We start from the raw sequence: 71,496 nt of genomic DNA, 5'->3' as shown, positions 1-71,496 counted from the left end.
AGCAGTCAGAAGAGAGAATAGATCTGCTTGTTTTTTCTCTTTTTACATTTAATTGAAAAATTTCAAGGGATTACCAAGTTGCGTAGATCTCAGAGTTTAGGAAGCAGTAGTAGGTAAGCACGTAAAGAAAGTGCAGGTTTGGGTCTGCAGAGAAGGTCGTTTGGTGGGAACTGTGTCTGTGCAGTAACCCAGTTCCCCAGTTGTCTCTCTCCCACCATCACTCCTGAGCTCACCTAAGACTCTGGAATGTCTCTGCAATCCCTCACCTCACCCTCACAGCCACCACCCAAGTTCACGTTCCATCACCGTGCCCCTGTGCTCCTGTACATCTGGTCAACTTTCCTTCAAACTGCCCTTTGGATGAGCTTTCCAAAGAAACTCTGACCTTGCCACTTCTTTGCTTGAGGACTAGATCTAACTCTTGTAGCAGAAATTAGGCCTTTGTACACCCACAGTGAATTAAATCTCAGAGTTTTGGGTGAAGTAGAAAAGAATGGCTTCATTGCTTTGCCAGGCAAAGGAGGCCACAGCGGGCTAATGCCCTCAGAACTGTGTGTCCCGCCCTGGAGTGGGTAGTGAGGAGTTTTATAGTGACGGTTCAAAGAGGGCATGGTCAGCTCGTGGTCATTCTTCTGACTGGTTGGTGGGGAGGTAAGCGGGACTCGGCATCATCAACCTTTTGGTTCCAACTGGCCTGGGGTCTCCGAGCTCGTGGGTGGCAGACAGTTAACTTCTCCCCCCTGGAGGGAGTTTCAGTATCTTCGAAACAGCTCAAGGACATTGTGATGTGCATCCCCTGAGGGGGCATCAGGACCCTGCCTCACGGCTGCACTGTGGTTTCTCCACTGCTCCTCCCTTGTCTCTGCAGCCCCTCCCTTCCTAATCAGTAACTGTTTGAACCTGCCCTTTGGAACTCAGGGAAGGTCTTGGAGGCTAAATGAAGCCTATTTCCTGTAATCAAGAAACTGGGGACACAGAAAGGCTTTTGTGCACCAGAGCCCCACAGGGTCCTGCTCAGTTTCACTCTCCATTGCTATGCGGCCTTGAACTTGTCACTTAAGTTCTTTGGGTTTCAGTTCTCTTACCTGTAAAGTGGGAAGAATAATCCAGATGCTTTAGCAGGGGAGGCGGAGTTCTGCACCCTCTGCCTGGACCATCCTCTCCACCCTCTGCTGAACTACGAGAGTCTGAAAACACCATGGCTTTTCACATCATCCTCTCTCTGGCAGACTCGTACCCCGCCTTCAGGACTCAGGTCCAATATCCCCTCTGCTGTAAAGCCATAACTCTTTGGGAGGATTACGCATCTCCCCATTCTGGGTTCCCCTCCAGGTTTTCGGCCATTGCCTGATCACAGCACTGACCACTGGTGGCATCGGCGTTCCTGTAATCAGGCTGCAGGCTTCACAGGGGCAGGGGCCTGCCTCGTTTCTGTCTCCACTATCATCTCCAAATGCCCAGCACACAGCCCAGGAGACGGTGTGGATGAGCAAGCATCAGTGTGGTTCATAGAGCAGCGCCTGCAGGCTTATCTTCTTCATGTCAAAGTCGGACTCTGTTCTAGGAAACTTAGAGGAATGTTTTCTATTCGAAGTTATCCTGTTGGTTGATGCTGGGTCAGAATTTAAGGCCCTGTTAGATCACTGCAGGCAAGTTATTAAGAGAGAAAACCATTTTGGAGAACAATCTTGCGTGGTTTTGAAATGCTTCCTTGGTCTCTTATGATGCAGATCATTGTACGTGTAGATCACTCCCTTCCCCTATATTTTCTCATACAGCCGATCCTTATATTTTCCCGGTAGGACTGTAATTTTATGGACTGTCACTCTCCTTCACAGTGGAGAGACTGAGCCTTAGGGGACGGACTTCTCAACCGTGTTCAAAATACATACCACTTGGGAGCCCATTAAAACCTCCCGCTACTCAGACCAGTTTCATCAGAACGCTGGGGATGGGCCCAGGTGTCAGTTTTTCCGAAGCTCTCCCTGTAACTCCAAATTGTAGTCAAGTTGAGAACACTGCCCTGGCCCTGGGGAACTTTGATTCCACATTCGTGGGGATTCCAGGTGCTGGAGTCAGGGCTAGAACCCAAGTCTCTGAGTCGTGCGAGCCCTGCTTCCCGAACTCCGCGCTGTCTCTTCACTCTGACCTCACGCTTGGTACCGGCGTCAAGTTCGCAGCCATAGTGCTGGCTTCCCCCATGTGACCGGCGTGTGTCTTCTGGTCTCTCTCCCCACCTGTAGATGAAGATGCTACTATTCTTCCCTTCCAAATCTTCTATATGAATCCATTTAGATGTGGCTCTGTAGGAGGGGGAACTTTTCAATCACAGAAGACAATGGAGATTATAAAGATTAAAAAGAATAATTCCTGTTCTGAAGACGGATCCCTTAGAGTAGGTGGGCTTTTTATAGAAGACCTGGTGGGAAGCTTGGGGGTTTGAGGTCGCTGAATGCAGCGTTCTCCTCCAGGGCAGCTGTGGGGCTGGGGGTGTTGAGCAGGGAATCTCACCTTGGGCGGGCGGGTGGTACCTGCTGGAGCAATCCACGCCTTCGTATGTGGCTCTAGGCCAGTTTCTGTCTCGAAGTGGATGGTAATTTGCCCGTTCCCCCGAAGAGACCTCGTGCAGACTGAGTATTCTGTAGGCGAAATCACACTTAGAGTGGCACAGGTTATCAGAGTAGGTGGTAGTCGTGTGATTATAAAGTGGGATGATATTACTCAGACGCGGATCTACCTGTAATTGGCGGTGATGAAAAAGGAGGTGCACAGGAAGTGGATGGCGATTCAGGGGTTTAGGGGGCTTTATTGCTGGGTGTCTTCAGTCTCACAGGCCCAGAGAAGGACCCACTGCCCTTTCCAAGTCCCATTAGCACTGCAGCTCTTCTGTGGCTTGGGCATGTGGACACATATACTCTAATTTTGGGAGGATTCAAATGGCGACATTCTTGCAAGGATCTAACAACACAAGCTTGGTTTCCAATCAAGAAAAATACAGGACAGAAACACGGTCCTGCAACCCAGTGGCTGCAGAGGATATTTCGGGGACTTATTCTGAGAAACCCGAGACCGAGAGGATTTTGAGATGAAGAATTTCACTTCCAAGGGAAGGAAGACAGGTGGTTTGTGGTTGTGGGACGCTCAGACCTGGAGGGTGGAGGCCGGATTCTGTCCTCACCTGGCAGCTGATTGACTTGTAATGTCACCTTTCTGTTAGCCGTTTATGGGTCTTAGCTGCTGAACAGACGTATATTGATAATCAAGTAAGCAAATGTTATCTGACTTTTTGGAATGTTGATGCTTAAAAATTAGCACGTAAATATGATTGATAGCTCATGAAAACCTCAGCTTTCCTACCCTCAGGCTGGCGATCTGACATCTCCACAAAGGAAGCCTCTGAGAGTCTGTGGGCTTGTGGCCACAGTCCGAACAATTGGTACACGGCTCGGGGCGTGCAGAAAACTGCCTTAAATGCTCTACTGATTGCGAGACCTCTTACTTTTCTTCTGTATGAACCTGACCTCAGACTTGAGGTTCTGCACAGACCCTCCCTCTAATTAGGATCACTTGCTTTTCTCTGGGAGCAAAGCAGAGGCAATCTTGTTTCATATGCAGATCACAGGCAAATTTCCACCTGTCCTTGTGATTTCCCAGGACTTAGGAAATCATTGACAGTCCTGCCGCTGGCTGTCTGGGGGGGGATGTTCTCGAGCCTTCCTTGTCCCTTTATTTACTTATTTATTTTTAACATCTTTATTGGACTATAATTGCTTTACAATGGTGTGTTTGTTGTTGCTGTATAACAAAGTGAATCAGCTATACGTATACATATATCCTCCCCATATCTCCTCCCTCTTGCGTCTCCCTCCCACCCTCCCTATCCCACCCCTCTAGGTGGTCTCAAAGCACCGAGCTGTTCTCCCTGTGCCTTAAATGGGTGTTTAATAAGCTTGGAAATGGCATTGCCTCCGAGCAAGCGAACACTGGAGAATTCGAGCCTGTTTCCTTGGATAAATATGAAACTTTGAAATAGTCCAAGAAGACCCCTGCAATCCCCACTAAATGAGATTTGATTTCTCTTTAAGCTGTTTTTAATAGCTGGAATTACAGAACACTGCTGTTTACGAGCTAATAGGTTTCTGAGCAGGCAGCCTGCTTTGTGCTCACGGTGACAGCATTCACACCTGAATTCAAGAAGCAGCCCCTCGAGTTCGCAGGCCTGCCAGCCAAGTGCAGCCGCGCTTCTGCATGGTGGAGCTGCTGGTCACGCCCTCCTCCTGGTCCCTGTCACAGCCCTGTCGCTGTCTCTGCTTCTTTCCCTTATTTCTCCATGTGTTTAATTTGTCTGCTTTTTTCCCCAAAGCAGTTCTACCCAAATTTTGCTTCTAGTTTGTTGTGTTTTGGAGGAAATGAAGGAGCCCTAGACGGTTTGGACTCTATAACTATTAATTAAGAGAAATGTAGGCCCAGGCCGCCGGAACTGCGGCTGCCCCCAGGAAACAGGTCTTCCCTTGTACATTCTGTTCTGGACCGTGACCCGGCCCACAAAACACACAAACGCCTGTGAGGTGCAGGCCGCTGGGGTCAAATAGGAAGAGACGATCAGCTCTTTGAACCCCAAGTGTTAACGACAACTAGTTACAATGATGCATAGGTGCAATAATTAGTATTAGTACTGTTTCTAATACTCCAACAACCTGAGCTCCAACAACCCGCGGCCTGAATTTTTGTGCATCTCATCCTGTGGTGCTCTCACCTGCTCTTGGGTGTGGATACGGTCATTCCTGCCCCGCAGATGGGAACCTGAGCGACTTTCTCACTCAGGCCTCCAGGCAGAGCTGGTCAATGGCTGAGCAGGATTTGAACGGCTCCCTCTGACGCCAAATAAGATGCTTGTCAGCCTGCTGGCCTCAGACAGTAGCGGACACTGGCTGTGTGCCAGGCACCCTCACCTGTTAAATGATCCAACTTTGGGAATTCCCTGGTGATGCAGTGGTTAGGGCTCCATGCTTTCACTGCCGAGGGCACGGGTTCGATCCCTGGTCAGGGAACTAAGATCCCACAAGCCGTGTGGTGTGGCCAAAAAAAAAAAAAAAAAGAAATCATCTAACTTCCAGCTGCCCTGTGAGGGAGGGGCTGCATTATTTCCCATTTCACAGCCGAGGAAACTGAGGCACAAGGAGTCCTGTACCTTGTCTAAGCCGTGCAGCCCATCAGGGAGGGGAGGTGCTGGGACTGTGAACCCAGGCTGTCGGCTCCCGGGGCCTGTGCCTCCACGTCTCCTAAGTTCTGGAGAGATACCTGCAGCCTCTGAGTCCACTCAACAGACACATACTTAAGCACTTGCAAGATCTCAGTCTCTGTCACCTTCATCTCTGGGCAGAGAAACAACTAGAAACGCCACGTTGGGTTGGGTGAGTGGGGGGGGTACAAGGGGGCCACTCACTCCCCTTTTCTACCTGTCTTCAGAATTTGATTTTAAAATTATTACCTTTAAATGAAAGCTGCCAAGAGTGAGGTGTCCTTTTAAGTGCAGTTATTTTGCCCAAACCCCACACTCTCCAGGATGGGTTGTCCTGGACCTTGTGCCCTTCTGAGGACGGCCCTGGTCCCTGAGCTGGAGAGCAGGCATTCACAGGTGAATAGAGTGGCTGAGCCAGGAAAAGAGCCCTGAAAACCAGCAAACGAATCCATCCAACCATCTCTCCATCCAGCTACCCACCCCCATCCCTCCCTCCATCCCTCCCTTTCTCCCTCCATCCATCCATCTGTCCATCCACCCATCCATTCATTTAATCATCTGCCCATCTATCCATCCACCCATCTATCCATCCACCCATCCATTCATTTAATCATCCATCCCTCCACCCATTCCTCCATCCAATTACCCATCCCTCTATTTCTCCATCCCTCCCTCCATCCCTCCCATCATCCATCCCTCCATCTCTCCCTTCCTCCATCCATCCATCCCTCCATCCCTCTGTTTCTCCCTCCATCCGTCTGTCCCTCCATCCCTCCATCCAACAACATGAGCTGAATACTCCATGCCTGTGTTAGAGGGGGTACTTGATACAGTGGTGATCAATAGAATCAGTGGTTTTCTTAGAAGGACAGGAGTTAGAAATGCCTTCATAGAATACATGATCTCTTGGCATCTTCTAGAAAGGGGAGCTGGCAATAGAGGCTCACGAATATTTAGAAAATTTCTGGAACCATGTCTGTGACTTGGAACCCGTGCCCTCGGTGTCTTCTTGTATTCAGCTTATTCTGAGCCCACTCATCACGTCCCTCAAGCCAGCCTCCTTCCTTCCTTTACTCACCTTGTCAGTTTCTCCCTCCTCATTCACAGTGTGTCATGGGAACGTGAGAAATAACAGACACTGCAAGCAGTGTGAAAGATTAATAAATCATTTTAAAGTATTAAAATTGATACTGGGGTTTTCTGCAATATTTTATCATTTGTAGTTTATTAAGCATGTTATTTGTCACCTGGTTAAGCGAGAACAACCAATATCTCATTGGAGGATCTGATTGCTCGACAACCGGAGCCAGCGTGGGTTGGAAGAGACAGAATCTCTTCTGCGGGGACAAGAGGGATGCCAGCCTGGGGCTCAGCTGGCAGGTGACTGTGTGATGCCTTAGTTTGTTCGCGGATTATGGAGACAGTCCAAAGCCCTCTGCATACCCAGGGCAGGCAGTGTCTCCCTTCAGCAGGGAAGATGGGGGTGGGTGAATCACAGGCTCTCCCGTGCTTGCCATCACCCACCAAATACTTACCAAGCGCTTACTATGTGCAGGCACTGTTGGAAATGATCGGGGTATGTCAGTGAATAAAACAATGATCCCTGCCCCTGTGGAACTTACCAGCTGGCAGGAAGAGATGGATAATGAAAAATAAGCCCAATGAAGACATGCATGTGATAGTAGGTTCCAGGTCATAAGTCCTATAGAGTTAGAAAGGGGAAAAAGGAAAGGCAGAGCGCGTGTAGGGAGCTCACCAACAGCCCTTGTGTGCAAGCAGCAGTGCGGGTTGCTGTGGAGCGAGATCCTGTCATTTTCCTGGCTGGGATGGCATGTGGATCCCAAAAGATTGGAGCCGTTCCGCCAGCCCTGTGAGGTGCCTCCGGGCAGGAAGACCTCCACTCCCCACGCTGTGGAGGGGCTGTGCTACCTGCTAGGGCCCTTTCCCTGTCCTCGGGGGACGGGCTGAGCGCGGGTTGGAAAGGCCAGGCCGACCACCCTTGGCCATGGAGATGCAGAGCTGCCCCTTCCCTGCAGAGGATGTCGGGGAAGCCAGGGAGAGGTCATGCCGTCCATCGCTGTTGGACTGTCTCAGCAGCCCGGACAGCGAAGGGCTGCACCTGGAAAACTGCAGCGATTCGGCCGTTTCCTCCTCAAATCATGCTGACCATCCCCCTGTGTCTGGCTTTGAGTTATCTCTGGATGGAACTGTGAAACCAGGGCTTCGTTCCTGGACGTTGCGGGTAAGCTTCTGGTGAGAGCAAACCTGTGAGCAGCCGTCCCCCAGGGCCTCCTGAGCGCCGGGCTCTCGTCTGAAGCACCTCCTGGATCTCATCCCGGGGGCAGGCTGTGCTTCTTGTCGCTGGTCACAGGGCAGCCCAGACGCGGGGCTGAGGGAGGGTGGGCAGCCCCGGGGGAAACCATCATCACCGGCCACCAGGGCACTTCGGGCAGAGCTGTGGGGACGGGGTGCTAAGAACCAGGAGTGAAGGAAGGAGGAGCTTAGACTCATCCTGCAGAGCACTGCAGAGTCACGTAGCTCATCTGTCTACCACCGTCTCAGGCAAGCACGCCGGCTTCCCCGGAGGAAGGGTGTCAGTCACCGGAATGGCGCCCTCCAAGGGCACGTAGTGGGAGAGGTGAGAGTCATGACTTCGGAGGAGGGACAGGACAGCCAGGGCTCGCTTCTTTTAGAGGCAGCTCAGCATTTTTCAGATGTGCCGTATCCCAAGAATCTTTTGGGGAACCTGATAAAGGTAATGATTTTAGGGCTCCACACCCCTGAGTGAATCCATCAAGATCTCGCGGGGAGGAGCCTGCAAGTTCTGTCTTTTTAATTTTAATTTTTTAAAATTTTACTGAAGTATAGTTGATATACAATGTTGTGTTAATCTCAGTTGTATAGCAAATTGACTCAGTTATACGTATATATTATATATACATATTCTTTTTCATATTCTTTTTCATTCTGGTTTATCACAGGATATTGAATATAGTTCCCTGTGCTGTACAGAAGGACCTCGTTGTTTATCCATTCCCTATGTACTCGTTTGCGTCTGCTAATCCCAAACTCCCAATCCATCCCTCTTCCACGCACCTCCCCCTTGGCAACCACAGGTCTGTTCTCTATGTCTCTGAGTCTGTTTCATAGGTACATTCATTTGTGTCATATTTTAGATTCCACATATAAGTGATATCCTATGGTATTTGTCTTTCTCTTTCTGACTTACTTTGCTTAGTATGATAACCTCTAGGTCCAATCATGTTGCCACAAATGGCATTATTTCATTCTTTTTTATGGCTGAGTAATATTCCAGTGTGTGTGTGTGTGTGTGTGTGTGTGTGTTTATACCACATCTTCTTTATCAGTTCATTTGTCAGTGGAGATTTAGGTTGTATCCACGTCTTGGCTATTGTGAATAGTGCTTCTGTGAACATAGAGGTGCGTGTATCTTTTCGAATTACTGTTTTGTCTGGATATATGCCCAGGAGTGGGATTGCTGGATCATATGGTAGCTCTATTTTTAGTTTTTTCAGGAACCTCCATACTGTTTTTCTTAGTGGCTGCACCAATTTACATTCCTACTAACAGTGTAGGAGGGTTCCTTTTTCTCCATACCCTCTCCAGCATTTATTCTTTGTAGACTTTTTGATGATGGCCATTCTAACTGATGTGAGGTGATACCTCATTGTAGTTTTGATTTGCATTTCTGTAATAATTAGTGATGATGAGCATCTTTTCATGTGCCTATTGGCCATCTGTATGTCTTTTTTAGAGAAATGTCTATTTAGTTCTTCTGCCCATTTTTCAATTGGGTTGTTTGCTTTTTTGTTATTGAGTTGTATGAGCTGCTTATATATTTTGGAAATTAAGCTCTTGTTGGTCATGTCATTTGCAAATATACTTTCTTGCATTCCATAGGTTGTCTTTTCGTTTTTTGTTTTGTTTTGTTTTAATGGTATCCTTTGCTGTGCGAAAGCTTGTAAGTTTGATTAGGTCCCACTTGTTTATTTTCCCTTTTATTTCTGTTGCTTTGGGAGACTGACCTAAGAAAACATTGGTATGCTTTATGTCAGAGAACGTTTTGCCTGTGTTCTCTTCTAGGAGTTTTATGGTGTCAAATGTTATATTTAAGAGGGAGCTCTGTCTTTGTCTTCCAGTTCTGTCCAAGGGGTTAGGATGGAGCACATAGTTCTCAACAGGGCTGCATGTTAGAACCAACCAAGGAGCTTTTAGACTAATTGCCGGTGCGTAGGCCTCACCCCAGAGAACCTGCTGAAATTCATTGGGTGTGGCGGAGGGAAAGTGGCTGGTGTTCCAAACTCCGCAGGTGATGGTCACGGGCAAGTAGGGGTGCGGCTTCTGTGTGAAGAGCTCACTGTGTGCCCTGGGGTGGGTGCTGAACCTCGGGCTGTCAGGGGATGTGAGGGCTCTGTCCTGATCTGTCCCTATGGGCAGGATGAGACACTGGACGTGAGACTCTTTCCATCTCTGTGGGGAGTCTGACCTCTCCAGCCGTCCTCTCCCCCTGGCCTGGCCCTGTCTGGGTGAGAAACGCAAAGGGCACGGGGGCCCAGGTGACATGGTGGCCGAGCCGGCCCCTGCCCCATGCGGCCTGTCCGCAGGCCTCTGGTGATGAGGAGGGGCGGCTCAGGGCAGGGGACGCGCGTCAGTGCCACCCTGTCCACCCCGACATCATCCTGACTTACTATGTTGTAATACATGGAGCCATTCCACGTCATTATTTCATATTTGAGGACATTTATAGATTGTCCTGGTGGCTGAAGAGGCAGTGATTAAGAAGCAGTGGCGAATGAGGAAGGCTCTCACAAAGCCTTTTTAATTAATGCACGGCCCAGGGGCTGTAAACCGCGTGCTGATAGCAAACCTATCAAACTCATCCCCTGTGGAAGGGATGAGCGACAGCTTCCCGCAGAACGAGGGCTGCCGGCGACAGCAGTCATCCGAGCAGCGATTAGGCTGCCCTGGGCTTCCTGCGGCGGGGCCGCCAGCATGCACTCAGGCTTTTCTGCAGAAGAGAGTTTCTGCTGCCCCCCTGGGCCCCGGCCCCCACCCTCCTCACCCCCTCCATTCCAGTGGCTCTGGACTTGAGCATCACACTCGAACTTTCTGAAAGTTACGTCGGCTCAGGCGTTTGGGCTGGAAGATGCCCGTCATCCTTCTCAAAGCTCCTGTGGTACAAGAATTCTTTTCACCTTAAAATGCTTCCAGAGCCCTGGAGACTTAGTCAAGTCTGGTGTTTTTGTGAAAGGCTTAAATCTGTATGCCTTTTTGTTCTTTCCTCTTCGTTTCACAACACCTGTCGGCAGCTTGGCTGTGGAGGACTCCATGTCACCAGCTCCTCAACCGCTGAGCGGCCTGGCTTCCTTGTTTGGAGATGCAGGGGGTTCTCCAGAGAAAGCCCCCAATATACTCCATGCTGGCCACACTCCTCTGTAACCAGGGCTGCTCAGCAAATGCTGTTTCCTGACAAAGTCAGTCCAAAAGGTGATGAGAAATGCAATAACCTTTCTCTGCTCTTTTAATGGTTCCTGCCAGGATTTGGTGTTTAGGCACCCAGGAGCAGAGTGAGCCAGTTGGTGACGGACGCTTTCTGCCAGGAGACAGAGCTTCCTTTGTCCCGTGACCAACACGGGGAGCAGGGGTCCCAGTGACAAAAGAGACACAGCCAGAGCAAGAGAGAGACATCCCGGACAACATAAGGATTGGAGAAAAGAATATCGATAATGAAGTGGGGTTTATTGAATCAGCTGGTCCTTTTAGCAGACGCATCAGCAGGACCAGGCATGGAAGAGGGTAATCAAGAGTGTGACTCGCGACACAGTCGAACCGGACACGGAGATCGGGGACCAGCCGAGGAAACCCTGCCATGATCCGCGGGCTGGGCCGCTGCTGGTCTCGAGGAAGCCCCACGGCCGGAAGGGGTTCCGGAGGCCATGCTGCCCAGACAGGGTGATTTTGGCAGTGAGTGATTCCTGCTTGTGGCCTCTGACCTGCGAGGGCTCCCCAGTGGGAGGGTCATCCTGCACAGCCAGGGGCTCAGGCCTCCCGGCCACGAGGGGCCACGCTGCGTGCCAGCCGGCAGGGCCCATGTGCAGAAGCCAGGATCTGCTGTCACTCCTCTCCCTTCTCCCTGCCCTGGCTGCGTGCGGGCCCCCGCCCACCCCCGCCTGTCCCCTCTGTTCTCAGCTGGGTCGGGTTACTCTGTTGTTCCCGGGCGACGTGAGTCCTGTGCACCTAGCCCGTCTTCCTCTCGAACCCTCTCTCCTCCCGTGCTGAATCATCTTGGCTGGGCTGCACCCTCCCAGTGAGGTTGGCTCTTGGCTCCTTTAGGGACACACCCCCTGCTCCCCTACAGAAGGCAGCTGCGATGTTTATGTAAAAACGAAAGTTTTAAGAAATCTGAAGAAAAGGTTAAGGTGGGTCACACAGTATTTAATGTCATATATTAAAGAATATATTAATCTCAGAAATAATTATGTCAGTACCAATACTTTGCATTTTTTAACAATAGCACACTTTCTCCTAAGAGTTTAGAGGCTATTCGCATACAGTTTAATTGACCTGCTTCTCATATTACCTCCATTTGACATTTGGAGAAACTGAGGCACCTACGAAGTGTGTGACTGAAGCAACACAGTGTATCCAAGTTGAGAGAGCTGCTGGCTTGGCGAATTTTGTGGGTTTTTTTTTTTTTTTTTTGAGGAAAAAAACTTTATTTTTTTAATTATTTTTTTAAACATCTTTATTGGAGTATAATTGCTTTGCATTGTTGTGTTACTTTCTGCTGTATAACAAAGTGAATCAGCTATACATATACATGTATCCCCATATCCCCTCCCTCTTGCGTCTCCCTCCCACCTTCCCTATCCCACCCCTCTAGGTGGTCACAAAGCACCGAGCTGATCTCCCTGTTCTGTGCGGCTGCTTCCCACTAGCTATCTATTTTACATTTGGCAATATATATAAGTCGATGCCACTCTCTCACTTGTCCCAGCTTACCCTTCCTCCTCCCTGTGTCCTCAAGTCCATTCTCTACGTCTGCGTTTTTATTCCTGTCCTGCCCGTAGGTTCTTCAGAACCACTTTTTTTTTTTTTAGATTCCATATGTATGTGTTAGCATACAGTATTTGTGTTTCTCTTTCTGACTTACTTCACTCTGTATGACAGACTCTAGGTCCATCCACCTCACTACAAATAACTCAATTTTGTTTCTTTTTATGGCTGAGTAATATTCCATTATATATATGTGCCACATATTCTTTATCCCTTCCTCTGTCGATGGACACTTAGGTTGCTTCCATGTCCTGGCTGTTGTAAATAGAGCTGCAGTGAACATTGTGGTACATGACTCTTTTTGAATTATGGTTTTCTCAGGGTATATGCCCAGTAGTGGGATTGCTGGGTTGTACGGTAGTTCTATTTTTAGTTTTTTGAGGAACCTCCATACTGTTCTCCATAGTGGTTGTATCAATTTACATTCCCACCAATAGTGCAAGAGGGTTCCCTTTTCTCCACACCCTCTCCAGCATTTATTTTTTGTAGATTTTTTTGATGATGGCCATTCTGACTTGTGTGAGGTGATACCTCATTGTACTTTTGATTTGCATTTCTCTAATGATTAGTGATGTTGAGCATTCTTTCATGTGTTTGTTGGCAATCTCTGTATCTTCTTTGGAGAAATGTCTATTTAGGTCTTCTGCCCATTTTTGGATTGGGTTGTTTGTTTTTTTAATATTGAGCTGCATGAGCTGCTTGTATATTTTGGAGATTAATCCTTTGTCAGTTGCTTCGTTTGCAAATATTTTCTCCCATTCTGAGGGTTGTCTTTTCATCTTGTTTATGGTTTCCTTTGCTGTGCAAAAGCTTTGAAGTTTCATTAGGTCCCATTTGTTTATTTTTGTTTTTATTTCCCTTTCTCTAGTAGGTGGGTCAAAATGGATCTTGCTGTGATTTATGTCATAGAGTGTTCTGCCTATGTTTTCCTCTAAGAGTTTTGTAGTGTCTGGTCTTACATCTAGGTCTTTAATCCATTTTGAGTTTATTTTTGTGTATGATGTTAGGGAGTGTTCTAATTTCATTCTTGCACATGTAGCTGTCCAGTTTTCCCAGCCCCACTTATTGAAGAGGCTGTCTTTTCACCATTGTATATTTTGCCTCCTTTATCAAAGATAAGGTGACCATATGTCCATGGGTTTATCTCTGGGCTTTCTATCCTGTTCCATTGATCTCTATTTCTGTTTTTGTGCCAGTGCCATACTGTCTTGATTACTGTAGCTTTGTAGTATAGTCTGAAGTCAGGAGGCCTGATTCCTTCAGCTCCATTTCTCTTTCTCAAGATTGCTTTGCCTATTCAGGGTCTTTTGTGTTTCCATACAAATTGTGAAATTTTTTGTTCTAGTTCTGTGAAAAATGCCATTGGTAGTTTGATAGGGATTGCATTGAATCTGTAGATTGCTTTGGGTAGTAGAGTCATTTTCACAATGTTGATTCTTCCAATCCAAGAACATGGTATATCTCTCCATCTGTTTGTATCATCTTTAATTTCTTTCATCAGTGTCTTATAGTTTTCTGCATACAGGTCTTTTGTCTCCTTAGCTAGGTTTATTCCTAGGTATTTTTTTCTTTTTGTTGCAATGGTAACTGGGAGTGTTTCCTTAATTTCTCTTTCAGATTTTTCATCATTCGTGTATAGGAATGCCAGAGATTTCTGTGCATTAATTTTGTATCCTGCTACTTTACCAAATTCATTGATTAGCTCTAGTAGTTTTCTGGTAGCATCTTTAGGATTCTCTATGTACAGTATCATGTCATTTGCAAACAGTGACAGCTTTACTTCTTTTCTGATTTGGATTCCTTGTATTTCTTTTTCTTCTCTGATTGCTGTGGCTAAAACTTCCAAAACGATGTTGACTAAGAGTGGGCAAACTTGTCTTGTTCCTGATCTTAGTGGAAATGGTTTTGGTTGTTCACAATTGAGAACGATGTTGGCTGTGAGTTTGACATATATGGCCTTTATTATGTTGAGGTAAGTTCCCTCTATGCCTTCTTTCTGTAGGGTTTTTATCATAAATGTGTGTTGAATTTTGTCGAAAGCCTTTTCTGCATCTATTGAGGTGATCATATGGGGTTTTTATTCTTCAATTTGTTAATATGGTGTATCACATTGATTGATTTACGTATCTTGAAGAATCCTTGCATTCCTGGGACAAACCCCACTTGATCATGGTGTATGATCCTTTTAATGTGCTGTTGGATTCTGTTTGCTAGTATTTTGTTGAGGATTTTTGCATCTATGTTCATCAGTGATATTGGCCTGTAGTTTTCTTTCTTTGTGACATCTTTGTCTGGTTTTGGTATCAGGGTGATGGTGGCCTCGTAGAATGAGTTTGGAAGTGTTCCTCCCTCTGCTATATTTTGGAAGAGTTTGAGAAGGATAGGTGTTAGCTCTTCTCTAAATGTTTGATAGAATTCACCTGTGAAGCTGTCTGGTCCTTGGCTTTTATTTGTTGGAAGATTTTTAATCACAGTTTCAGTATCAGTGCTTGTGATTTGTCTGTTTATATATTCTGTTTCTTCCTGGTTCAGTCTCAGAAGGTTGTGCTTTTCTAAGAAATTGTCCATTTCTTCCAGGTTGTCCATTTTATTGGCATATAGTTGCTTGTAGTAATCTCTCATGATCCTTTGTATTTCTGCAGTGTCAGTTGTTACTTCTCCTTTTTCATTTCTCATTTTGTTGATTTGAGACTTCTCCCTTTTTTTCTTGATGAGTCTGGCTAATGGTTTATCAATTTTGTTTATCTTCTCAAAGAACCAGCTTTTTAGTTTTATTGATCTTTGCTATTGTTTCCTTCATTTCTTTTTCATTTATTTCTGATCTGATCTTTATGATTTCTTTTCTTCTGCTAACTTTGGGGTTTTTTTTTGTTCTTCTTTCTCTAATTGCTTTAGGTGTAAGGTTAGGTTGTTTATTTGAGATGTTTCTTGTTTCTTGAGGTAGGAATGTATTGCTATAAGCTTCCCTCTTAGAACTGCTTTTGCTGCATCCCATAGGTTTTGGGTCATCGTGTTTTCATTCTCATTTGTTTCTAGGTATTTTCTGATTTCCTCTTTGATTTCTTCAGCGATCTCTTGGTTATTTAGTAGTGTATTGTTTAGCCTCCATGTGTTTGTAGTTTTTACAGATTTTTTCTGTAGTTGATATCTAGTCTCACAGTGTGTGGTCAGAAAAGATACTTGATATGACTTCAGTTATCTTACATTTACCAAGGCTTGATTTGTGACCCAAGATATGATCTATCCTGGAGAATGTTCCATGAGTACTTGAGAAGAAAGTGTATTCTGTTGTTTTTGGCTGGAATGTCCTATACATATCAATTAAGTCCATCTTGTTTAATGTGTCATTTAAAGCTTGTGTTTCCTTATTTATTTTCATTTTGGATGATCTGTCCATTGGTGAAAGTGGGGTGTTAATGTCCCCTACTATGATTGTGTTACTATTGATTTCCCCTTTGATGGCTGTTAGCATTTGCCTTATGTATTGAGGTGCTCCTGTGCTGGGTGCATAAATATTTACAATTGTTATATCTTCTTCTTGGATTGATCCCTTGATCATTATGTAGTGTCCTTCCTTGTCTCTTGTAACATTCTTTATTTTAAAGTCTATTTTATCTGATATGAGTATTGCTACTCCAGCTTTATTTTGATTACCATTTGCATGGAATATCTTTTTCCATCCCCTCACTTTCAGTCTGTATGTGTCCCAAGGTCTGAAGTGGGTCTCCTTTAGACAGCATATATACATGTCTTGTTTTTGTATCCATTGAGCCAGTCTATGTCTTTTGGTTGGAGCATTTAATCCATTCACATTTAAGGTAATTATCGATATGTATGTTCCTATTACCATTTTCTTAATTGTTTTGGGTTTGTTACTGTAGGTCTTTTCCTCCTCTTTTGTTTCTTGCCTAGAGAAGTTCCTTTACCATTTGTTGTAAAGCTGGTTTGGTGGTGCTGAATTCTCTTAGCTTTTGCTTGTCTGTAAAGGTTTTAATTTCTCCGTCAAATCTGAATGAGATCCTTGCCAGGTAGAGTAATCTTGGTTGTAGGTTTTTCCCTTTCATCACTTTAAATATGTCCTGCCACTCCCTTCTGGCTTGCAGAGTTTCTGCTGAAAGATCAGCTGTTAACCTTATGGGGATTCCCTTGTATATTATTTGTTGTTTTTCCCTTGCTGCTTTAAATATTTTTTCTTTGTATTTAATTTTTGATAGTTTGATTAATATGTGTCTTGGCGTGTTTCTCCTTGGATTTATCCTATATGGGACTCTCTGCGCTTCCTGGGCTTGCTTAACTATTTCCTTTCCCATATTAGGGAAGTTTTCAACTGTAATCTCTTCAAATATATTCTCATTCCCTTTCTTTTTCTCTTCTTCTGGGACTCCTATAATTCGAATGTTGGTGTGTTTAATATTGTCACAGAGGTCTCTGAGACTGTCCTCAATTCTTTTCATTCTTTTTTCTTTATTCTGCTCTGCAGTAGTTATTTCCACTATTTTATCTTCCAGCTCACTTATCCGTTCTTCTGCCTCAGTTATTGATTCCTTCTAGAGAAATTTTAATTTCATTTATTGTGTTGTTCATCATTGTTTGCTCTTTAGTTCTTGTAGGTCCTTGTTAAACGTTTCTTGTATTTTCTCCATTCTATTTCCAAGATTTCGGATTACCTTTACTATCATTACTCTGAATTCTTTTTCAGGTTGACTGCCTATTTCCTATTTGTTTGGTCTGGTGGGTTTTTACCTTGCTCCTTCATGTGCTGTGTGTTTGTCTGTCTTCTCATTTTGCTTAACTTACTGTGTTTGGGGTCTCCTTTTCACAGGCTGCAGGTTCATAGTTCCCGTTGTTTTTGCTGTCTGCCCCCAGTGGCTTAGGTTGGTTCAGTGGGTTGTGTAGGCTTCCTGGTGGAGGGGAGTAGTGCCTGTGTTCTGGTGGAAGAGGCTGGATATTGTCTTTCTGGTGGGCAGGACCACGTCCGGTGGTGTGTTTTGGGGTGTCTGTGACCTTATGATGATTTTAGGCAGCCTCTCTGCTAATGGGTGGGGTTGTGTTTCTGTCTTGCTAGTTGTTTGATGTAGGGTGTCCAGCACTGTAGCTTGCTGGTCGTTGAGTGGAGCTGGGTCTTAGTGTTGAGGTGGAGCTCTCTGGGAGAGCTTTCGCCATTTGATATTACGTGGAGCTGGGAGGTCTCTGGTCGACCAATGTCTTGAACTCAGCTCTCCCACCTTAGAGGCACAGGCCTGACATCTGGCCAGAGCACCAAGACCCTGTCAGCTGCACGGCTCAGAAGAAAAGGGAGAAAAAAAAAGAAAGAAAGACTAAAATAAAATAAAATAAAATATAATAAAATTAAGTTATTAAAATGAGAAATAATAAATAATTATTAAAAATAAATTAAAAAGTAATAAAAAATTGAAAAAAATAAAAAAGAAAGAAGAGAGAGCAACTAAACCAAAAAAACAAATCTACCAATGATAACAAGCACTAAAAACTATACTAAAAAACACAAAACAAAACGGATAGACAGAACCCTAGGACAAACGGTAAAAGCAAAGCTATACAGACAAAATCACACAAAGAAGCATACACATACATACTCACAAAATGAGAAAAAGGAAAAAAATACATATTTTGTTGCTCCCAAAGCCCACCGCCTCAATTTTGGGATGATTTGTTGTCTATTCAGGTATTCCAGAGATGCAGGGTACATCAAGTTGATTGTGGAGATTTAATCTGCTGCTCCTGAGGCTGCTGGGAGGGATTTCCCTTTCTCTTCTTTGTTCGTACAGCTCCCGGGGTTCAGCTTTGGATCTGGCCCCGCCTCTTTGTGTAGGTTGCCTGAGGGCGTCTGTTCCCTCTCAGACAGGACGGGGTAAAGGAGCAGCTGCTTCGAGATCTCTGTCTCACTCAGTCCGGGGGGAGGGAGTGGTACGGATGCGGGGCGAGCCTGTGGCGGCACAGGCTGGTGTGACCTTGCACCAGCCTGAGGCGTGCCGTGTGTTCTCCCGAGGATGTTGTCCCTGGATCATGGGACCCTGGCAGTGGCGGGCTGCACAGGCTCCCGGGAGGGACGGTGTGGAGAGTGACCTGTGCTCACACACAGGCTTTTTGGTGGCGGCAGCAGCAGCCTTAGCGTCTCCTGCCCGTCTCTGGGGTCTGCGCTGATAGCCGCGACTCATGCCCGTCTCTGGAGCTCGTTTAGGCGGCGCTCTGAATCCCCTCTCCTCGCGTACCCCGAAACAGTGGTCTCTTGCCTCTTAGGCAGTTCCAGACTTTTTCCCGGACCCCCTCCCGGCTAGCTGTGGCGCACTAGCCCCCTTGAGGCTGTGTTCACACAGCCAACCCCAGTCATCTCCCTGGGGTCTGACCTCTGAAGCCCGAGCCTTAGCTCCCAGCCCCCACCCGCCCCGGCAGGTGAGCAGACAAGCGTCTCATGCTCGTGAGTGCTGGTTGGCACCGATCCTCCATGCGGGAATCTCTCCGCTTTGCCCTCTGCACCCCTGTTGCTGTACTCTCCTCCATGGCTCTGAAGCTTCCCCTTCGCCACCCCCTGTCTCCACCAGTGAAAGGGCTTCCTAGTGTGTGGAAACTTTTCCCCCTTCACAGCTCCCTCCCAGAGGTGCAGGTCCCTTCCCTATTTTGTCTCTGTTTTTCCTTTTGCCCTACCCAGGTACGTGGGGAGTTTCTTGCCTTTTGGGAAGTCTGAGGTTTTCTGCCAGCGTTCAGTAGGTGTTCTGTAGGAGTTGTTCCACATGTAGATGTATTTCTGATGTATTTGTGGGGAGGAAGGCAATCTCCACGTCTCACTCCTCCACCATCTCAAAGGTCTCCTCCTGTGTTTTTATCTCTGATGTTGGCGAACAGTTTGAACTCATTGCTGTGCACTTTCTGACAGGATGGGGAGGACCTAAGCCTGAGAGGTTGGGGAGGGGTGGTGGCAGAATGCTGTGATTTTCATTGTTCTTATCTTAGATCCCATTTCCTTCACCATCCACAGACTACCGGGTGTGTTTTTGGAATTAAATTGAGAAGGAGAGTGCATTTGAGAAATAGAACAGAATTCATTTGTAAATGACACATTAAGCTTAGATTTTTGATGCTGGAGAATAGCCTGTCTGCACGTCTATAGATAGGGAAGATGGGCAGCAGAGAAGACAGGGTTTTAACCAGCGAGACTGTAACATAAGCAGTCTGATTCCACGTAAAACCAAGGGAAAAGGATTTCTTAGCCCGAGTCCTGCCTCCAGGACCCTACTCTGGGTCAGGTACAATGAAGGAGCTGGCTGGGAGGGAAGACACCGAGGTAATGGAAATCCTGTATGAGGACTAAATAGGGACAGCTAGTTTTCTGTTTGTCCAAACAGCGCTGGCTCCTGAGAAATCTGGACACAGAAAGAAGGAAGGGAGAAATGATTTCTGCAGTTCACACCTGCTTGGGGAGAGCAAACACTTGGCCACTGAGATTTTCTAAGGAGATACAGAAATTATTTCTTTGCTCTTAAATTCACACATGCTAACCAGTATCCTGGTGATTTGGGCCATCTCCAACTGCTTCTGCTTCCTTGTTTTCTTTTTTAAAATTTTGATTTCATTGGAGTATAGTTGATTTACAATGTTGTGTTAGTTTCAGGTGTACAGCAAAGTGATTTAGTTATATGTATACATATATTCATTCTTTTTCAGATTCTTTTCTCATATAGGTTATCACAGAATACTGAGTAGAGTTCCCTGTGCTATACAGTAGGTCCTTGGTGGTCATCTGTCTTATATATAGTAGTGCATGTGTGTATGTTAATCCCAAGCTCCTGATTTATCCCCCCTCCATGTGCTTCCTTGTGTTCTTTTTAGAGTGTGAACTGATTTATCCTTCCCCCTCTGTTCTTACCCCTTTGACTGTTATCACCACCCTCCCTGGAGAAGATTTCTGTGTTAAACGTGCTTTCTAGCACTTTCTTCTATTTCTTGTACCTTGAGCTGATCAGAAGAATTGAATCAATATGGCATCTGCTTGAAAGATATGGAATCAATATGGCATCTACTAGAAAGAGCTGTCAGTGGTCAGCCAGAGAGGCGGGTCGAATTCAAAGCTCCGAGGAGGCAGGCGTTGCACACCCATGTGTGGGAGAGTCGCCGCTGATGAGGGCTAAGTAGCTCTTACTGGGACCAGGTATCACGCCCTTCAGTTTGGATTACTCGTTACAGTGCATTCATGGGCAAAACTAAATGGCTCCCAAACGCTCAGACATAAGCTGTTCCAAGGGGGCTCAGTTGTGATTCTTGGTGGCTGTGAGCTTCCAAAGCAAATGCACCTCCAAGTTGCAGGGGTGACCTGGCTTCCTGTCCAGGACGGGACGGGTGGCAGTGTTTTTTGGTGACCCTCACATCAGATGGAAGCCTTTTGATTCCGCACTAGAAACTGCAGTCAGAAGAGCCGGGTGTGAGGCCTCTGCACGTGACCCCCTGTGAGCAAGTGAAACCTGACTAAGAACAAAGGATAAAAAAAAGGATCTTTACTTGTCCCAGCCAAGGTTGTTAAGAACCCCAGTGGTGAAGGTCAAATAGCTTCAAGCTTAAGTGGACGGGGAGACCTTCAAGATGGCGAAAGAGTAAGACGTGGAGATCACCCTTCTCCCTACAGATACATCAGAAATACATCTACTGTGGAGCAACTCCTACAGAACACCTACTGAACGCTGGCAGAAGACCTCAGACCTCCCAAAAGGCAAGAAACTCCCCACGTACCTGGGAAGGGCAAAAGGAAAAACGGAAGCCTTTTATCCTTTCTCCTCAACAAACTTCATCTCCCGTCACCCACCTATCCCTCTTTTCTTCTGTTCTCCTCCCTGAAATTGCCTCTCCTTCCTCTCTTTTCTTCCTTTTCTATGTTTGTTCCTACAGGCATGTTTAGACATAGGTAGCTACCAGAGTCATTTGCAGGATCCGTTACAAATAAAGAGAAGGAGGGCCAGGGGTCTTCTTTTGAGACTGTCTCAGATGGCAAATCCTAAGGGATTTGATCTTACCAACTCTCTGCCAGTCACTGCTTGCAATGGTTCATAATCTTATTTGGGAAGTCATCGTTCTCTAAACCATTTTTGCTTTGCGTTAAACAGTTCTCTTTTTTTTTGTTGGATTTAGAAAACAACCAATTATTTCTTTTTTAATATATTTATTTATTTATTTATATTTTTGGCTGTGTTGTGTCTTTGTTGCTGCGAGTGGGCTTTCTCTAGTTGCGGTGAGTGGGGGCTACTCTTTGTTGTGGTGTGCGGGTTTCTTGTTGCGGAGTGCAGACTCTAGGCGCATGGGCTTCTGTAGTTGTGGCGCAGAGGTTCAGTAGTTGTGGTTCCCAGGTTCTAGAGTGCAGGCTCAGTAGTTGTGGCTCACGGGCTTAGTCGCTCCGTGGCATGTGGGATCTTCACGGACCAGGGCTCGAACCCGTGTCCCTGCATTGGCAGGCAGATTCTTAACCACTGCGCCACCAGGGAAGTCCCCCAACCAATTATTTCTATTACTGTAACTAGCCCTGATGCATATACTATTGGAGTGAACTTTCGACTCTGTAGATTTCACCTCCTAAGTGTCGGGAGTCGGGTTCCCGGGGAGGCGGGGCTTCGAGAGCAGGTGGTTTGTCAGGGGGCACTCTGGGTACAGTACCTGTACGGGAGCAAGGGAAGCAGGGCTGGGTGATGGGAGATGGCTCTGTAGTCACAGCAACGGCCTCAGCCGATCCCACGGCATGTTCTAGAAGCTGGGATGACTCTTCAGAGTTGCCCTGATAGAAGCAAAGGGGCCAGGCCCTTGCACTGCCACATCAGTCCTCAGCAAGGCAGCTCCCTTGGGCTGGGGGAAATTCCTTGGCTGGGGGACTCAGAGGGCAACTTTCTGTCTCAGTGGAGGTGGGGTGAAGGATCCGGTCTGTGCGCAGGAAGATGGATGGGTAGGACTCCCATCCGGTTTCTTTCTGGTCCAGATGTCATTTTGTTTGTGAAGTATCTCATGAGATAAGATTAACTTCTGGCTTTGAGTTGGAACACTGCAACACCAATATGACTATTATTTATGGATGAAACATCATGGTTCTTTTTTTACACTCTCCCTTTTCACTCTTTTTACAAGTTTTTTTTCAATTATGTGACAATATGCATGGTTCTCTCCCCACAAAGCCTCTGCTGGCTCCTTGACAGCATATTTTGTAGCTGTTTGTAAGAGACATATAAAGCCTGTTCCAGGGAAAACAAAAAGATATGCTGCTGTATTTTTGGGCATTCATGGCGCATTTTCTACAGGGCTACTCCAGAGGAAGAAGTTTAAAAATGCTTGTTTGTCTGAGCTCACAGATGCATGACCCCTTTGCCATCTGTGTCCGAGTTAGAAAGGTTCATCTGAGAGTGGATTCTGAATCCTTGCTGCCCTTCACAGTAGATTCCTGGTTGCACCTGCGTCTCTGGACAACTGCTCTCTCACAGGTATGTCTAGTAAGTTGGCACGGCAGGAGGGAGTGGAGATAAGCCACAGCGAGCTTTGAGGATCCTAGGAAAAAGAAAACAGTACAAAGGACGGTGCCTGTGGTGTACAGTATTGACGATGTTTACCGGGTGATGGATGAGCATGGTGGACGTGGCGGTGCAGGCTGATCAGGGTGAAATGGCCGAGCAGGAGAGCTGCGAGTGAATCAATCACAGGACCTGCTCCGCCAGCTGGTGGGGTTCATCAGTCTCACAGCCTCGCACGCCAGGCTTATAAATGACCCCGATGGAGGCATGGCGGTGGCGGCCAGGTTTCGGCGACTTCTCCAGCCGAGATCAATAGACCGAGGCGAACAGAAAGAGCACAACTCCAGTGAGATGGTTGGCCATGCACTCTGACTTTATTCCATCAGCCGTGCTTGCTTTCATAAACCCGTATATTCTGTGCCCAAACTTAAAGCCTCCATCCAAAAAAAAAAAAAAAGTCTGGACTTAATTTAACATCTGTATGTAGCATATGTGTGTGTGCTCAAGGGCATGGGTCCTGGACACGGCTGCTGCCCTAAGTCACTGGCTGTCTGACCCAGGTGATTTACTTAACTTCTTTGTGCCTGAGGTGCGTCACTTTTAAAAACGGCAATAAAAAGAATAAGTACTATTCCTTCCTCTTAAAATTCTTCACAGAATTAAATCAGTTAATTTTAATAATTTTAGCAGTTATTATTATGGGATTAGCTCTTGTTGCCTGGTCAACCTCAACCCCATTTAGTTTTAGAAGATGAGCTTGTGTCTTCCTTTGCTGATAAAGGAATGTCCTGTGCATCACCCTAAATTACATACACCCACATCCATCCTCATGGGTTTTTTCAGTCTGCGAGGAGTAAGTGTGTCTTCTGTTATTCAAGCTCAGCCTCTCTGCCTGTGACCCTCATCCTGTTCCCTTCCATGTTTTTCTGGGTCTGGCTTCACATCCTACATTCCCACTTACTGTTCTTTCTCTTCAGTTTCTTTTTTTTTCTTTCTAATGGTCCTAGGTCCTTACTCTCTCTATATCTAAGTCTCTCCAATTCAAACACAGTAAGTGTATCAAGCATGTCTCTTGATCCTGAATCTTACTCTTAATTTTATATTTTTCACTCTCTTTCTCATCTACTCATGTTCTAAACTTTATATCTCTACTACCTCACCCTTTAGTCATTTATCTACCAACAGCATCTTAATTATTCTATTGAAATATTAAAGGTATTCTGGTCTATTGAAATTATTCCAGCAGTCACCAGTGGCCTTCTTATTGTCAAATCCAATGGACATTTTTCAGTCCTTCCCTAATAGCGGACTTCTGTATAGTTATTGGTGCTCTTACTCAGTCCTTCTTTGAAATCCTCTATTCTTCTGGCTTCCATGACACCAGATTTTTCTGATTCTTTAAAAATTGCTTTGAGTGTAGTGTTTTCAGTATTGCTCTTTATAAGTAGTCTGTAACATTATTTTCCATTTCATTTTATATCCAAAAATTCTCTAGGAAAGTATTTTCAATTTCAAAAGAATAGATATTTGTTTACTTATCTTTCTGCCCTTTTTGTTGTTGATACCTAGTTTTATTACATTAAGGTCAGAAAATAGTCGGTATATTTTGGAATATATTGAGATTTTCTTTGTAGTCAAACCTTGATCATGTTTTTTTCAGTGTTTTATGGGCATTTGAAAAAAAATTCTCTTCTTTATATATGTATACATAGATGCAGATTATAGTAAATCAGATATATATGCAGATTATTGTTAATCATACTTTTCAAAGTTTCTGTCATTGCTCATTTTTGTTTCTTTGATTTGTCCATTTATGAGAGTTTCATTAAAGTCTCCTACTCCATTTACTTCAACTATTCTTTCTGCACATGGTTCAGTGCTCTGATAGTTGATGCATGAGTGTACGTTACTGTTATGTCTCCTCGGGGGATTGTATCTTTTCTTTCTGTAAACCGTCCCTGTTGTAAGTCTTCCCCCTCCACTCTGACGTTTCCTCTTCTGCCTCCTTCAAGAGATGTTCCACGAGGTCCTCCTCTCGCCCCTTGCTTTCCCGTGTTACCTGTATGTCCTTAGAAGCCATCTCTGTTCTTATGTGTCCATACGGCATGCAGTGATACTCAGATTTAATCCCAAGTGCAGACATTTATCCAAGGTTCCAACTACTACAGCCAGCTTTCTGATGGGCTGCTCCACCTGGACGTCCCAGGGGCCCCTTGAACTCAACAGATTCAAAGTTCTCTCATCCCCTTTGTCCAGAAACCATCTCCTCTATAGAGATATTCTCTGGCTCCTTTCATGGCCTCACCATTTACCTGGCCATCCAAATAAAAATCTTAAGAGTTGACACACTTGGGTCTGTTGTTTTTCTGGGGTCTAAGAAAAAATAACCATCCGGAGGCAGTTGTGATTCATGGTTTAGGGAGAAATTGCTGCTGATTTTTCACAGTTGCCTAAATAAAAGAGTTATAATCACCCTACCCCCAGGTCATGGTCTAGTGCTCTTCTTCCAGAAAAAAACAATCTAAGCATCTGGGAGCAGGGGATCTGGCTGAAGACCCCAGGGTGTGCCAGGATCCGAGTTAATAGCTGAGTGATTTTGGACAGTTGGCTTCTGAGGACCTCAATTCCTTTATCTTGGGATTATTGTGAGAATTAAATACATTGATAGAGATAATTTTTTCTTGAGCTTACAAGAAAAATTATTTTGATAATCTCATTATCTGGTCCTCGTGATTTCAAAAGTTAACAAACATCATAAAGAAACCAATATGCGTAATATTCAAATGTTATCTTAGACCGTCTTTTTTTTATGTATCCTTATATCAGGGAGCAACAGCCTCTGGTTTTCTTAAAATAATGTCTCCTTTACTTCGAGATACTTGGTCTACCCTAATTTTTCTTTTCCTTTGATAAATCATCCACATTCATTTAACCTTTTTCCTGAGTTTCCACTCTCCACCCCTTTAATCATTTTCACTGCTCTGTCTTGGATCCTCTCCAATTTCTCTGTACCTTTCGGAAAGTTAGAATTCCCAAACGGAGCATGACACTCTAATAAGGGCCAAGTCGACGCCAAATATAGCTCATGACACTCTTTCTTGTCACTTGAGTGACAGACAACACCATTAAGACTTCTCAGTAGCTTAACAGATTTAAAAGGCACACGCCTACCTTGCAGACCCCAAGATCAAACTCCAGGGATGTGATCGGCACGCACTTACGGCAGGAACTTAATGCTGTTATTGATCGCCTCTGGAGAATGAGGAGGTGTGCCTAGAGGATGCAGCCCCATGCATCTGTGTGTGGGTCCAGGGAGGCCAGCACACACTTGGGATTTGGAAGAAAAGCATGGCGGTTGAACTTAGAGGGTTTTTTTTTTTTTTTTAAGAGCTGATTCTTTTACCATTTAGACCTCAGCCATTTTGGGGTCATCTTAATACAGTTGCAGTGAGTCTGGTTATTTAGCTTGCATGACTACACGTTTTATTTTTCCACAGAAAGCATTTAACTTTCTTACTCTAAATGCGGAGGGTTCCGTAGGGACTAGTGAGGTATGGCATCTGGAGAAGGAGGCAAATTCGTTCTGTTAAGTGGTCTGATTGGTGTCCTGGAAAGTCTGAAATAGTAGAAGCTCATTACAAAGTACTGAGATTCAGCGAGCTTGGAACAAATGTAGAAAAGGAAATTAATTTGGGAGTGAGAAGGGTCGAAGATCTTGCTTCAGAAATTTTTACCCGTGTTAGAAGTTTAGGGACATCGTCATGGAGACAGAAAAGTGATGGTTTGAGGAGGAGAGTAGAGTGGGCAGTCCGGCAGAGCGGTGCATATTTCAGATGAGCCTCTCACCCAGGCTTTGCCATGAGAGGCAGCTCTGCAGGCGTAGATCTTACAGCCAGACGCCGGGCCGGGGGCAGTGCCGGCACGTGGGCATTCAGCTGGTATTTGGAGACTAAGGAAGTTGCTAGGAGGATCACCCGCCACTAGATCCCAGGGCACAAAGGGGCGAAAGTGGGTTCACCACGCTGCTGACTGCTGTCCTCCCCCACTGGCTCATGAAGGAACGAGAGCCTCGCCTCTTCCCTCCACTGGCCCGGCTGCGGCTGAGCTCGTGCCGAACCGGTTAAACGTTCTCCGCGGTGTGGCGTGATGGAGAGGGGGTTGTTTTGGCTGCAACCAGATGAGGACAGGTGGTACCACCTGCTACAGGCGACTCCCTTCCAGTTGGCTCGAGGGCCGCCATCCTTGGTCTTTCTGCAGTTTGTGGGGTGGGGAGATGGCCGATGAGGAGGGAATCTGGAGGCGCTCAGAGGTGTCAGTAAATCACAACGGCTTTCACCAGCTGGCAACCCTTTTCACACGGCGTGGCAGAGGCGCTGACATTGAGAGATGGTTGTGCAGACACACAGCTGAATTACTGATGTTCCAGGAGCCCTGTGGGGGCCTCTTCCTGCTGCAGGTGCCTGAGATCTTTCTGTGCTTCATCGGGGCGGCAGAAAGTGCTTCGCAGTTTCGAAAGCTGAAGTTCATTGGAGCCTGGGGTCCTGCTAAGGGACCCTCCAGTGGCCCAGACTTCCTGTACCTGTTTCCCTGGTAGACGGCCCCTCAGCCCATTGACTCATTCTCAGAACCTGGACGGCAACAACCTCTGGGTCTTCATGAAGATCACCCCCAGCAAGCCAGGCAGGCCGTCTTTCTCTGGAGCAGGAAGATTGAGATGCGTTGTCTAGAACTGTCTCTGTTAGTTTTTTTTTCTTTTTTAACATCTTTATTGGAGTATAATTGCTTTACAATGGTGTGTTAGTTTCTGCTTTATAACAAAGTGATTCAACTATACATATACTCTATTAGTTATTGAAGGTGACAGTATAATCTCACGCAAGCCCCATGGTGTCTGAAAGCCCATATGTCCCCACGATGGCCCAGCATTTGAACGCAGTTGTGCTTAGCAGTGGGAGGGTTCTCTGGCGGGAGCCCCGGTGCCTGGGAGCAGCTTGTTGGGGACCCTGTCTCTGAGCCTTTCTGTCTTTACCAGCTTGTGAAAGGGATGCTTTGCTCATAAACATCAGGTGGGAAAAGCAGGTGCAGGTGCCGTGGCCACCCCTGGAGGGAGAGGGGGTTTCGGGGTGGGCAGAGGGACCGTGTACGCTTGGAGGTTCTGCTGGCCAAGCTCAGACACTTGCTCGGCCCTCAGGGTCTGTGCCCAGCTCTGCAGGACGGCAGAGGGGCCGCGCTTGCTGAGAATCTGGAGACGCTGTGTCTTCTGTTCTCGATGGTCTTCCTGCCCCCAAACCTACGCATAGTTCCACAGATCAAGGAGCAGGAGCCGTGCCCCTTCCTGAGGAAGTGATCACGTTTATCAGATGTCCACGTGGATCGGACACTAAGCCAGATCCTTTGCATGAATTATCTTTGATCCTCGCGGCATCCCTATGCAGTGGGTATTATTTCTGTAGTAGCTTGAGCAGGGAGGGAGGTAGATGGGGTGGGGTGTGTGGGATAATGATACCCCCGGGGGTAGGGATGATCACTGTGGGGTTCAGAGGTCAGGGGTAGCAAGTGTGCCCCTGAGGGGTGAACTGAACAGGAACAGCCAGTTGTGTGGTGTGTGGTCTCTGGGCTTTAGAGGAAGGTGCCTTCTGGCCAGAGCAGGGATCCTGGCAGATTTTGTTTCCCTGGCTAATTGGACATTTGTTCACGCTGTCGCCCCACTCACAGAACCAGGCAACAAAGAGGTCTTCAGCATCCACAGGAGGGGGGGCAAAGCAAAACAAAGCCCAGAGCAGTGCAGTGCTATTAATTCAAATTAGTGACCCTCACCTGCGAATGAAGCTGGTGCCTGACAGATTGCTGGCTCTCGGGGGGCAGCAAAGAACAGGCCAGGGGCTCTGCTCGGCTGGCAGGTGATGGATGCCGCCTCCCTGTTCTGCGCCCAATGTGGCCTCTTCCAGGTGTTTCCTGTCTCTGGCAGTGTCCCCTCGCTGCTCCCCTACTGCCCAAAGTCCTGCAGGTCCGCGTGTCGGCCCAGGGGGCTCGCCTCCGAAGGAGAGGCCTGCCGACTGCCCCCGATGTAAAGTGATACAAACTTGCACAGGTGGTATCTCTGGAAATTCACTCTGCAGGGGCTGGTCTGAAATGGGAGTGATTTCCGGGCAGCACTCAAGGATGTGTGGATGCCACGTAGGCACATTTCTCTTATTTATCTCTGCTGACATAAAGGTCTGTTTGATTATAAGGCCTCTTTTCATTCATGCCTTCAGCCACTCCGGCAGTACAGATACAGAGTGAATAAGACAGGGCTCTTGAGAGACAACTTGATCTTCATGAGAAACCCTTTGAAGTGGGTGAGTTTAATCTTACTTTAGGGCTGGGGACTCAGGGAAGTAAAGCAATTCTCCAAAGGTCACTCGGCTAGTAGATGGCAAAGATGGGATTCGAATCCAAGTCCTCTCATTGCAGAGATGGGTGTTAATTTTATGTCAGTGATGGGCCTATGTTTCCCCCGTGTACTCTTTAGCATGAAGGGGGACTATTCAAGTAACCGCATTGCAGAAGGATCACAGAGCCTGGGAACCAGCACATCACCTAATCGAGCTGCTGACTCAGGGCTCCTGTGTGTCAGTGAGGGAGGGGGTGTGGTGAGGTCGATCGCCCCCTGAGGCCCACTCGCTTTCACTGGGAAGGACATGAGGGGGAGAAGGTTGAGGTGCGGGCATTTCACACACGCAGCTTCACACGTGGACACGGGCACCCTGTACCGGTTCTGTCACTCACTCGTCTCCCCTCTGTCCTGTCCATCAGAGATGTATTAGGTCCTGCAACACTTGCCTGCAAACCTGGATCTTTGTCTTCTGTTCTATCTGGGAAAAAGGCTTTCTTGTAGGAGTGAATGGAAATCCAGGGGATCCCTGCCCCCATTCTTGACCCAGCCCCCGAGGGTTACTTTTTTGCAATAAATCCAGACTCTCATTTTCTAGACTGCAGCCTTGGTGGTGAGAGGCATTGCTATTTAAATAACATGTTTTCTTTTCTGTGAAGAAGGAATCTCATTCTGCACCAGCTTTTCCATACATCAAACTGCAAACACAAAGCCCTGGGAAAGCGAGTGGGTCTTGGATTTGTCCCGTGTTTGCTAATTGCCTGAGACCTTTCTATTTAAACAAGTGCTTCTTTCATTGCAGACTTTCCACAAACACAGCTTTGGAGAGAGTTTATATTTTTAGGGAAAAGTAAATAGCTCTGTGTTGTGCTGTACGAGCAACTGTACATGGTGGAGAAACCTGGGTGCCGGGCACAGTATCTCCTGCTTTGGGAGCTGTGCCCAAACGCTTCTCTTTGTTATGTCATTTCTTTATTCATTCTTTCAGCCAGTGCACATTGAATGTCTTCTGTGTGCAGGTGACATGGTACTTGCAGGGAATATAGAGGAAAAAGAATTTCTAAACTGATCTCTGAAGGACCTCATGGTCTAGTGAGGGACAAAGGCCACGATCCGGATTATAATGCAGAGAAGAAATCGTATCATGTGAAGTAAAGAGCTGGGACTTCTGACCTCCTCTGGAGGAGGAGAAAGGAGTTCCTGGAAGCTTCCTGGAAGCGGTGCAGTTTGGGTTAAGACTTAAAGAGCAGGAATTAGCAAAATGGAAAAGCGAGGGTGGTCTCGATTTGCGGGAGCATTTTTTAAAGGTTCGTGAAAGAGAATGGTGCCTTGCAAGTAGTTCTGTTTGATTCTTTGGGGTCCGTGCGGCAGAGCGGAGTGCTGAGGTTCCACTGGAGAGAGGAAGGCAGGGGCCAAATTAAGAACTTCCTCGCTGAGAATGCCCACCCAGGGAGGGGGTCAGAATTATCCAAAAGCAGTGGCGTGCCATGGAAGGGCTTTACGCAGTCGACCTTAATGTGTTTACATTTTAGAAAAATGGAGATTGCACGGGAAGAGGGCAAGACTTTTGTGTTTGACGGGCAGTGACTGAGCAGGTGGGGAAGAGGCGGCCGATTCCCGACGTGTTAAGGAAGCAGAGTTGATGAGACAGGAAGGCAGGTTGCGTGTAGGAGAGCATGAGGGGGAGGAGGAGTGATCCCCAGGTCACTGGCGTGGTGGACTCGGGAGGAGAGGAGTTTGGAGAAGGGGGAGCGTGGCTGTTTGTTCCTGGGAGCTCTGGAATCTGAGGGACCCGGGCGGCATCCCAGTGGAGAGGTCCAGGAAGCAGTTGTTCACGTTGGTCTGATGCTCTAGAGAGTCAGACTTGGAAAATACGAGTGGTTGAAAGGATAAGAGCAGGTGAGATGTTCCAGGAGAGCGGAGAGCACGTGAGTGGGGAGACCCCGGGGAACGTGGGCATTTAAGAGACGGGCACGAAGGAGACACGCTGATCCCCAGAACCCAGAGAGCCAAGGGGGACGAGGTCACACAAGTCAGGGAGGACAGAAATTTGAAGGTGGAGTTGCCAATAGTATCAAATGCTGCACAACACAGTTGAAAAATCTCCATTAAATTTGAAAACGGTGGAGCCCACAGGTAACCTTTCGGAGGTGCTAATACAGAGAAGATGCTTTCAGGAAGCAAGGCTGTGAAGCCCAGAGCAGAAACGAGGCAGCAGCTGGAAGGGTGTGTGAGGCTGAGGGGACTGACGCCCGCCCCAGCACACGGGGTGGATTCTGCATTGGTGCCGTCAAGCCTTGTTGGGTGAGGGGATGCTAGTAAAAACCGTGTGTCGTGAACTGGTCAAGCAGTAGGATGGCTGGCTTGAGGAGGAAGCTACGCCAGGAAGATGAAGGGAAAATACCAGAGTCGGAACTAGTCTTTGAACGTGCTTTCCTGATTCGTACATGAGGAAGAGCTGATCGTGAAACCCGCTTCTTATGGTGCTGTGATTAGGAGAGCAGGCTCTGGACTCTGAAATGCAGTTGCCTTGGTTCAGATTCCAGTTCTGTCACTTACTAGCTGTGTGAGCTTGGGAGAGTTCCTTAGCCTTTCTGTGCTTCAGGTTTTTTGCTTGTAAAATGAAGATCGTGATAGAATCTTCCTCATAGGGTTGCTAAAACAGCGACAAGTCCACACCTTTAAAACACTTGGCACAGTTTCTGACACACAACTAGCACTCAGTAAATGTTAGCTACATTATCCTTACAATATTTTGTATCCATATCATGCTTTTGATCACATGTAATGTTTAAAGCTTCTGCACGCATTTATTCACATTGTGGAACACAGAAAGGGAACTAATTGTGAAAATAGGGTGTATTGCATCTGCACAGTTCTTTCCCAGTTCAAACAAACTCGGGGAAACTGGGACCCAGGGATTCACGTGACTTGTTTAAGGAGACACAGCTGGTGGGCAGAGCCAGAACTTATCCCGGGTCACTGACTTCGTGCTCAGTGTTTCTCCTGATGCTGATGATCACAGAACATCAGACTTAAAGAGGACTTTTAGTTTAGTGGTTGAAAGAGGGCAGACTTTGAGGCCAAACCTTCCATTTGATTTAATCCAGGTTTAACCATCGCCCTGCCTCTATTCTTTCTATTTCCATACAGCGTCTTTTTGTGAGATTCAGCAATTCCTGTGCCTAAGAAGTTCACACTCTTGATGTTCTTTGTCATCAAGTCTATTTTTATATTGTTATAACTACCAGATGTTATTATTGTTAGTATTTATCCAGTCAATATTTTGGTAATTTATTTTTTTCACACTTTAACTTTCAGATATCAGCATCTGTGTTTTCATCTGTGTTAACAAGGACCTGGCGTTGTCTTGGGCAGCACCTGGCACGTGGCAAGCTCTTCCTTTCCTCCTCGTCCATCTCCTCCTCCTCCAAAGCCACCTCCTCCATCTCCTCCTCCTCCTCCCCTCCCTCTCTTCCTTTCCTCCTCCTTCGTTTCTTGGCCACGTATGCTTAGGGCAGTGATCCTCAGATTTAGGATTCATTAGAGCCTCTTGAGGCACACGTTGAGAAGGGGCATCCTGAGCTCCCTTTCCTGAGGTCCGGGCTGGGAACGGTGGTGTTTCCACAAACATCTCCCTTGGGTCGTTGCTGGTAGACCTTCCCTTGAAAGTTGGTTTTCTGGGGAGTTTAGGCGGGAAGGTTGCAGTGTGGAGTGAAGATGTTTTCACTTGAAGGAAAGGATGTCAAACCACAGCATTGGTGCTGTTCCTGCTTCTCCAGTCCCAGGTGGCCGTCGGATTTGAACTGACTCCGCAGTTTAGATTTCCTAGTTTTCTTATTAAACATGGAAAGTAGCTGCCCCGGGAAAGGGCTCCCACAGAGGAGAGTGGCTTCTGTTCGGAGGTGTGGATGAAAACTATTGCTTCCGTATCAGTAAACAGAGGATGTTGCGGCCATTAAGCCATCCCATTACAGCCTCCCCAGGTGAGCCCTCAGGGAACTCAGGGTGGAACATGACGCCCCCATCAAGCTCTCAGCCACTGCAGCCACACACACACATACGCACCCCACCATGGTGCACCTGAGGAGACTGAGGATGAGAAAGCACAGGACACTGGCCCCAGATGGCTGAGGTGCACATCGAAGGAATGATGTCAGTGAGCCCAGACTCTTGCATCTTCCCGTACATAGAAAAGCACTAAATTCCTTAACCCGAGATACCTGGTTTTCTTTAATTAACATTCTTCTTTTGATGTTCCAACTACCTGGTCTCTATTGCAAAAGCTCCTACATATCCTGACACCCACCTTGCCTCTTTGGAGCAGTTTCTCAGAGTTATCTGAGATGCTCTGTCCTGGACTTAAGGCCTCAGTTTTGTCCGCCAAATAAAACATAACTCTCAACTTTAAGTTGCGCATATTTTTTCAGTTGACGGAGGGCTGGGGTCCGGGAGCACACTCCTTCTAGCCTTTTCCACACAGGCAGCTCAAATACCTTTGGTTCTGGGCTATTTGAATGTGTCCTGTCAATCTGTTTATTCTTCCGTTGGATAAACATTTCTTGAGGCAGACTTTATCATGTGTGAGAGGGATATGACCATGACTAAGACCCACATCTATTTTCCAGGAAATCACGGTTCAGTGGAGGCATGATGGGCGTGGGGAGCCACGTGAAGTGGAAGAGACAGGAATAAAGAGGTGTAAACAAGAAATTACAAAGGTGGGAGGTTTACAAGTGTCTTCAGAATTCCTTGGGAGGCTTCAGAGGGAAGTGGAAATTGAACCTGGTTCCTGGTTCCTGGTCACAGGTTACCGAGAGTGGAGGATAAAGCAGCTTGTTATACAGTAATATTAGTATTTTAAAAAACATGATTACTTGCAGCTTATCATGGGGTTTAGCAAATAATTTTTAAAATTCAAACCTAACATTCCTTAAAAGGCCTGTGTGGTCCCTTTGTTTTCCGTTTCACTCGGCGTTTGTGGGGAAATACCTGTTGCTCCAAGTAGCAGTTGCTCACGCTGGGACGGCAGAGGCGTCTCCTCACTGAGTGGTCTGCGGTTGCCTCGTCTCTGGCCTGTCCGTTCCCTCTCCGCCTCCTCGCTGACTCTCAAGGATCCTCCCCGTGGGCTCGTTCAGTCGCTGGTTGCCGACGCTTCCGTGCATCGGGTTTGACTGCTGTGGACAGTGTCTGTCTTTGTGAGTCCCCTTCATCGTCTTCTGGCTCTGCAGGGACAGCCAGCTGACCAAGACGCTGACATTGTTTCCTCAGAAAGCGGAGTGATTAACTTCTTTCAAGGTGCCCCTGTCTGACGAAGATGAAGGGGGGCTGCTGCGGGTGAGAACCCGACAGGAGCCTTGACTGAGGGTGTTGAGTTGCAGGGCGGTGGTGATGGTGATGATGCTGCCGAAGGTCAAGGCGTGAGGAGCGCGTGACTGGCGGGGGCCCTTGCAGGATGCTGACGGCAGGTGTGCAAGCAGAGCTTATCTGGAAGCTCTCGAATTTTCAGGAAAATCAGGGCTTACAACGTTGGATGAATCTCCTGCCAAGTCAGCAAGTGATGGATTCTGCCAGACAGTGCGGGACATCTTGAGAATTTTGATGTCTGTTCATTGCCTCCTTGCTTGACTTACAGTTTTTCACGGATCGTCTATGTTTCATTTTACCCGCCTGCCCCTGCCGCCGTGCATCCATGAGCCCCTGCACGGGCAGCCTGTGTTTGGGGACCACAGTAGGTCAGACAGAAGGAGCTGGGGGACTCGGGCAGCTCCTCCACTCGGGGAGCAGCTACGGAATGTGACCCAGCCCCAGCCGTCTGATTTCCCTTCTGAAAAGGCTATGAGATGCTCTAGGCAGGGGGCAGGAGGCTGGTTTCCCTGGGCCGGGTGGGGGCATCCGAGGAGAGGGGGGAGGAGAAGACGCTGTTTACCTCATGTCCTTGCTTCAGGTGGGACTTCAATTAAATCACACCAGGAAGGTCTGAGTTCTTTTCTTTATTCAAATGCCAGAAAAAGACCAGTTTCTGTGATACGTTTTAAAAAAAGATTTTATTACCTAGTATACTTTTGCCTTAAGAAAATCATTATCAAAATTAACAGATATTTACTGAATCTTAGTTGTCATTTATTGAGTCATTATACGCCCAGAATTGTTTTCAGTGCTTTACATACAGGAGCCTCTTAAAACCAAGCAACCGTTGTCTGAAGTTGCTAGACTTAGTACACAGACAGGAAACTCAGGCTCAGGGAAATGACTTATTCAGGGTCACATGGGCAGCAAGGGAGGAAGTCCTGACTTCTCCGAGTCTGAATTGCGTGCTTCTGGTTGCTCCTCTCCATGGAGTATAGCACGAGACACAGGATATGTTTAAAAGAATAAGACACAGGCCCTGTTTTAAATGCTCACATCCCACGATGGATTCTAAATTCTTCACATTTTATTTAAACCTGATGATTCTCTTTAAGTCTTAGAAAAGAGGAACAGAAAAAATTCTTTGTAAAATCTTAATCTTTAATAAAGACAGTTACTGAGTCACTCTCAAGACCTTTTTGATGGTTAAAGAATCATCGTCTGATCTGTCTTTCAGTGGCTTGTCAATTGCTATTGTTTTCTGTGTGTCTGCATTCCTACTGATGTCCCTTATATGATGTAAAGTCCAGGTGACCTTTGTACAGAGAGTCAGCATGTGCCCAGGGGAGAAATGAGTCAACCGTTCATTTAGACCAACCCTGGTGTCGTCCTGGCCTTGTCTCCCTCCTACACAAACCTTCAACCCTACATCGAGGAACCCTAATTGTGTCTCTAAAACATTATTCGTAAGAGTCATGGGTGTCTTAGCTTCGGCCTCCTTCCTTGCAGCCCTGCCCTGTCCTTCTTTCCCATGGACAACAGCCCATGAGAGCTGTTAAGCAAGGACTCTTCATCCTCTAACTTCTCTTGAATTTGAATCTTGAGCTGAGTAACAAAGAGCTTAAACATGCTTGCATTAGACCAGCCTGTTTCTATCACAGGACCACTCCTACTTTCTTGCCTCTTAGACATCTAAAGCTGCCTCTGAAGGTTTTTGCATATTTCCAACCTGAGGACCCAATATCCTATCCCAGAATTCCCCTTTGCTGGAGTCAGCTCGATGTGGGTTCCCTCGCTTGTAACCAAGTAAGCTCAACCGGATCTCTTCTCGGTTACCACTCCTTGCTCAGTCATGTACTCAGTACATATTTATTAAGGGCCTACTGTGTCCTCTGGGGAAGATGGTTCTGGGCCTCCGTCAGCAGCAGGAGCCGTGGCATGTGCACCTCGGGGCTGTGTGTCTCGCTGGGAGCTGGGTGGGGAGTGTTTGCACTGGGGCATTTCAGCCCGGGCCGGCGGATAATTAATGAGTTTGTTTTTGTGCTGGTGGTTGGAGCTGACACGGTGCCGGCAGGTGCCTTTGTCTTGCTTCCTTCCATCCATCTTTATCGGATCTGCCAGACTCGCCTGTGCTCCTTTTCTTTCTGTCTTTGCATTGAAGGCAGCTGGGGATGGGTCTGCAGGGGAATCCTCCCCGGACAGCCCTGGCAGCGGGGATGTCCTCTGTGTGCGCGAGCCTTTTCTAGTGCTGGTTGTCTACCCGGCCCGCCCTCTGCCTTCATCCGTCACATCTGCAGTGGAGCAGGGGGCTTGGGCATTGTGAGGACGGTGTGCAGACGTTCCCAGGACGTGCTCTTCTTGAGCAGCGAGCCCCATCAGTTTCTTCCTCGTCTGTATCTACCTTCACGTGTGTGGCAAAGGAGAAGAAGAGATTTTAGCCACTGTGTCATACAAGACTCATAGGAAACGCAATTTTCCAGCTGTTTTCTTGATTCCTCCTCTTCCGGAGAAACCTCGCTTTGACCTCTAGACCCAGAGCTGCCTGCCTGCAACATCTCACCCTCCAGCTTGGTTCTTCTTTTCTGCTCCAGCAGCAAAGGCACAGTTCATCCAGTCAAGGCGGAAACCCAAGTCCACTTTACTCTTTCCTATTCTCCGTCCCCTCCGTGTAATCAATTAGCAGTTTCTGCCAACTGCATCCACTTAACACCCCTTATTATTTTTGCATTGCTACTCCCATGTTATCTCAGACCATTGTCAATTTTGGTCAAATTTTTAATTGTAGAATTAGAAACCAAAAAAGAAAAAAATCACATGATTGCTATGGAATTCATATGCATTATTATTTTCCATCTGTATTATTCCAGCAACCCCCAAACGGGAAGCCACGCTTGGCAGTTGGGCCCTATTTCACTCCCTTCATCCGTGTTTGGAGGATCTAAACAAAAGCCTGATTGTTTTATTCCATCGTTTAAAAATTTCCAGTGGGTTCTGACTGTTCTCAAGCCTGGAGAGGGACTTCCCAGGTGGGTCCAGTGGGAAAGAATCCACCTTCCAATGCAGGGGACGCAGGTTTGATCCCTGGTCGGGGAACTAAGATCCCACATGCCACAAGGCAGCTAAGCCCGCGTGCCACAACTTCTGAGCTCGCATGCCTCAACTAGAGAGCCCGTGAGCCGCAAACTACAGAGCCCACATGCTCTGGAGCCCACTTGCCACAACTAGGGAGAGAAAAACTGCACGCCACAACTAGAGAGAAGCCCGCACGCTACATCGAAGAGCCCACATGCCGCAACTAAGACCCAACACATTTATTTATAAATAAATAAATAAAGCAAAGAAATTATTATCTTAAAAAAAAAAAGAAGACTGGACAAACGACGTAGCATCTTATGGACAAAGTCTGACTTATAGTCAGAGGCCCCCTCCCCTTGAAAGTATCTTGCTGTCCTTCCCCTGAAAGTGAACACATCAGGCTCTAGCCCTGCTCTGCCTTCTGCCCAGGATGTCTTTTCCCACCCACATCCCTCCGTCACTGGGCTAAACTGTACTCACCGTTCATTTCAACCTCTGTGTCATGTCCGCTGGAAACCTTTCCCGCTCCTCGTAGCCGGGGTCATGCCCTTCCCGTGTGCTCCCATGTGCCTGTATGTACTCACGGCATCATTTACTGCAGTGTGTTGGAATTACCACTTCGCAGATGGTCTTCGCACTGGATAGGAAGCTCTTTTAGGGCAGGGCCTGCATCTCATTCACTGTCACTGTATTCTCCAGGCCGACGCTGGTGTATTAGGTGCTAGGTTATTGGAAGGCCACTGGCAGCATTATGTGTTGTTTCCCCTGGATTCTCTGCCGGGCACCTCACCTATAGATTTCTGAAAGCACAGATAGCAGGGCTTTGTAGGTTCCTGTCATGTGCCTGTGCCCCCCCGCCCCCGCAACTAGGTGGTATGTTCCACATTGGCTGGGACTGTACTCTGTCCATCTCTCTGTACCGCATGGGACTTGATACAGTTTCTGCACACAGTAGGCACCTACTGTGTGCTGGTTCTTGCTGGACACTGGAGGTACCCATGTGCTCTCAGTCCTTACAGAGTTCATCTCCTTGCATCAGGGCACAGTTGTGTGCAGTCTGGGGAAATAGCGTCCTCATCTGTAAAAGGACTCATCCCTAGTTGACCCTGAAAGTTTAAGTCCCCTGTGAGGCCCAGCATCCTAGAATTCTAACTCTCAGCCCAGTGTACATCCGCTCTTGCTGAGATGACCATGCACTCAGAGACGTTTCAATGTCTTGTTCTTTCCCAGTGCCTACTCTGGGTTGAGCCTCTCCATTCACACAGCTGAGGCTGGTTTAGGGGCGTGGGCTGGAGGTTGGGTCCTGATGCTCGTAAGCAGTCCCTCTTACAAGGCCCAAATCCCAGCACCTCTGTGGTAGACCTGGAAATCCTTAGAAGGTTTCCATGGAGTGCCTGCCCTCGGCACCGCTCTGTGCACAGAGCCAGAGGCAAGAAGGCATGGGACCTTTTGTTCTTGCCAAAGGGCTCGTAGCAGGTTCTGTAAGTTTTGGAGAGAAGCTGAGGCTCTTGATTCCTTTTACTTTTCCTCGTGTGGAGGCTGAGCTGGGGAGACAAGGCACTGAGCACAGGCTTCCTGAATCCCGCCAAGCGGACGTAGTACGGAGAAGGACGTGTGGGAGGCTCTTGGCAGGAGAGGGGCCTCTGCAGCTTTGCGAGATCTAGGTGAAGATCTCTGGAGATGAGGGGCTTTCCCTCCTGGACGGACACCCAGCGTCTGTCCCCTTCGGTTTGTTGTGACACCCAGAGCCCCCGGGAGCACGGTGAAGCTGCGCCCCGCATCTCCCCTGCTCTTGAGGTCAACAGTGCATCCTGACGGCCGGGGTCTCCTGTGTCCCTCACTCTGCACAGCACCTCACGCCTAAGTGTCACCCGCGCAGAGTTACCTCGTCAGCTCCCTGAACTAGGTCTCCTCACAGCAGCCCAGCTGGGAAGCCACATCCTGCAAATCCGTTTAGGAAAAGAAAAGCCTATTAACTTAATTTCTTCCTCAGCATTGTTTGTGTCCCCGATCAAAAAAGTGCTCTTTTTACCCTTGCCCCATCTTCCAAATGATGTCAGATGTTACAGATGTCACCCAGCGGCAGGATTCTCGAGCTGCGGGCTGCTTAATGCTTTGGAAATGATGGAAGGCTGAGAGCCGAGCGCAGTGCGGTGGTGGGGAAAGCTCATTTCCAGGGCCCAGCATCCCCAGCTCATCTGAAGTAGGGGGCCCATGAGTTATGGCAGCCCAGTGGCCTTCGGAACAGATGGCCCCCTCGACTGCTCAAGGCAGATCCGGGAAGCAGCGTCCTGCGGCCTCTTGCCTAGCAGGCTCTAAGTGCACGTAATGGAGACGTCTCAGAAGACCTTCTCTCTTTTCTTACTTGGGTTAGTGAGGGGCCTTTGTGCTGAGACGTGTAACCTCTAATGGCTGTGGGCCAGATTTAGTGCTGTTTCCCTGCTGCCTTGTTACCCGAGGTTTCCCCAGCCTGGTCTGACTGCTGGAGAGTGAAGAACAGCTGTGCCCCAAAGATTACCATGTTCTCATCCACACAGTGGGGGTAAGAAGAACTTTTCTTTGTGAGTTTTAATCAGTGTCATAGTAAATTTGGGCTCCTGTAACAGAATACCATAGACTGGGTGGCTTATAAACAACACAAATTTATTTCTCATAGTTTTGGAGGCTGGAAGTCCAAGATCAAGGTCCGGCAGATTCAGGGTCTGGTGAGGACCTGCTTCCTGGGTCATAGCCGTCTTCCTCCTGTGTCCTCACATGGAGGAAGGGGTGTGGGAGCTCTCTGGGGTCTCTCTCATGAGAGCACTAATCCCACTCATGCCCTAATCACCCCCCAAAGGCCCCGCCTCCAAACACCATCACATTGGGAATTAGGTTTCAACATATGAATTTTGGGGAGACACAAACATTCAGCCCATAACGACATGTCAGGGCACCTTGTAGGATGTACTTCCCTCAGATGTAAGATGTGATGTTCACTCCATCTTGTTTATTTCCATCAGAGCCTTTATCGTCCTCTGAAATTATCTTCTTTAATTTTTGTTTGTTGTTGATTGTCTGCCTTTCTCTTCCCGACACCCATCAAAGTATAAGATCTAGAGGCAGGCAATTCTGGATTTCCAGATCCTCTGGATTAATAGGTTACGTTGTAGTAGACCAGCGCTCTCTCTGAGAACAAGTAAAAATGTCAAGTGAAAAACATCTATTTGAACACATCAGAAATGTACCAAGGCATCCAGGACTGGAGGTCCTAAATACCTCAAACGGGAAACCTCAGGGGTGCATTCAGCAGCTCTTTTTCCCTCGGGATATTTGCTGATTCTGGGCTGAAAACAAGGGACTGAGGATTCAGATGCAGGGCTCAGGCAGAGGACCACTGCTGAGATGCACAGAAACAAGAAGAGGTTTTGGCAAGTCTTCTGGGGCTGGAGAGACAAAAATTAGACATTTGAAGGGCCTGGATCAGAAAGGAAATCTGGAGAATTGAGCCTAAAACTTTGCCAGGTTTTGCTCAAGACATGTGCCAGAGTCTCAGATTTCAGGAGACCATGAAACCTTAGCATAAAACCTTTGAAAAACAGAACACAGCCTTTGATCATCTTATAATATAAAGGAGACAAAAATTAGAGTCGAAGGTGTACCAGTGTGACTAGTACCTGGTGAAAATCCCAGGCTCTCAACTGGAGCCTCCAAAGAGCAACCAGAGGTGGGTAGAGCCTGACCCAAACTGTGACCCCTCCTTAAAGGGATGTGTTAGGGTCCAGATCCACACTCTGCCTGAGCAGAGGAAAGGGTAAGTCCTCTCAGGAATAGTATGACATCATTTAGAGCTGCTACAACTTATTATTTTTGGTGTCATACAGTCAGTAAAGTATTGTCAGGCATGCCAAGAAACAGGGCTGAAAGCCAAGAGGAAAAAACCCAACAACAGATAATAGGAAATTCCAATATTCAAGTCACCTCTAGGTCTTTATCAGACAAGAACTTACAATAATTATGATTAAAATATTCAGGAAAATAGAAGAAAAGAGGAACAAAAGTAAAATTTCAGTAGAGAACTTGGAATTTAATTTTAAACAGTATCATTGTCTGGTTTTGATAATGTATTTGGTAATATAAGACATTATTATCAGGTGTATGGGAACTCTATAATTTTTGCAACTTCTTGTGAATTTCATACTATTTTAAAATGAGAATATAATATAAAATTTTAAAAAATGAATTCTAGAACTAAAAAGTACAATTGCTGAAATTAAGAATTCAGTAGGTAGGTTTAACATTAGATTTAAGCAGAAGAAAAGAATACAGGTCAATAGAAAACATCCAGACTGAAGCACAGAGGGGAAAAAATATGAAAATACAGAAAAGAGGTTAAGGTATGCATCAGACACAGTGAATCTAAAATAATGTAGCTGTAATTCCAGAAGTAGAAGAGAACTAGGATGAGTTAGAAAATTATTTGAATATTTGATGATTTTTCCAAACCAATGAAACACAGCAAATCACAAATTCAAGAATCTATGAACAGGATAAATATAAAGAAACCTAGGCTCAACACAGTAAATCTGTAGAAAATTAAAGACAAAATGAAAATCTTAAGAGCAAAGGAAAAATACACATCACCTTTAAAGGAGCAACAAGAAGACAAATATCTGACTTTTTCAACAGAAACAAGGGGAGACAGAAAACAATAAAACATCGTTAATATTCCAGAATAACAAACAAACCCCCAAATAACCCTGTCAACCTAGAATGATGTATCTAGCAAAATTATTCTTCAAAAATTAAATAAAAACATTAACAAACAGGGCTTCCCTCGTGGCGCAGTGGTTACGAATCTGCCTGCCAATGCAGGGGACACGGGTTCGAGCCCTGGTCTGGGAAGATCCCACATGCCGCGGAGCAGCTAAGCCCGTGTGCCACAACTGCTGAGCCTGCGTTCTAGAGCCTGCGAGCTGCAGCTGCTGAGCCCGCATGCCACCACTACTGAAGCCCACGCGCCTAGAGCCTGTGCTCCACAACAAGAGAAGCCACCGCAATGAGAAGCCCGCGCACCACAACGAAGAGTAGCCCCCGCTTGCTGCAACTAAAGAAAGCCCACGCAGCAGCAAAGACCCAACACAGCCAAAAGTGGATAAATAAATAAAAATGAAGTTCCATATATACACTATCAGATGTAAAAAAAAACCCCAAAAAACATTAACAAAATCTGAGAGAATTTGTAGCCAGCAAAGGTTCACTAAAAAAAATTACTGAAAGGATTTCTTCACACAGATGACAAATAACCCCAGATATAAGAGAGCAAATACAAGAATAAATAAAGAGTGATAATATAAAGCATTAATGTGTGGATAAATATAAATAACTATTACCGGTACAAGACAATAGTAATGTTTTGTCTTGTGGGGTTTAAAATAAATGTAGAATTAAAATACATATCAATTAAAACACAAAATTTGGGAGGGGAGATAATAGATTTAAGACATTCTAGGGTTCTAGCATTGAATAAAAGTGCTAGCGCTAATAATTTCCATCAGAATGTAGTTAAAGATGTATGTTGTAATCTCTAGGATAACTTCCAAAAGAAGGATAACTAATAAACTAATAGAGGAGAAAGGCAAAATAATAAAAAGAAAATTAACCAAATAATCAAATATTAATTAAAAAGAAAAACAAGAAAGGGGAGAAAAGAACATAAACGGTTCTGTCAAATAGAAATAAACTAATCTACAAGGATTTGCTGCATAGCACAGGGAACTATATTCAGTAACTTGTAATAACTTATAATGAATATAATCTGAAAAGGATGTAACTGAATTACTTTGCTGAACTGAAACTAGCACAATATTGTAAATCAACTATACTTCACTAAAAAAGAGAAATAAATCTAATAGATAGTAATTTACATCTTTCAGTAATTACATTCAATGTCAATGGACTAAATATTGCAAGTGAAATACTAAAATTGCCAGATGGGATATATGCTACTGTAAGAGAAGTGCCTCAAATGTAAGATCACAGAAAGTTGGAAAATAAAAGAATGTAAAAAGGTGAAACATACAAAGATTAATATACTTATTGGCTCACATTATATACTCAATAGATAGTTGTTGGATAGATACATGTTATCCTTGTTCAAATACTGATGGTAGTGAATAACCCCAAATGTTTTCTATAGCTTTATGAAAAGGCATGTTTGATTTCAAAATTCATGTTTAGTGACTGTATTGGTGGTCAGAGATGAACACCCCTAAGATGAGAATCTTAATGGTGATATTTTGTAAAGTTCATGATGAAAGAAAATCTTTTTTGATATTCATAGGACTGTATTGTCTACATACTCAGCTGTTAAAGCTGTTCAGTTATTTATTTAGTATCATTTCTGGTCCATCTGGCATTTCTGCTTGATTACAAGCTCTGAAAGGCAAGGGTAGGTTCAGATAACTTCCCAGAGCCCTCGACTGCTGGTCTAGGACCCATGGCCATGGGTTGTGATGAGCATGGTAGATAAATAGAGAGAAAGAATGAACGAGGTACCTCTGAAGGAGTGACTGGGTGCAGAAGACTGGGTAAATGTTTCTTGACTTTTGCAAATATATAAAACTCAACTAAAGCCACTCTACCTTTACTTCCATACAAACATTTCATAGTAGTTAAAAATACACATCCAAATTTGGTGACTTAGTGGATGAACTAAGTTTAAAAATTAATTTTTTAAAAGGCAGAAAATTGTATGAATATTATTATCATTACAGAGTAATTTATCCAGTGAAATTCATCCAGTAACTTACCCAGAACATTTATCAGGTAGTTTATCCTTCACAGGAGTTTCTTCTTGTTCCTGCTCTTCATTCCCGATCTAGTCACATCCTTATTTATTCAGAATAACCATTGGGGTAATGGGAGATCCGTGGTGGACGTCGAGGATTAGGACCCGAAAGTCTGGGGGATTAGGATTGAGATTCTCATGTTCAGGAAAGTGAAATACCATGCTTCTCTTCCCCTCCCATTTCTCCCACCTTCTCCCACTCTTCTTCTCTCCAGACCTTTCTCTCTTTTCATTTTTTCAATATTTACACAACCCAGGTACTGTCTTCTTTACTAAGGGCTGTTGGGGTGTTTTAAGGTGAATGCTGTGTAGACCAGCTGCAGCTGATCATTGAGCCATTATCTGTAATGGTTGCAGTGATGAATAATAGGTCATCTGTGGGTTGAGCCAGGGGGGTAATTCCTTGTGCTGTTACTTTATGGATTAATTGTTTGCAGTTGGTCCTGACATGACTTTGTCTCTAAAATAGTACAGACCCCACACCAAAGAAAGGTGCAAGGACTGCTGTGTAAGCTCTCCTAATATCACGTACTGAACAAAATGTCCTCAGTGGTTTTGAAAATTTTGTGGTTCCGGTCCTCTTTCATGATGTGAGGAAGACTATAAACAGGTGCTTCTCAAACTTTAATTGGCATACCTTGCAAATCACCTGTGGACCTTCCTAACTGCAGGTTCTGTAGGTTCTGCAGGTCTGCGTGTGTGAGTTGAGATTCCCCAGTTCTAATAAGTTTCCAGGTAATGCAGATGGTACCGGTCTTCAGACCACAATTTAAGTAGGAAGTCTAAGAGAAGGGAGGAAAGTAAGACGTGATGGTGTAACCTCTCGGCCGGGCTGCTTCAGGACTTTCGTCTTTTTTTAAGGATTAAAGACAGTAAATTTTTTTCTTCCTCAAGAATTTTTTTCTGATTATGAAACAACATGATTATTGTGTAAAATTTGAGAAATGTGAAAGTACTGTGCATAAACTAAGATCATTTATCATTCCAATCAGTCAGTCAATCAGACCAGTGATTCCTAGTCCTGACTGCACAATAGAATCAAATGGAGAATGTTACAAAATATCCATTCCTGACACTCACCCAGCAGGGATTAAATTAGAGCCTCTGTATAGGGGACTTGGCATCTCTTAAAAATCTTTCCGTGGTGCATATAGCATTTAGAACAGTGAATATAGACCCCCTCTCTGGAAAAGTTCATACACATGATATTTTTCCATGCAATTTCTGGAGTTCAAGGACCCTCAGAAGGCAATATATGAAAATTTAAGAGACCGTGCTTCAAAAGAAAAATCTCTGAAGGAAATGACACAGGGCACCCCCACCCTCAATATATTTCTATTATGGACTGAATTGCTTCTCCCTGAATTCCATATGTTGACGCCTCAAACTTCTAAGTGACTGCATTTGGAGATACCGCCTTTACAGAGTTAATTAGGTTAAATGATGTCACAAGGGGGGACCCGATTCCCACAGGGCTGGTGTTCCTATAAGAAGAGGACAAGACCCCAGAAGGGTGTAGGCACAGAGGAAAGGTGGCCACCTGTGGGCCACACTGAGAGGCCTCAGGAGGAACACAACCTGCCAGCACCTTGATCTTGGACTTCCAGCCTCTAGAACCGTGAGAAAATAAACTTCTGTTGTTGAAGGCACCTGGTCTGTGGTGATTTGTTACAGTAGCACTAGGAAACTAAGACAGATTTTGGTCCCTACAAATGGGGTGCTGCTGCAACGAACACCTGAAAGTGAGGAAGTGGCCTTGGGACTGGGTGATGGGTAGAGGCTGGGCAAGTTTTGAGGCACAAACTTAGAGAAAGCCAAGATTGCCTTGAAGAGGTTATCAGAGGGATGTGGGACCTGAAAGGCGATTCTGGTGACATCTCAGAAGGAAATGAGGAACTTGGCACTGGGAATTGGAGGAAGGGCGATCCATGTTATAAAGTGGCAAAGACCTTGGGCCAAATTATTTTCTAGTGTTTTTGTAAGAAGTAGATATTGTAATTGATGAACTTAGATGTTTCACTGAGGAGATTTCTAAGCAAAGTGTTGCAAATTATGGGTATAGAAATTCAAAGGTGCAAGCGCTTAACACTAAATGGCCTGCAAATAAATAGTGACTTCTTTAGCGTGTTTTAGAATTACTCCTATGGACCCACACTTTACCCCGATTCTGCTTGCGTGTCTTACTTCTGCTGGGCCAAGCAGAGCCAAATCTAGAGTCCTTGTTTGCCTGGCCATCTATCCGGTAGATACGGAGGGGAAGTTAAAGATGGCATTCAGTGAGAACTGTTTCCTCAATTTCCCCATCTAGTTTCAGGATTTGATTGGTGTGTCACAGTGGTTCCCAAACTCTGAGCCGAGGCACCCTGGGGTGCTGCAGCCAGGGACACTGCAGTTTATTTGAAATTTCGGAGGAAAATACTTGGACATCTATCAGATGCTGTAAAAACTCCTGGTTCAAGATAGTTCACAGTTTCAATAGCATGTTACATTCATTTTGGTGATTTCGTATCTTTGCAAGCCTTGGTTTTTGGTGTTTACATGATTAAAAAACCGCAAGTATTGTACCCAAATCATTGTGGCATGAATGCATGTGGTAATGCATGTGGTTGCATCCAGTCTGGTTCTGATCTGGTTCAAGGTTTGAGAAGTTGTGTGGTGCCCCAGGGGTGTGTGCGCCATTAGTAAGAGTGAAATAAAAGTATATTGTCTTCCAGTTTAAGTTTTTTTTAAACAGCTAAGTTATTAGGAAATAACTTATCCATTTGTCTGCTGGTAACTAGTTAATAAATGAACCATGGGGTTTCGCCTTTGTTTTGTATTGTTGGTGTTGGCATGGGACATTGTGAAAAAGACACCGTGACACTAAGGGTGGTGTGGAGCGAGAGAGTGTGGACTGCGGCGGGGCGGTTCGTCCGGACCTGTGCTCCCTCTGCGGGAAGCAGCCACCCGTCAGGTAAGGCCCAGTTACCCCGAGACCACCATGGTCTGAGGAAGCCCATAGAGCCGTGTGGAGAAGCTGCACAGAGGGAGAACGGTGCCCAGCAAACCTCAGGGGTTCCGGTCCTCTGTGCTAAGGACAGCGTGAGGAGAGGCTGAGATGGCCCCGTCGCCCTCTCACTGCAGCCACGTGAGAGGTCCACCCACGACAGCTACGCAGATGAATCCACACACCCTCTCAGACCGTGAGAGAGAAGAGTATATTAAGTCACTGAGCTGTGGGATGATTGTTTATAAACTTTACTTTTGAGGGGAAGGTGCAGAGATTCCCGTACACGCCCTGCCCCACACATGCACAGCCTCCCCCGTTGTCAGCACCCCCACCAGGTGGAGTGTTTGTCACACTGATGGGCAGACACAGGCGCACCATAGTCACTGCAAGTCTATATAGTTACGTCTTGGTGTTGTATATTCTATACGTTTGGACAAACGTGTAATAACGTGGATCACTATGGTATTGTTCTTCTTTACGGTATTATTTTCACAGCCCTGAAAATTCTCTGTGCTTCACCTGTTCATCCCTTTCCCTCCCCAAACTCCTGGCAATCACTAATCTACTTATTGTTTCCTTAGTTTTGCCTTTTCTAGAATGCCATATAGTTGGAATCACACAGTATGTAGACTTTTCAGACTGACTTCTTCCAGTTAGTAATATGCATTTAAGGTTCCTCCCTGTCTTTTCATGGCTTTATAGCTCATTTCTTTTTAGTGCTGAATGACAGTCCATTGTCTGGATGTACCATAGTTTATTTCTTCATTCACCCACTGAAGGGCATCTTGGTTGCTTCTTAGTTTTGGCAGTTTTGAATAAAGCTGCTATAAATATCCGTTGCAAGTTTTTGTGTGGCTATAATTTTCAACTCCTGTGGGTAAATACTGAGGAGCGTGACTGCTGGATCGTATGGCGTGAGTATGTTTGGTTTCGTAAGAAACCTGCACACTGTCTTCCGAAGTGTTCGTCCCGCTTTGCGTTCCCACCAGCAGTAAATGAGCGTTCCTGTTGCTCCACATCCTCGTCAGCATTTGGTGCTGTGAGTGTTCTGGATTTTGGCCGTTCTCATAAGTGTGTAGTAGTATCTCATAGCTTTTAAAATCTGTATTTCTCTGGTACCATACCACATGGAGCATCTTTTCATGTGCTTATTTGTTATCTGTACATCTTATTCGGTGAGGTGTCTGTTAAGGTCTTGGCTCGTTTTTAAACCTGGTTGTTTGCTATTTTATTGTTGGGTTTTAAGAGTTCTTTGTATATTTCTGACATCAGAGGTGTCTTTTGGAAATATTTTCTCCTGTCTGTGGTTTATCTTCTCTTGACAGTGTCCTCTGCAGAGCAGGGGTGTTTAATTTTAGGGAAGTCCAGCTTATCAGTTATTTCTTTCACGAATCGTGACTTCGGTGTTGTTTCTAAAAAGTCATCACCATACCCACAGTCATCTAGGTTTTCTCCTATGTTATGTTCTAGGAGTTTTCTAGTTTTTACCACATTGTGCTAATGACTGTAGCTTTATGGTAAGTCTTGAAGTCGGGTAGTTTATAAAGCAGAAATTGATAACTGGAACAGAATTTGGTACCTAGAAGTGAGATGCTGCTATAACATAAGCTGAAAGAATGTGGCATTTGCTTTTGGACAAGTGATTGAGGTGGAAGTTGGAATAGCCACAAAAATTCTGTTAGCAAAATCTGGAAAGACTTCAACGAGACCCTTGGTGAGGGCTTGAAAGACAGAGAAGAAAATGTTGCTGGAGGCTACAGAAAAAGGAGCACTTGTTTTATGTACGTATTACGTATGTGGTAGGAACTTTGATGGTACCATCAGCTGTGATAATGCGGAAGGGGGGAGGAGGACCCAGTAAGCACGCGGATCTGGCCAGAGAGATTCGCAGGCAGAATGCAGAAGGTGCCAACTGGCTGCTTCTAGCTGCCTGTTACCAAGTATGAGTGGAGAGGAGCTGAAGAAGGAACCCTGTAGTTTCAAGCAGAATTTCTAAGACATGTAAATGAACCCTGGCTTACTAGGTTCAAAAATACAATTATTTCTCATCCTCAGTCTCTCCCAGCAAAATCTTCTCAAACTAGAAATGCCCTCAGGGAAGAGATTAAAATCTAGGGCATTATGAATAAATTATGGTTTCAGAGTAAAAGTCTCAAAGCTGTAAGACGTTTTGTTGAGACTTCATGAAGAGTTAAGGGCATGCATACTAGTAAGGCTTCTAAGAATATTAAATCTGTGTCTCTTAGACTAGATTTGCCAGAAAAAAATCTGAAGGGACCACCTTGTAGACCCTTTAAAGCAGACAAAAGGCATCTAAGGACCTTAAGAGCCCCATTCCACAGTATCTGGGCTCTGAGGCCAATGGATGAAAGAGAAAAGGGACCATCTCAGAAAGAAAAAGGGGCTATGACTTTTGCATCAGTGAATGGCTTATAATTTGATATACAGGAAGACTACAGATTTTTTAAAGGAATTATGTCAGCTGGGACTAACAGGAACAGAGACAGTATAGAAAAGGTCTTTAGACTGTCAAGCTTCTACGAGCGGGAGGAAAATGAAGAGGCTTCAGTTTAAAACTAGGACCATTTCTTATGGAAAGAAAATAAAATTCAAGGTATGAACCAAAAGCCCCAAGGAAAGAATGAGAATCATTTTCTGGGAACAGGGCTGGGCCCTAACCAAGGAACTAGCAACATGTGCCCAACAGCATTTCAGAATTGCTGTGAAACGGTGACTGCTATGTACCACTGTCTTCTCTTCCATCGGAGCAGTAGGGTATGTTGCAGTTATCCCATGCCTGTCTCATGGGTACATGTCAGGGCTGGGTGGGTTGGTGGGCAGAACACTATTTATTTCATAGGAGTCAGATCAAAAGAAAATGCACTCAAGGAGCTGTTCCAAAGGAGGCTCCTTTGCACCTGAACCTAACTTAGATGTTAAGATCCTGGGTTTTGAGCTGTTTCTGCAGTGGGATAAAAGTTTATTGGCCTTGGGAGGGGGCGAGTATATTTTTCATGAAGGAGGGCCGAATTGTTGGGGCCCAAGGCTGGCCTGTGATTGTTAGCAGCAGAGATGCTGAGGGTCACCTCGTCACCGCCTTCCTTTCCTGTGTGCCTGCCTTTAGGCGGGCCTTGGGGCGGAGTCTGCTGCCACGCTCCCTTGAGCTTGTACTGGCCTTAGTGACTTGCTTAACTGATAGGATGTGCTCGAAGGGACATCCTGGGACTCCTGAGGTCACACCAGGAAAAGACTTGCAGCTTCTACTTGAGCCTCTTAGAAGACTTGCTCTTGGAACACATGGAAGAATTCAGGCCCGACATGACAGGTTTGATTCCCCTAAGATGGCCAGGCTGTAAAGAAGAAAAAGCCACACATGGAGAGGCTGCACAGAGGGAGAGGTTCTCAACCAGTTCCAGCTGTTCAAGCATCCCCACCAGGCAGCAGACACGTGAGTGACAAGGTCTCACATGACTGCAGCCTCAACCAACAGCCTGATGGACCTCAGGCGAGAACTTCCAAGCTGAGCCCGTCAAACCCCAGAGGCAAGAGAGATGATAACGCCTTGTTGTGTGAAGATGCTAAATTTTGTGGTGCTTTCCTACAGAGCAGCAGATACCTGGTGTGATTGGTAGCATCTCATTTTTCTTACTGGCATGTCTGTGAGGGCTCTGCCTTTACAAAACTGTGTGGCAGTTGAGGCCACATTGAATTACTTAGATGCCTAGTCCTAAAGGTCGGATCACTGGATATTTGATTTGCCTTTCTCGAAGAGGCAGTGGAAAAAGACCTGGTTTCCAATCCTAGTTCTACCACAAAGTAGCTGTATCTTTGTGCAGCTCAGTATTTAAATGCATTGGGCCTCAATTTCCTCATCTGTAAAATGGGACTAACATTATTCCTTTCCTACCTTACAAAATTATGATAAAAAGTTGAAGTAGATACTGGTTTGAAAATCCCCCCCCAAAAAGAAAAACTATACAGCATAGCATTAATCAAATGTAAGGGCTTCTGGAGTGAGTCTGTTTGTAGGAAAGAAATTTGGTCTTGATGGAATGATCAAGTTGAGTGGGACAGAAGTGTCCAGTCAATGGAAGCCATGGTCCAAGTCCTGAAAAATCTGTCCTGGAGATAAATGTACAAACTTGGGGATCCTAGTGTCGTATGGCCAGGGAATGGTGGTCAGAGGCCGAAACATACAATGGGAGGTTGTATTTGTTTTCTATTTCTGTTTGACAAATTACCCCAAAATTGAATGGTTCAAAACAGTATACGTTTGTTATGTCACACTGTTTCTGCAAGTCGGGAGTCCTGGAGTGGCCTAGCTGGCGGCTGCGGCTGGAGTCTCTCCGGCACATGGCAGTCAGGCTGTTGTCATCTGAAGGCTTGATCGGGGCTAGAGATCTATTTCCAAGACGGCTTATTCCCATACTCTGTTCATAGGAGGCCTCCGTTCCTTGCCTCATGGACCCACCTCTCCTTACTGTTGCTTCACGAGTGTCCTCACAGCACGGCAGCTGGAGTCCCCCGGAGCGGGTGATCTGAGAGGGCAAAGCAGAGGTCCCCCCTGGCATGGCTGCCATGCCCTCCTGGTTTACACAGGGCAGCCCCGTTCCTTCAGGAGGGGAGAGGACCACATGAGGATGTGGATGCTAGGGGCGGGCTCACCCTGGAGGCGGGCCACCACAAGAGCATGGAGTGCACAAAGTTAGGGAAGAGGAAGACGGTGAGGAGGTGAGCAAGAGAGGCAGGAGATGTGGTTCCCTTGGGACGTCGTGAAATCAGAGTGACAGTCAGCTCACGGGGAAGAAGCTGGCAGGCAGGGTGGCCTCAAGAGAGTTGGTGGAGCGGGCGGATTGACGACTGCCCCCGTATCGTCTGTCTTCCAGCACGCCTGTTTCATGAAGTCTCTGATTCTCGTGACTCACATACATCTGGGAACTGGGCTCACTTGCACAGAATCAGTTCTCTCCCCAGCGTCCTGACACCATCACGAGGGTTCTAGAAGCATGGCGCGGTGAAGGGGTTTAGACATTCCGCCGGCCGGGGTAGGACTTGCGTGCAGCCTTGGGCTTGTCTGACCCCCGAGCCCTTGTTCACTCCACTCCATCATGTTACCGTCTTGGTTCCAGGACTGAGGGAAGCCCTAGTGTCCTAACCTTTGGTGCCCTTGCCCCTCTGAGCTTAGTTGCAGGGGCTGGAATTCTATGATTCCATGTTGGGATCATAGCCTTCTTGGTCATTTTTGCTGCCTGCGATCACCTTATTGTGTGTTTCTACCTCATTGGCTTCCATCTCCTTTCATGTCTGAGCCTCATACTTCTTCATTTATCCTTTCTCCTGTTGTTATTTGTCTCTGTTAACAGGGTTATTTATCCCCATAAAGCATCTTGAGAGACGGGGACCGAAGGATGCTGGCGCTGAGTCATGGGCTGTTTAAGACACTTGGAGGGAAGCTGGGTGCAGAGACACCTCTTCATCTGATTGGAGTCAGAGCTGGGTGACATGGAGGAAGGGTGGACTTTAGACTTCCTTTTCCACGAGCACACAGAGCTTAGACAGGAAGAAATTCGAGCAGCAGGCGGGTAATACAAATTCGTAAATTTTTAGTGCTGAGTTGAGAATGTAGACTTGTGATTGGCAGCACTCTGACTTGCATCCTATCAAGCTTTCTATCCATTTTACAGAAAGGGGGGGAGAGGAGCAGGTAAGATACATTTTTGGACGATCATTGGGACCCAGAATCCCAGGAAGCATGGCTCTGTGCCCGGGCACTATCTCTTCAACCTTGCCGCTTCTTCTACCTATACCCACCCCACCCCCTGCCAATCCTGATTCAACAAGTACACACATACCTACAGAGTCACACATGGAAAATTATTTCTGGTCAGTTTGTTTTGGTTTCTTGACATCCTTCATCCTTCGTCTCTCTGCACATCCATTGTTGAGTGGGACATGACCTTTTCCTGGAGAAAGGCGGTGCAGGGCTTGGCCTTCTGAGAGGTTGGTTGATTTCACATTTGATGTGGCATCTGGGGATGCCACAGAAATAAAGGAGCTTTAGATATGAGTTGTCAGGGCTTTATTGGAGCATCAGCATTTCATGGGTTTCTTTATGGCAGTATTAAATGAGTTGACATGCCGTAAACTGTCCCACATGTTGGCTTAGGGGTGGGGAGCTGCTGAGAGGTAAAGAAAGCCTATCCTGAACACAAGCCAGCTGTCACGTTCCTAAATCGCCAACCCTCTGCGACGAAAGTCAGGCTGCTTCTCGTTCACTCTGTACCCGGGGTTGAGTGGGTCTGTAAATGTTAGAAAGCAGACCATCTGGGTGGCTACAGCTCCTACTCAAAGGGAATGGATGTCAGGACGCCCTTTGAGAAACTATGGACATGGGCTACCAAGGGCTCTCCATTCCTGGAGGTTGCTACGAATCGTGCAGGTCCCTCAGATGTTTTGTAACTCTTGTGATGGAGGATTCTGTCTGGGGGCCGAGGACCAGATTGGTCAATTTGGTTAGTACCGGGGTGGTGACCTGCCCACTCAGGAAGTCCCTGTCCCCGCTCCTCCCTTTCCCCATGTGGGGTGTCTCATCCAAGGGCAGTGGCTGTGTGGGAATCAGACGGCCAGGCCCTGCCCCACTCGTCTGGCATTTTGACAGAAGTGGGAATTATACCCTTTGCCACTCGAGGGCTGTGGAGATTTGAGTGTGTCCTAACAGCAGGCTGGCTTTGCTCGCATTCTGGTTGGATGCAGGAAGTCGGATGGGAAGGGCCCTTGGGGATAGGGTTAATTTCTAATGATGCACACCGACCAGAAGGGAGCTCTCGCCAGACACGCCCGTAGTCCCGGGCCCCCAGCCTTCAGACCGTACAGCTCTTCCTGCTGAGATGCTTCTTGACACAGCCCAGCACTGCTGGCTGCATTGTGACCCGGGAGGGAGCGGGTTGGGGGAGGAGTTCCCGTCCCCAGGCCCCACCTGGGCACCTCACCTGGGCCCAATGGTTGTGCGTGAGGGTGAGGTGGAGGGCCATTGTGGAGGCCTGGACCCCTCCCCCTCATGTCAGGGTGATCAGCTGTGTCTGGACCCTGGAAGAGCTTGAAGCCTTTAACGTGAGGTGCGTGGAGCTCCTGCCGGCGGGTCAAGCTCCCGAGGGAACGGTCATCTCTGCTGGGGAGCATCTGACAAGCAGGCGTAGGGAGGGCAGCAGGAGGCCTGACCGTCGGCTCGGCACAGACCGCTGAAGCCCAGACCGCTGGATCACGCCCGGCCATCTGCAGGCTCTGTGTTTGCCAAAAAAGGCCTCTTGCTGATGAAACTTTATTTTTCTGTATTCAGGAATGAGGTCCACCTGCTGTGTTGTATTTATTCGTTTGTTGATTTACTCTTATTGTTTTAGGGAGGTAGAGCTGACTTAGACTATTGTATTGGTTGCAGGTGTACAGCACTGAGATTCTGTGTTTAAAAAGCCTGGCACGTCCCTTCTTGTATCACGGAGGTTGGGACAGTCAAGACACCCCGATGGAGAGGGGCAGCGGGGCCACGGAAGGGGCCAGTGTGGACCCCAGCCACGCTCGGTGCCTTCCCCTCACACCGCCACAGCCCTGGTTGGGGAGCGGGAGGCCAGCCGTGGGGGGCTCATTTCCCTTGGTCACGGGGGCCGTTGGAATTTGCACTGTGTCTGCTCCGTCTGACGGGGGCCGGCCCTGGTTTTATTCCCTGACTGCTCTGCTTGGCGGAAGGGCCATCTTTGATGTCCAGCATCACAGGTGTCTTCCGTGCAGCAGGCGAAATGGAGATTTTTCTCCTTTCTTCAGTGCACAGCGAGGGGGTAGGATTTGGTCTTCACAGACGTTTCCAGCTTCCTCAGGTGTGTGATTTTACACAAGCCCACCGAGGTATATGTGAGCAGGTGTTCGCATGTGGACACAGATGCCTCCTCTCGAGGGGCTGGTGGTGCCGTGGGTATCGCGTGGATGCTGGCGTACCTGCCTGGTTTGAATATGGGTTCCTCCACTAACCAGCTTTGTGCCTCAGTTTCCTCATCTGTGAAATGGTGTTAAATTAGCTCTTATTACTTTATCGTTTCCTCTTCCTTTGCTGTACACACATGGGCTTTAAAACAGGAACTGTTGGCATCTCAAACCCAGGACACGTTCTCTGCTGAATTCCCAGCACTTGGGAGTTTGTGCTTTTGACCCGTTCTCCCTTGGGTCAGGGTTCCCTGGTGTGGGGAGCTGAGAGCCTTCTGACTGGGGCACATCTGTGTTTAATCTCCTCCCCAGCCGCCTCCACACCCACGTCGCCCCAGCTTCTGTTACCTGCCTTGTCCTCGACAAGGGGGAGCAAGAAGGGAAATGCATGTCTGACCAGGTCCTCTGCCCTTTGATAAAGTTTAAGTTTATATGCAGATGTGTTAGAGAGGTGCTCTAATCATACCGGTTTTTATAGGCATGTGCAAAAGCCGCTGCCTCAGTTTATGGATGTTTTAGTATGCAGATCCAATGGGATATTTATAAGCAAGGAATGCCCACCCATCAGTGTAAATCTGCATTTCATTTCATTGTGCCCACTTGCCCCTTTGCAGCACCATCTTCAACCTGCTGGTTATTTTTGCACTTGAAAGGCACTATGAAATCGATAATGATCACAAAACACTCAAAAGTGAGGCAACCGTAGAGTTGATATATTTATACCAGGGGAAGTTTGTAAGTTGAAGCTTCCTTCTGTGTAAGTTAATGACTGTATTCATATGTGAGCGAGGCTTGGCTCTACTCAGCAGGCTCACCTTTGCTGACCAGCGAGATCAGAAACTTCAGGCTGTAGTTGAAGCGGCGAGGTCCCAGGTGTGCTCATGCCCTGCGCGGGGGCCCTGGGGGGTGAGGAGGGGCTGAAGTCCAGCCTGTCCTCCACTTGGCAAACCACGGGAGGTGGCCCCGGCCCCGTCAGCCAGAGGAAGTGGCGTCTGCCCAGAAGGGGCACCTGTTTCCAATTGGCATTTTTTCCTAATTTGCGGAAATGCTAAAAACGGCCCTTAGCAAGTATGGGTTCAAGTCCCAGCAAATGAGTAGTTAACACCTCGAACTTGGGAAAGTCAGTCTTCTGACTGGCACAGCCCTGTCTGTGGCTTGTGTTTCGGGGATGCTGTGAGAAGTGAAATAAGATGTCTACCCCACAAGACACGCTCTGAACCCCTGTCTACACCCGTATCCACGTGGGGCTCCGGTGAGGGCCTGGGAGCCCAGACATGAACCAGACGAAGCCACTCTGCTGGCCTCCAGGACACGCCCGCTGACGGGCCCCGCGGCCTTGAGGCTCCCCACATCCATGGCTGGAGCTGGTGTCTTTCTCCTCGCTCCCCTCCTCTCCCCGGGTCCATGCCTCACAGATGGGTACCATGTTGGCCAAGCGCCCGAGTCAGACACGTGAGACCCAATCTCAGTCTCCCCGTGCTCAGTCACGCAGGCCTGTGACTTCTTTCTCCTTCATATTGATATTTCTTCTACACAACTGCCGCCGCTTTTGTTCAAGCTCTCATCTCTTCTTGCAGAAGTGAGGGTGATGAAGAGGATGGTGATGGTGACATTGATTTGTTCCCGCAGTGGATTTTTACCGAGCACCCATTATGTGCCAAACCCATTTTCCGTCAAGACGTTCTCCATACCCAAGATCATCAGTCATCAGGAAAATGCAAATTAAAACCACAGTGAGACACAGCTACGTCCTTATTACTTTGCCTAAAAACAAAAATGAACTGACAATTCCAAGTGCTGGCGAGGTTGCAGAGCTACTGGAACTGTCACACATTTTTGGCAGAAATGTAAAATAGCACAGTTACTTTAGAAAAGAGCTTGCCATTTATTTTTTTATAAAATTAAACAGGAATTTACGATGCAATCTGGCAATCCTACTCCTAGGTATTTGCCCAAGCTGTGTTCACATAAAACCTGTATGTGAATATTTATAGTCGCTTTACTTATAGTCTCCAAAAAATGTCCTTCAGCTGGGGAATGAATAAATGAACGGTGTTACATCCACGCCACGGAGTACTACTCAGTAGTGAAAAGGAAGGAACTATTGCTACAGGCAACAGCATGGACGCATCTCAGGTGCATTGTGCTGAGCAAAAGAAGCCAGTGCAAACACCCCCTAACTCTGCCATGCCATCCACATGACTTTCTGGGAAAGGCAAAGCTATAGGGACAGAGAACAGATACACGATGCCCAGGGCGGGGTGAGGGGTTGGTTAGAAAGGGGGTGGAGGGTGCACCAGGTCTGCCGGGTTGTTGTGTTGACCCCCTGCAGCCTCACCGCTGACCTGCCAGCTGGCTCTCTGCCCATCTGGAGTCTCACTTCCTCCTGGCTGCTGGCGGACCTTGGGAAACTCAAATCCAAGCGAGGACTCCAGTGGTGAAGTGTCTCAAAGGCTCACTGTTGTTTTCAGTGTTCTAATACCTCAGTGGGTGCTCTTCGGTGCCTGAGCTTTTAGGGCACGAGGCCCCTCCCAGACTTGCCCTGCTGGCCCCCTGCCTTCCTCTCCCATTCATCCTCCTCGTAGGCTCTTTAGCTGTTCAGAAATCCTTGAAGCTTATGCGCTTCAGCACTTCTGAGACCCCACGGTGCCCTCCCTCTGTTAGGACCCGTCATCCTCTATTTCTCAGTCTAAGCGGCTCCTACTCTTCTGTCGAAAGCCCGCTGGAGCGCTTCCTCCTCCAGGAAGGCATCTGGTCCTGCTGCAGCTGCTGCTTTCACACTTTACACGGTCAGGAGTCTGCCTGCCTAGACGCTGAATTCCTGAAGCCAGGGACTGTGTCTCCGTACCCCTGACCCCTGACACAGTCCTGGGGACAGGCAAGACACACAATAAATATGTTTCGAGCAGAATTGCTTTCTAATTGTCAACTGCAATTATTGTCTTAGAGTTAAGCCTCTTACCATCTCAGCATGGAAACACGTATACGCGATGCATCTGTTCTAATTTATTTGGATCCGCTATGGTCTTTTCTCATATCCTTGTGACCAGTGACTTATGACCAAGGGCCGAGGGGGAGAGTGAGAGCAGGTGGGAGTATGAGATCACGTACAGGGGCTTCCTTGGGACCATCAAGTTCTGGGCCCAGGTGTGTTAATCTCAAGTGGGAAAGATGAATGCTAGTGACAAAGATTCCTTGCTTTTTGGAAAATATGGCTGTTAAAGAATGCTCGACCTTGGGACTTCTCTGGTGGCGCAGCGGTTAAGAATCGTCCTGCCAATGCAGGGGACACGAGTTCGAGCCCTGGTCCGGGAAGATCCCACATGCCGCGGAGCAACTAAGCCTGTGTGCCACAACTACTGAGCCCGCACACCTAGAGCCCATGAGCCACAACAAGAGAAGCCACCGCAATGAGAAGCCCACGCACTGCAACAAAGAGGAGCCCCTGCTCACCACAACTAGAGAAAGACTGCACACAGCAACGAAGACCCAACGCAGCCAATAAATAAATAGATAGATAGATAGATAGAAAGAATGCTCAACCTGCGTGGAGCATGTGGTATGAACCAGAGCGGCTAAGGGTGCAGAGGTTTGCCCGAGGGGTGATTAGGGGTGGTCAGTCATCTGTCTCGACGTGGGCCAGCTGGCATCCGTGAGGCTGCTTTGTGGTTAACGAGGACGAGGCCTGCAGCCCCGGGACCTCCACGTCAGCAGCAGGGATGGACTTCGTTAGGTGGACTTCGGCTCTGCGAGCGATCAGGAGGCCTGGGGGGACGCGCCAGTGGGTCTGAGCTGTGTAATTCCCTAAACTGCCCTGGCTGACCTCGTTATTGAGAACTCCTAACTCCCCAGTCTTGTTAGCCAGAAAATCACTCTTGCGTCACACGCAGACATACATCTGCATGTATGTCTTTCATCTTAGTCTCTCGTGGTCCTAAGTTCTATTTAACAAAAGCAGATCTACAAACGTGGAGGTCATTTTGATATCCTCAGAGTCAACATCCATCACTGATATTACAAGATAAGATCTCCAAGAGCATGCATCTCTGGGAGGGGGGAGCCTGAGGAAGGCTGGCGGGCAGGGGGCTCAGTTCCCAGCTCGCCTGTAGAGAAGCCGCCTCTGTAAGCCCCCCTTCCCTCCGCCCGGGGCTCCTGCAGAGGCGACGGGCTCCTGATCACCCGTGGAGCTCCTGCGATGCGCGCCCCTGACTGCCATGCTGGAAATGTCAGCCCCAGATGGTCTGCTGGTTGCATTCTCTCAAAACAGCTGAGAGCCCCTGCCAACCGCACTGTGGAGGGGAAAAGATAATTTTTCAAAATGCTGGTTAACAGAGCGACATGTACTTGAGCTGGAAGCAGATTTTTTTCCTCCTCCCTCCATCCGCTTGCTGCCAAACAACCTACGGTGATTCAAACTTGAGAAAGAAGCTACTGGCTTTACCGAGAGACAGCACTTCAGTGGAAGGGGACGGACGGCGTGGTGGCCAAAGGGTGAAGCAGCCCCCGGGGGTGTCAGAGAACTCCTCCCGCCCGTTCCTCCAGCACTCGAGGCTCCGACAGGTCAGCACCCGCTTGCCAGCCTGGGATGCTGCTGCCCGTTCTGGGTGGGCTCGAAGCCCAGCAAGTCTGCTGGGACTCTCTTTGGGTGCCCTTGTCTGGCCTGCAGTGCCCGCTCCAGGGACTGGAGATCCAGAGGTGCCCCATGACCTCCTGTGAAAGGCACTGAAACCCCAGGAGCCAAGGGTGTGATCAGGTGGGGGCTGGGAAACTGAAAGCACTTTTGTTCTTTTTGTTCCTGGTGCTAAGCCTCCTTTTGGTTCCCTGACAAGCCAGGAGGCCTGATCCAGCCACGTTCCAGCCCGTCCTGAAATGAGGCAACCAGTTGGCCCATGTTTGCCTGAGGAGATCAGAAGCCTAAATGCTGAGTGGTAACTGAGTCCAGGCCGTTTTCTCGGATCCCACCTGAACACTCGTGCTTCTGATGGTGCCTGGTGTCTGCATTCCAGCCCCTGTCCTGAGAGTTGAAGAATTTCACCTGACCTGCATGTGTCAGTGTCTCCAAGTACAGTCATGTCGAGGGGAGCTTAAGAGCCTTCAGTTCTGAACCCACTGTCTCATTTTAGTTTTAACTGAGCCCATCAAATAGGCAGCAAAAACAAGAGAACAGCAGAAACCTAGGAGAGATCCCCCAGACTCGCCCTGGATCTTTCTCTGGATGGAAAAGAAAAATGGCCATGTTTGGATATGTGATCCGTATTTGGATAAGATGATTAATGTAAACCTGTGGAACTTGGTGTTTCCTCTTCTGAAACCTTCCAGGTTTGGATCTCTGGGCCGGAAGTGCCCACTGTGAACTCGGAGCAGGAGCTGCAGGCTCTGCAGAGCCCTGGTCCTCACCACCCCCGGCGGGTGCTGCATGCCAGGCTCCTCCTGGTCAGCATGTCATGGACATGCCTCCACTCTTGAGGGCCCCCCGGGGCTGCAGCCGAGCACCCTTGTGCTGAGGGTTCTCGCCTTCCTGCCCTGGGTGCTCATGCAAGAGGGCAGTCGTTTAGTGGCCTCTCTGCGGGTGGTCTTCCCCCTCCCCTGGAGGGTCCAGGAGGCTGCCCGTGTTTCTTCTGAAGCTCCAGCCCCACCTCTTCTGTTCATGCAGAGGTTTCTGGCTCTAGCCTTGCTCTCTGCTGTCCCCTCCCACCCTTCCTTCCCAGTGGGCTCAGGAGGCCTTTTTGCAGTGTCCTTGGCACACAGAGTCACTTTGCCTGTTGATCCATCTTCGGCCAGCAGGTGTGGTGGGAGGTAGGTGGGCCTGGCACCTTAGGAGTTACACGGCGTCTGGACAGCCGGGTTACTTTCCCAAACCCCACTGGGCCCTGCAGGAGCCGGGGTGGCTGATGTTGCCTTAACTTTGAGGGCATGGAGTCAGAAATGACAGACCTGAGCTTACTGGGACCTCCAGGGCCCGGATTTATCTCAGTCCCAGGACCTCCATAATAACCTTCTATCTTTACACGTACGCTCTTAGTTTCTGCTCTACTAATGGGCATTTCTTTACATTTTGCTTCCTTAAGCATCCCTTCAGCACTGTGGCTGTAACGCTTTAACACACACACACACACACACACACACACACAGGCACACAGGCACACAAGCATATTTATAAGTACATTCTTTCAGTTTTTAAAACTCAGTTGCAGACTCTCTAGCAATACTTTTTTATCTTCTTACTGAAGATATGTCTAGCAGAATTTACTCAGAGCACATATATTAAAAGCAGGTATTATCTTTGCCTTTAAGAAACATTCAAAAAAAAAAAAACATTTAACCACCCAGAAATAATTTCCACTTCTAGATTTCTAGGTATACTCTCAAGAGAAATAAAAACATATACCCCCCCGCAACATTGTACAGGAATGTTCATGGAAGCATTATTCATTATAACCAAAAAGTGGAAACAGTCCAAATGTCCATAACTGATGAATGGATAAATAAAATGCAGTACCTCCATTCAATGGAATATTATTTGGTCATAAAAATGAGTGAAGTACCAATATATTCTGTAAGATAGGTGAGCTTCAAAAACCTTATACTGAGTGAAAGAAGCCAGACACAAAAGACCATATAAAGTATGATTCCATTTATATGAACTCTCCAGAATCTGGAACTCTGTGGATGCTTATAGCTGCATACCTTCCCACTGATTGTACTGATGGTTGCCCCACTCTGTGAACACACAAAAGCTAGTGTGTACTTTTAATGGGTGAATTGTATGGTACGTAGATTATATTTCAATTATACAAAAAAAGAGAAGTATTCAAACAGGAGTCAGCACAAACTTTTCTGCCTAAAATCCAAGATGAATTCTGCTGGTTTGTTCTCCCTGAAGCACCCGCACGAGGCTTCTTGTCTCTCCAGGGGGCACCCAGTCCAGAAAGGTGGTCAAAGGGAGGGTCTCCCTCCCCGGTAGCCCTTTAGAGCAAAGCACAGGTGACAAGCGTAACCAGAATCAAATGTGAAGCCCTGGCGCTGGAGCAAATCTCTCTCCTGACATTTGCCACTTCTTATATAACGAGTTGAGAGATTTTTATCTCCAGGTTTGACTGAACAAAAACAGCATTAGTGCTGCGATAGTGTGTCCGCTGGGTTGCCTGCACTCTATGTCTTTGACGAGCTGGGAGGGGAGATGGAGACGCACATTGGGGAGATGTGGGGGAGGAGGAGGTGCTCCTGCCAGAAACCTGGGGACCGTCTCTGACCCCCACCACACTTGCCCCGGGGGTCTGACCAGCGCCAGGTTCTGGGGGCTGCCGCCTGAATGGGCACTTCTCTCAGCTCCCCTGGGCCACTCGAATCTAAGCCGCCATCCTCCTCCTTCATCAGGAGTGTCCTCATCATCACTTTTTCCCGGAGTTACCGTAACAACCTTCTGAACTGGTCCTCCTGTATCACACCCAGCTTCACGCCCGATCTCACCTGCCACCTCCTCCAAATCTATATTTCAAACTGTGATCAAAGAGAACGTTTATCCATGCAAAACTGACCTTGAAATTCTTTCCAAAACGTATCCCTTCCAGATTCTTCTGGATAAAGTCCAGAGTCTCCTCACGGTTTAGAAGATCCGCCTGCCTCTGTAGCTCACTCTTCCCCTGATGCTCGAACCAACCCACAGAGCTCCTTCCAAGCTCCGGGCTCGCGTGCAAGCCGTTCCTTCCGCCCCATCCCCGCCCCCCCCCCCCCCCCCAGCCTCTCCATCTCCGAATGAATCTCTCCTCGTCCCTCAAGCTTCAGCTGAGTGTTGCCTTCTCAGCAAAGCCCCAGCTCTTCCCTCCCAATGTCATAACGTGTCCCCCTGCCAGTGCATCCCTCTCTTGCCTTTGGAGCCCTCATTACAGTGAGAGTGAGTTGTTCATAGAATTACTTGTGTGGTGTCTGTCTCCATAACTACACTACACACTTCTAGAGAAGAGGAATGTGTCAGATTATCCTCGGTGCCTGACCATGTCTGGACAAACAGTTTAAACTCCATCACCGTCAGAAAACGGAGGCAGAACAGCAATCGGGAGGAAGAGAGGGAGGACGAATGGGAAAGCTGGCAGGAGGCGGAGTCAGCAGGGCAGCCCCTCACGGACGAGGCCACCTGGTCACTGAGGCTTGTTGAGCCAGTGCCTGACCACGGGGAGCGAGAGGGGCCAGAGCGGAGCCGGAGAGCTGGTGTGAGTGGAGGTGCTGGGTGGTGGGGCGGGGGGGCAGGACTCGCCGAGGCTTCTCGCGTGTCCAGGGTGTTCTGGCAGCGCCCAGGTGTGTGGAAAGGGAGCCCCGAGAGCGGCAGGCAGGGGAGTGGGACGGGGGCTCAGATGGCCCTGTCCCTGGTAAGACATCCTCTGAATCTAACGAGATGGGAGGAGGTCATTCTGGCCTCCAGGAGAAGCACCATGTGCGGCTGTTCTCTTCCGAGGAAAGCGACCATCTGTCGTCCTGCAGACGTCTGCTCCGGGGCCGGCGCTGGTGATGGTGGCTGGCGTTCCTGGGATCACAGATTTATTTTATGGCCCCCTACCGTGGCAGCAGAGTCAGGCCTTTCACTCCAAGTGGGGTCCCTTTCTAGGCTGCCCTGCCTCTAGCCCCCATGGGAACGTACTTGCCCTGCCCTGATGCATCCTCCATAGTAGAAACCCGGGGTCTGCCCAAGAGGCAGCCGTTGTTAGTGGCTGAAGTCAGACACAGATTCACTTCAGTTCCAGCCCTGCCGCTCACGCTGTGACCCTGGCACTTGGAAACCGCCAGGCCTCAGGAGCCTCATTTGCAAATTGGGCACAATTATAGTACCTACCCACGTGTGGTTATCAGAAGAATACAGTGAAATGTTCCATGCAAAGCCCTTAATGCTTGGAAGAAAATTCAATAAATATTAGATATTTTGTTAGAAATTTGTCCTAGTGCCTCATTACCCTTCATGCAAAGGCCTGTTTTCTTAGTAACTTATGACCTGATTGTCTCACAGCTCTACTTTGTGCCAGTTTTCTCCTGCAGTCCTTCAGGTGAGCGTAGGGAACAGATGGCCATCATCTCCTGACGGTGCCTTTGGGGACAGGTGTTCAGGAGGTGAAAGACTCGGACTTTGTCACCATGTCGACCAGTTGGCCTTTCCCGTAAGCCTCAGGTTGCGTTACCTGCTCCATCTGGTTTCTGGCAGATGTGGAAGAGGGCCATACACCCGCCTGGACTTGGATGAGGACTCTCGGTTTTGCTGCTCAGTAGAGCTGAAACCTTGGCCAAACCACCTGATTTCCCCAGATCCCACTTGCCTCATTTATGAAATCAATCTCCGACCACCAACCCTTTGTTCTCTGGGTTGTTGAGAGGATTAAGCAAAATCAACGTATATAGAGGCCTAGAACAGAGCCAGAAGCATAGTAGTCACGTTATACATGCCACAGCCTCCCACGACTCACCCACAAGCCACCCAAAACTGTTGCAGCTTTTAGGACTCACCAGGGTATTTCTCACCTTCATCCTTTTCCTTTGTGTTATTTCCTCTTGGAGTGACTTTTAACATAATTCCACAACTTAATTTACTTCCACGTATCTTTCCAAATTTATCTCTAAGTGAAAATGAAAAGATAAGCCTTAAATTGGGAGAAAATACTTGAAATTTGTATATCTGATAAAGGACTTGTATCCAGATTAAATATGGGACAGAATTCGAAAATAAGAACATAAACAATAGAAAACAGACACAAGAATTGAATGGACAGTTCATCAAAGAAGATATGCAGATGGCAAACAACACATGAAAAGATGTTCAATGTCATTCGTCAGCAGCGTATGGAAAGTAAACCACAGTGAGACCCCTCCACACATCTGTTAGAGCAGCTCAGGTTAACAAGCCCGACCACAGCAAGTGTTGACAAGGATGTGGAGCCACTGGAATGCTCCTGCATGACTCCTGGGAGTATAAACTGCTACAACCACTTTGAAAAATAGCCTGGCAGTTTCTGTGATCCAGCCAATCCACTCCCAGGCATTTGCTCCGGAGAAATGAGAGCATATATTCATGCAAAGACTTGCACGAATGTTCACGCAGCTTTGTTTGTAGTAGCTGAAAACTGCAAGCAATGCCAGATGTCCCTCTTCAGGTGAATGGATAAACAGACTCTGAATAGAGTCAGACAATGGAATGCTGCTCGTGATAAGCAGGGATGAACTGTTTTGTACACACGACAGTATGGGAATCTCAAAATAAGTATGCTGATAGACAAAGGCAGACAAAAAGAATATGTACCGTATGATTCCGTGCATATCGAATTCTAGGAAGTGCCAAGTGCTGTATGGCGACAGAAAGCAGATCATGGTTTTCCTGGGAAGGGGTGCGAGGGGCAGAGAGGGATCACACGGGTACGGGGAGACTTCAGGTTAGTGAAAACGGTCATTATTTTCTCCGTGGGGATGGTTCTGTGGGTCTACTACACGTGTGACAAAATGCATAAAATTGTACACTTTAAGTATGTTCTGTTTATTTTATTTTGTGTCAAATATATCTCAACAAAGCTATTAAAATTGTTTTTAAGTAAAAAAAAAAAAAAAGCAGTAAAAGAAAAAAGGAAAACTTAGTTCTAGCGTCCCGTCTTTGAGGACACTCCCCTGGCCGCCCCCAGGCACCCCTAAGGCAGAATGTGTTCTCTCGGGCCTCAGACATCTGCTACAGCACCTGCTGTACCGGCCTGGAGTTCCTAAGGTGCTGTCTGTCTCTGCCACGAGATTGTGAGCAGCTTGAGCACAGTGGTCGTCAGGGGCTCTGACATTTGTGTCTGTACAACCTGACGGAGGTTCTCCTGCCTGAGCGTTGACTCCAGACGATCATTTGTCTTCTTTGAAACTATAACCTAAGATGATTTTCTTAAAAATGTGGAAGCCATATCCCTTTAGCCAAATCTACTTTCTCAGTGAAATTATTTCAAAGTCAAAACTTAAAACACAGCTATGTATTTAAGAAATTATAAAAACAATGGCTGTAAATTCAAAGGAAGCTCTAGGTCTTTGGAGGACAGTAAATTCATGTTGGAAAAGCAGTGGGTGTGGCTGAGGAGAGGACATTTAGGGCTGGAGGCTGTTCAAGATAATTTAGTCACGAAAGCAGCAGACTCTGGCCAAGCAGCACCTTTAAAATGATCCATGGTGGGGTTTTTCATTTTGGAAGGCAGGTTTGTTAGTGAAATTAATATAAGTAGTCATATCTGGAATTCTGTTTTCTTGCTAACGATGCTGTGATGGGTCACGCTGGGTAAGATCCATCTTATTGCTGTGAGCGCGCAGCTTACCTGGGCCGCTCCCCATGATGCCTTTTGCCCTCCTGCCCTAGTTGTTCTGAGGTTGTGCTGGCCGTTGAGGGTGAGTTTGGGAGATCCTCAAGTTTCACGTCACAGATGACTGTACAGAAGTGAAGCAGTCATTGCTTTTTACGGAAACGGGGAGAGTAAGCGACAGGACAGCCAATGAAGGGACGCAGGCCTGACTCCTCCCAGCAGCTCCCCACGCGATAGGGTTGCCTTCGAAGAAGCCTTCTCACCGTCCTGGCCACGCTCTCCACCTGGTGGGGGGGTGTGAACATGTCTCACAAATCTTATTTAAAAGTTGCCACGTGTGACACCTGATTACTGGGACTATTGGTGATGCCACCTTTTACTTCCTGCTCTTAGGTGGAAGGGTTCCTTCCCACTGTGTCACACTGTGTCACATTGCTGTGTGTACTCAGTGGACACCACTTACAAAATCAGTGCCCACAGCTGAGGCTGTGGAACGGCCGAGTTGTGCAAGGGCGCATGCTTGGTACCAGGAGACAGTCTGGCGGAAAAACAACACAGTATGTTTTTCCCTAAGAAGCAATTTGATGTTTTTACCCTGAATGTTGCCAGGGCCCTGTGTTGTTTTTGTGGAAAACCAATGGAATGAGGGCAGTGAATGGAAGGTCACTAGGTTTTGGTGGCTTGGGGCTACGCACACACCTTCCCCCTCTGCATGTGCTTATCAGGTAAACCTCCTTTTTGGAATCTTCAGTTAACGTAGTTGTTTCCACTGGTCCTAATAAAGGTGCAAAATAGCCAAGTGTATGACTTTCCAGGCTCATTGGAGGTAGTGAGGAGACCAGGAGTGCGGCTGGTGGGGTGGAGGTGGCCTTGGGGACGGTGTGGGAGTATCAGGCCAGGAGAAGCACAGACAGTGGGCCTTCAGCTCCTGGAGAGGCAGCTTAGCGCCTGGGGAGAAGCAGGGGCCGTGGCAGCAGCCTGGCCTGAGTTCTAACCGCCGCACAGCTGCACGTTAGCCGTGTGTCTGCAGGCGAGCTGCTCACCGTAGTTTCCTTCTCCATATAATGGAGATTATAACATCCACCCTCATACACCATCGATACTTGATCAGATGACTTTGAAAACTCTGGGATGGGACCTGGCACATAGTAGGTCCCAAATAGGTATCGTTTTCCTGCCCTCTTTCCTTTTCCTGCTCAGCCACCGTGAGCTCCCCATCTTCCTTCGCTGCGTCAGAAAGCCACCCTCACTGCTCTGCACAGCAGGGTGTGGGGCTGGGACGGGAGCAGACCCTCCATCCTCCCGGCCCCATCAGAGGGGCCGCCTCTCTTCCCCAGGTGATGCCAGGTGCCAGATGACGAGCGTGAAGGTGCCGGCGAGAAGTCCATTTCCATCACGTTTTAACTGAAGAACTAGAAGTGGGTGTGTCCCCTGCCCTCACGCCAGCCTTTTGCTCAGTATGAGTGATGATACACAGCACCCCTGGCCCATCTTTAGCTTCTCGCGAAGTGGAATTTCCATTTCAGTGGTGGACAGGACACTTAGCACGTTGGGGAGACCGGGTGTGACAGTTTTAACGATGCCATTTTTATCAAACTTTGACCTGGTGTCAGGTTCTGTGCAAGAGGCAAAGAAAACAGAGAAATAATACCTGGTTCCCGTCCAGAGGGAGGTGGGGTTCATGGGGGAGATGGGTAAGGTGTGATAGGGTGGAGAAGGGGGACCCCACCTTAGTCAGAGGCCAGAGCTGTCTGGGAACCAGAGGAGGCAGTCCTCGAACCCAGTCCGAGGGATAGATAGGAGCTGGTTAGGTGGGCAGAGAAAGTGTTGCTTCAGTAAAGCTTAATATGGATGTGATCTTGGGCAAGTCATTTCATAATCACCTTAAGCGACAAGTTTGGGGCTGCCTTAGCCTCTGTGCCCTTTCTTGGGTCTGATACTCTGTGGTTGCGTGTTTGGTCTGGGGAGTAGCTTGCTCTGCTCCCCACTGGAGCAGCTCCCTAGATGGAACTAAGACTCCACTCCGTGTGCTCCCCAGCCCCACTGTCAGGGCAGGGAGTTGAGCCTCGGGGACTCGGCACGGGTTCTCCATCTCATGCACCAGATGCGGGACCTCACGGCCTCCAGGACTGAACCCCTATACAGGGAGGTTTACCACGCAGGCTGCCCCGCAGCCTGGGAAAAGGGGTCTCCGAAGAGTGTTTGGTAAGATGGAGACCAGGAGCTTGGGGAGAAAACAGGAAGTATCCTGAGTGGGGCCTCCTCCCAGGAAGCCCTGCTCCAAGCCTTTCTGATAAGGTATCTGACAGCAGCTTTTCTTCTAGAAACAAAAGCCCATGTTGTACATATGACTGCAGGTGCCCGGCTGCCAGGAAACCTGTCCAAACAATTGTGCCCTAGCACAGATAGGCTGTCAGCCTCCCGGCCGCCGGCAGTCTCAGCTTTCAGGGTTGCTCCCTCGCCGGACAGCGGGGCTGGAGGAGAGGAGGACTTCGCTTCCCTCTCTCTTCTCCTCCAGTAGCTCCAGGACCCTGGAACCTGCCACCAGAGTGACACAGTGATGGAGGCCAGGGCTCCAGGGCCTGAGCAAGTGGGCAGGGGGCCCAGGAGGCTAGGATCCCCCAGAGGCAGCCCCCGTGGTGGTGAAGAGCTCAAGCTTGGAGCCAGAAAGACCAGAATGTTGTAACCCAGACTCCACCACTTACTCACGTGGTCTTGGGCGTATTACTTGTCTTGCTGAGCCTTGATTTCTTCCTGCTTCTATGATGAGATTTTAATGGCACCCCCTCAGCTAGGCGTTCTGGAGGATGGAGCGTCCCCCCAGATGATGAAGAGTAGGCGCATAATTAGTGTCTGGTGAAGTGCTGATGAATCTCACCTGTCATGTCATCCTGACGGTCGTCATCACTAACATCCTGTCTTCAGGAGACTAGGAGGGGTTGACGGAGGCAGAGGGGGTGATACAAGGAGGACAGGGAAAGGAGCCTTACGTGCAACGTCTGTCCCCTCAGAGCACCCTGCTCGAGCAGGTAAATGGGCACCTTCCTGAGACATGCTTTTCCTGCCGCTGGAACGTAGCCGTGGCACTTTCTGTCCCACTGGAGTGTTTGGAATCATCTTTGCAGGGGTAACGAGAAACAAGGCAAGCAGTGGAGTTTCTCCAAAATTGTTGGGTGCCAACATCCGACGTCTCTGTTCAAAATAGGAACCGCCCCAGCATGCGGCGTTATCTGTGTAATTGGCGGGATTAGCTGACTTCCTCTTTGTCACACTTCTTTTCAGAGTCCCTGCTAGACGGTCCTGTTCAGCCCCTCTCTTTTTAGCGCATGTAGAAAACACTCAAATATTTAAGTGACTGAAAAGCATCCTCGTTTTCTTACCCAGGCCAGAACATGTTCTTATTTGTCATACTCTCTTGGCCAACTGGCTCTTGGCTGGATGTCTCCAAGCTGATTAACCAAAGGCCTTTCAAACCCAGTGTGTTCCACACTGATCTTGACACTTTGTCCACTCCCCGCTGTGCATGACCGTGTACCCAGGTAGCAGCGAAAACACATTCAGGTCCAACCCACATCCAGTAGGTTCTATCCTCTGAGCATCTCTTGCATCCATCTTTGCATCTCCATCTCTGCTGCCACCTGGTATGGCAGACCTTCATCCTTTCTCCCCAGAGTTATCAGGAGGGCCTCTTTGAACCTGACTTCTTCCTGGTCGTCCATCGTCTGCCAACACATCAGGGTGTTTCGTCTTAAGAATGTGAATCTGGTCGTGGTGCTGCCCGTAAAGTGTCAGCAGTGCCTCACAGCCTGTCTCTTCGTGAGGCCCGTATAATTTGCCTCCGTGATCTGACCTCGAGGTCAGTCTTGCCTCTTGCTGCTCCCCTCCTGGCATCCTAAACTCCAGACATATTCAGTTATTTGCAGTTTCAAAGTACCCCATGTTGTTCACGCCTCGGATGCTGTGCCCTGATCTCCAGTCCCCCAGCCTCCACTGACCTGTCTGCCTGCGGAAACCCTCACCATTCAGACTCCACTCCAGCCTTGAAGTGTCACTGATGAAGCTCTTCCTCAGTGCGCCCCACCGACCACGTGACAGGTGCCTCTCCCGTCAAGTCCACGCTAGGCTACGAAGACTGTGTCACGGATATCTAATAGCTCCTTGCCCCTAGTTGTTCACGTATTTGCTTTGTCTGCCAGATCGAAAACTGTTTAATCAGAGACAGCCTCTAACTGTCTTTCTTTTCACTTTTAGTGTTTAGCACACCCTTGGCACTTAGTAAGTGCTCAACAAACGTTGGCAGAATAACTGATTCCAAATGCATGCCAAGGGATGCGAAAATCAGCCTAAACTAGCCAAATGCAAATGGGGCTGTGGAGAGTCCAGGGGAGAAGGAAGCAAAGGGTCCTGCGCTACTGTGTCCCCCGTCCCCCCAGCCCGGGGTGGGCACGGGCACCCCCTCGGGCCTCCTACTTGGAGAGGGAGAGTTACCCATGTCCCGGCTGCTTGGCCCTGAAGCCCCCTCTGTGCCCAGGCCGTGTGCCCCTGGCCGCTCCAGCCACAGGTGAGCGGGCAGGGGAACCCAGGAGGCCTGCCCGAGGGAAGAGGCAAGACTCCTTCCACGTGTGACTTTGGCTCAGGGACCCCCCCGTCTGCCTTGTCAGATCTCACTTGACCTACAGTGCCAGCCGGGACCTTCCTTCTTCCCTTCGTTTCCCCCCTTCCTCCCTCACGTGGGACCCGCGTTGAGGTTGGAGGAGTCTCCCAGGCTGTTTCATCCCCCTCCCCACTGTCCTTC

The 71,496-nt window shown here is 47.6% G+C and overlaps 1 long non-coding RNA gene across 2 annotated transcripts; it reads right to left on the bottom strand.

The window, feature by feature from the left end:
- Window positions 1–40,278: 40,278 nt before the first annotated feature.
- Window positions 40,279–63,085, bottom strand: LOC103020799 (uncharacterized). 2 transcript variants are annotated; one of them, XR_451091.2, is made up of 4 exons: window positions 62,940–63,085; window positions 45,079–45,223; window positions 44,404–44,554; window positions 40,279–41,037 (listed from the first exon to the last, which is right to left on the bottom strand). It is a non-coding gene; the product is annotated as an uncharacterized LOC103020799 (long non-coding RNA). The 2 variants fall into 2 exon arrangements; XR_003623519.2 differs by having other exon boundaries at window positions 40,279–40,780.
- Window positions 63,086–71,496: the final 8,411 nt, after the last annotated feature.

Source organism: Balaenoptera acutorostrata, chromosome 9, assembly GCF_949987535.1.
Source record: "Balaenoptera acutorostrata chromosome 9, mBalAcu1.1, whole genome shotgun sequence".
NCBI classification, from domain to species: domain Eukaryota; kingdom Metazoa; phylum Chordata; class Mammalia; order Artiodactyla; family Balaenopteridae; genus Balaenoptera; species Balaenoptera acutorostrata.
The sequence above is the reverse complement of the archived record's forward strand: the minus strand, read 5'-3'. Positions and strand labels throughout refer to the sequence as shown.